The 58443-nt window shown below is 42.3% G+C and overlaps 2 protein-coding genes and 1 long non-coding RNA gene across 3 annotated transcripts; all 3 read left to right on the plus strand.

The window, feature by feature from the left end:
* The first annotated feature begins 4528 nt into the window (after positions 1-4528).
* LOC135510548 (uncharacterized) lies at positions 4529-6520 on the plus strand. The gene is made up of 6 exons (XM_064931562.1): positions 4529-4596; positions 4758-5111; positions 5292-5642; positions 5730-5858; positions 5962-6011; positions 6139-6520. Exons 1-6 carry the CDS (start codon positions 4554-4556, stop codon positions 6262-6264), a joined length of 1053 nt encoding a protein of 350 aa, XP_064787634.1. The 5' UTR covers positions 4529-4553; the 3' UTR covers positions 6265-6520.
* Positions 6521-19832: 13312 nt separating this feature from the next.
* On the plus strand, positions 19833-22176 carry LOC135510549 (uncharacterized). The gene is made up of 7 exons (XM_064931563.1): positions 19833-19875; positions 20023-20308; positions 20765-20862; positions 21022-21372; positions 21477-21608; positions 21846-21892; positions 22045-22176. Exons 1-7 carry the CDS (start codon positions 19833-19835, stop codon positions 22174-22176), a joined length of 1089 nt encoding a protein of 362 aa, XP_064787635.1.
* Positions 22177-26382: 4206 nt separating this feature from the next.
* On the plus strand, positions 26383-43158 carry LOC135510562 (uncharacterized). The gene is made up of 3 exons (XR_010451134.1): positions 26383-26445; positions 32253-32333; positions 40163-43158. It is a non-coding gene; the product is annotated as an uncharacterized LOC135510562 (long non-coding RNA).
* Positions 43159-58443: the final 15285 nt, after the last annotated feature.

Consider the following 58443-nt stretch of genomic DNA (forward strand, 5'->3'; position numbering starts at 1 on the left):
ATCTGCTGTGTTAGTTTTGGCACGTTTACCTGCCAACGTATTGTAGATTTCAAGCCAATAATACATCAATAGGGTGAACTGACTAGCTACTACTGTTAGCTAGCCAGATAGCCAAGAGGAGCTGTTAGCTAGCTACACAGATATACAGTTGAAGTCTGAGGTTTACATACAGCTTAGCCAAATACATTTAAACTCAGTTTTTCACAATTCCTGACATTTAATCCTCGTAAAAATTCCCTGTTTTAGGTCAGTTAGGATCACCACTTTATTTTAAGAATGTGAAATGTCAGAATATTAGTAGAGAGAGTGATTTGTTTCAGCTTTTATTTCTTTCATCACATTCCCAGTGGGGCAGAAGTTTATTACACTCAATTAGCATTTGGTAGTATTGCCTTTAAATTGTTTAACTTGGGTCAAACATTTCGGGTAGCCTTCCACAAGCTTCCCGAGTCGGCCGAGTAGGCCTCCTTGCTCGCACATGCTTTTTCAGTTCTGCCCACACATTTTCTATGGGATTGAGGTCAAGGATTTGTGATGGCCCCTCCAATACCTTAACTTGGTTATCCTTAAGCCATTTTGCCACACCTTTGGAAGCATGGTTAGGGACATTGTCCATTTGGAAGACTCATTTGCAACCAAGCTTTAACTTCCTGACTGATGTCTTGAGTTGTTGCTTCAACACGCCAAAGTATGTTCATCTCTAGGAGACAGAATGCGTCTCCTTCCTGAGTGGTATGACGGCTGCGTGGTCCCATGGTGTTTATACTTGCATACTATTGTTTGTATAGATGGGTACCTTCGGCATTTGGAAATTGCTCCCAAGGATGAACCAGACTTGTGGAGGTCTACATTTTTTTTCTGAGGTCTTGGCTGATATCTTTTTGATTTTCCCATGATGTCAAGCAGAGAGGCACTGAGTTTGAAGGTGACCTTGAAATACGTCCACAGGTACACCTCCATTTGACTAAAATGACTCCAATTAGCCTATCAGAAGCTTCTAAAGCCATGAAATAATTTTCTGGAATTTTCCAAGCTGTTTAAAGGCACAGCCAACTTAGTGTATGTAAACGTCTGACCAACTGGAATTGTGATACAGTAAATTATAAGTGTAATAATCTGTCTGTAAACAATTGTTGTCAAAATTACTTGTGTCATGCACAAAGTAGATGTCCTAACTGACTTGCCAAAACTTCAGTTTGTTAACAAGAAATTTGTGGAGTGGTTGAATAAAGAGTTTTAATGACTACTACCTAAGTGTATGTAAACTCCCGACTTCAACAGTAATTGACATCTATCTTGCATAATACTAGTTTTAGGTGATTTTTGCCTGTTTAACTATCTGGCAAGATAGATTATTACGATTCACACATGTAGCTTATAATCATAAAGGAAAACGTTTGCTTTGTGTAGGTCTTGTTTCGTCTATTGTTGCCGTTATCATGGCTGGAAGAAGGTTCAGTGAAGTGAATGGGGAGGTGCAGCGTGAGGTAATACAGTAGGGGGAGTGCGATTGCTTCTCAAATGTAATGTCTTATGCATTCTCCACACTCTCGTCCTCACAAGAACATACTCAAGAGCACGTCCTAGGAGAATCCACTTGGAGCATGAGAGTGTGGAGCACGGAGTATGCATATTGAGAAACACCCTATGCCTAGTAGATCAAATCACCTTTTACTCCATTGTTGAAGTGTTGTTCAAATGGGTAGACCCTTTCCGCACACAATAATCTCTTCAAAGATGATGTCACTGTGTATGATATTTCTATTTCTCAAACAAATGGGTGAGTTAAACCTTAATATTCCTGTTTATGTGCTTCCTAAAAAATACAAGAGGTATTTTTGTATTATTCACAGACACTTTGAGGTATCTATATCCAACACTGGAATGGTTGTATTTTGTATAATGGCTAATATATTTGAATGAGTAATGTTTTTTTTGTGTCTAGATCAAGTTTATATCTGTGACACAGTCCCAGTCAGCCCTTTGTCTATAGTATCTGTCAAAGTTGGAAGCACAACAACTTTGCATTGTGTCAACTTCAACTGCCTGTGATGGGTATATATGTTTTTGAATCTATATCTATATCTCTGATCCATTTTCTTTTTTTTGTATTTTACAGTTTGTGCATTTACTATGGAAAACCATATATGATGATAGTAACTCATCTGTGATGTTGTGTCACTCTGCCTTGCTTTTGTCCATCTAGGTTGATGACCTATGTTGATTGGTTCAATCAGGCTGTTGGACAAATGCCTTTACTCATGGCATCATCACTTCAAACCAATCAAGATAGATAGTTGACAGCTGTGACCTGATCATCTCCAAGACAGAGTCAGGGGACTCAGCTACATACTATTGTAGTGTGCTTTATTCGTGAATTACAATGCATTTGGAGAAGGAACTCTTTTAGCTGTCAAAGGAAACTTAAATTGCTTCTTTCATTTTGGCACATGCGAGTGTTCATAAAATGCTAAATTTATTAATCTAGCAGGAAAATAGGGAAATGATCTTACTCATTCTCTTGTCAGAGATTATTGGGTGAGACATGGCTCAAGAGAATCCCAACCAGTAATCAACTACACCCATCAGTGTGATCAGTGTGAGAGGAGCCCTGAGGCTGGGTCTCCTACACAGAGCTGTGTCTACAACCTCCCCAAGAGGAACCTCAGCCTCTCTGATGCTGGGACTTACTACTGTGCTGTGGCCTCATGGGGAGATACTGTCTGGAAACTGGAACAAGCTGGAGATCAAGGGTAGGTAATACATCTTACAGTTTTGTTTATATCTATTGAATAATCAACTGTTTAAAACTGTACACAGTACTACTTATTTAAATCACATAAGAAAACATGCAATCATCTATATAGTTACTATACTTATACCCCAATATTTATTTTCACAGACAATGGAGCAGACTCTCTACTGTTGGTGTACTGCATAGGAGTAGCATTGGCATTTTCCTGACTTGCTTCATTTACAATATGAACAAGAGAGCATGTATGCAGTGCAGAGATATGTGACTTATTCTTGGAAGTTGCTCTTCTTTGATATCACCATCTACAGTTGTATCAGTAGTGAGGGGTTGTATCTCTCAAACAAGAGGTCCAGACAGTCTCGTCTTTGGATACTTGGGTAAGTAGAATTGCTTAAATTGTTTCAGTTAAAATTAATAATAACATATAGTTAGTCATATTCTCCTAGATTTTATCATTGTTATTCACAGGCCCACGATGCAGACAGTCTCCATTATGTAGATCCGAGCAACAAGAAGAACAGGTCTAATAGACAGAGAAGCAACATGGAGGAAAAAACGGTCTACTCTGGAATCAGACAGTAGAACAATAAAACAGACGTCAATCAAAATTCACGAGCTCTTAATTAACTGTATTAGCTTTGTTATTTTAACTGTAGCAACTAATACAAGAAATGCGTTGCTTCTCTGCTATTTCATATCGACTTGCTTGTGATAAGATGCATAAAGCATTCAATAATAATGAAGACAATGGAAGTTGAATGTATTTATTTGGGCCATACTCAGGCATCTTGATGTTGTCGTGTTGAAAATTGTTTCCCCCTCTCATGCCACTTATACACCCTCACACACCAAGCAACTGATTTACAGTTACTCTGTGGTCTGTGATCAACACAGGATGAGGATGTCTCCATGCTTTGTTAGGGCCTGCTGGCCTCAGGCACACAATACCTTTGTCTCTCTGCTCCTTTCACTCTTGCCCTCTCTCTTTCTCACTAAGTGTCTCTCTATGTCTCTCTCACTCTCTCTCTCCCTCTGTTTCTCTATTTATGTGGTTTTCAGCCAGATTTCTCAGGACTCTTAGTTCTCTCATACTGTAGGTCATACTACTTCCAATTCAAATTGACAATTTTTGCAACAACAAACCAACTATTTTGATGAGGCAGTTTATCTATACCAAGTCAACTGTGAGCTATGTATTATGTAATTTGATGTGATCAGTACAGTATTCTCAATCAAACACAATCCCTGATTTTAAGTGTGATCTTAGGCCACTAGAACCATGGACTTACTCAATAACAATATCATGGGAGTGCATACTATTCATCTATTCTACTGAGTGTACATCCTGAATGAGAGATCACTAAAAGAATACTGTATCGTATTTGCTATGTTTGTTAGATGTTTTTCGTAGATGTTTTTTGTGAGGTGAAGTGAAGTGACTGTGTGGTGATAGAAGCCCTAGTGGATGACAATGGCATAGCATGCATGGTCCAAAAAGGTCACATTTGAGTCTCATAGACAGCAGCAGATGCAGTGATAAAGAATAAGGGGAACCATACTTTAAAAATGTGTGCTCAATTTGTACAAAACTTTGAGATTCTACCTTTTGGACAATTCTGTGACTCTGAACTATACAAGATACATGTAAAGACACAAAATCGTGACTGAATGAGTCGTCAACAAATATGATGCGTTCAAGTTCGACCAATCACCTGTAACTCCATTGTTGAAGCGTTGTCTACATGGGTGGACTCTTTCCACTCGAGACCCAAGTTGCGAAGAGCTGACAACTTTAAAGATGATCGCACTGTGTCTGATATTTCCACTTCTCGTAGAGATGGGTAAGTCAATATTTTATATTTCTCTGCTTATGTGATGTCCAAACTTGATTTGAAGACCCAAGGTATCCCATTAATGTTTTACAGACACTTTGACCATCCAAAGTTGTATTTAAGGTATGTAACAGCTAATATATTTTTATGTTCTCTAATTCATGGGGTAGCTGGGACTGAATCCTCATCCATCAGTCAGGAGATTGGTCTCATTTCAGGCAACGTTGGAGACACAGTGGTTTTGCGTTGCTTCAATGCAGGCGACATGGGAATAATGTTCTCCTTTTACAAGCAAACTTTTGGAAATATTCCTCAGCTCATCTCAACCATCTATAAGTATGACAGGAATGCAACATTTTACCATGAGTTTAAGGGTAACCCTCGCTTCTCAGTGGAAGGTGGCCAAGGGAAAAATAATCTAATGATCGCAGACGTGGAACCCTCTGATTCAGGCACATACTACTGTGGAAGTGCTTATGGATTCATAGTGGAGTTTGGACAAGGAGTCATTCTCATCATAAAAGGTAAAGAGAAAGTTATTATTACGATACATTGTTTTGTAAATCTGAATTTACAGATATATAGTGTAAATATGATGTATTCTCTTAATTAAACTAAATCTAGATTTAATACTTTTTAATTTATAACACTTGCTACAGAGATGTTCCAGAGAGATTAAATTGGTTTATTGACCTTCTTGTCAGGTTCCGGGTCCAGAAATATGCCTGTTATACAGCAGTCTGTGTCTGAGTCAGTCCAGCCAGGAGACTCTGTGACTCTGAACTGTACAATACACACTGAGACCTGTGCAGGAGAACACAGTGTCTATTGGTTCAGACATGGCTCAGGAGAATCCCATCCAGGAATCATTTACACCCATGGAGACAGGAGTGACCAGTGTGAGAAGAGCCCTGAGGCTGGGTCTCCTACACAGAGCTGTGTCTACAACCTCCCCAAGAGGAACCTCAGCCTGTCTGATGCTGGGACTTACTACTGTGCTGTGGCCTCATGTGGGGAGATACTGTTTGGGAATGGTACCAAGCTGGATATTGAGGGTAGGTTAAACAGCTTTCATTGTTGTTCATATCTCCTATACATATGGTTGCTATTCTGAGTGTCTTCTATTTTTTCTAAAATTTCAGCAGGCGGGAGTGTAGACCCTCTTCTCTTTGTATACTGCCTGGCCGTAACATTGGCCTTTGCGTTTATCTTGATCATTCTCCTTGCCTGCATCATTTACAAGATGAAGAAGACATGTCTGCAGTGCAGTGGTAAGTGATTAAAAGTTGCTTTTCTTTGATGTCACCATCTCTATATGTAGATAAACTGGAAGACGTGGCAGTATCTATAGTGTTTTGTGTCTTTTTTTCTCAGAACTGGTCTCTCAGACAAGAGGTCCTACAATTTCCCGGTCAGATGCAGGGGTAAGAGGAAATCATTTTTTACGTTGCATGTCTTATACAAATACACATTATTAAACTTGGCTTGCTTTACCAAATTGTGCAAACTGTAATACACTTAATATCAACAAAACAATTTTGTTCTTCACAGAGCCAAGATGCAGACAGTCTCCATTACGTAGCTCTGCCTCTGAGCAACAAGAAGAACAGGTCTATAAGACAGAGAGGAAACATGGAGGAAGAGACAGTGGTCATGTACTCTGGAATTAGACAGTAGTATCACGTTTCAGGTATGACCCAGGTGCAGACAGTGTCGAAAAAACAGAGGGGCAGGCAAACGACAGGTCAAAGGCAGACCGGGTTCATTAATCCAGAGAAGGTGCAACAGGTTCAGAATGGCAGGGGTCAATGCAGTCTCAGGGTCAGGCCAGGCAGAATGGTCAAAACCGGGAAGGACTAGGAAACAGGAGCAATAAATAGACAGGAGCAGCTGGTAGGTTTCATGAACAAAACGAACTGGCAACAGATAAACAGAGAACACAGGTGTAAATACACAGGGGATAACGGGGAAGATGGGCGACCATCTGGAGGGGGGTGGTGACAAGCACAAATACAGGTAAAACAGATCAGGGTAGTACTGGATGAATGAAATACTTTCCCCTTCATACTAGTTAGCTCTTTAACTAGCTCTAGCTTTATTAGCTATTTCTATGAATGGATATGCAGAAAAAGGTTCTGAAATCAGTTGTTAACGCTTTTATTAATTAATGTAATACAAAGTATGCATCATTTCATGCATTGCTTCTCTGTCAAACTTATTTTACATTTGATTTGCATTTGTCAAGAAAAATAAATCAATAATTTTCAACTGTTAAACCAAATATATTTTAATAATTTGAACTCATGCATTCTGTTCACACACCTCTGTGGTCATAGTGGAGGGTGTTACAGTGACATTCCACTATTGGAAACTAACCTTTCATAGACCTTTAACACAGGAAGACTAACCTGCAGCAACACACTGCACTCTACTTTTCCTCTCAGGGCCAGAGTACTGTTCACGCCCCTGAGTGCACCAATGGTCTCTTCACACAGTGCTCACAATGTAAAGGTCAATGTCTTCTCATTTATGTGGAGTCAGGTAGTCCCTTGCATCATGTTACAGTATATAACGTAGGCCTCTTTCAACATAATTACTCATAGTGAAAGTGTAGGAGGTTTTCTTCTTTGTTTTCACTTTAAGACCTAGGCCTACAGATTGCACGCCACACAAACCTTCACATACACAGCAAAATATTTACAGGTTTTCTGCGGTCTGCTGTGAAAAATACACAAGGCTGAGGCCATCTACACTTTAAGGCCTGTTGGCCTTCTGCACAGGACCCTCTATGTCTCTCTCTGTGTCTTTCTCTCTCTGTCTCTCTGTGTGGTTTCAGCAGGATGTCTGTGGTGTCAGTCAGTTGTATCACATACTCTTTTTCTCTTCATGTTGTCCTTTTTATCAACAATATAATACTATTTTTATGAGGTAGCTAGTTCTCTATATATAGTCAAATGAAATCTGTGAAAAACTAAATTAACTATTTATTAGGGAATTAGACATGGAGATCTGAAGTCCGTAGTTAAACACAAACCGTGGGTTGAAGTGTGATGTAAAGCATTATCATCATATGGGGCCAAGAAGAAAGAGCCTCCAAATTATATAACCCAAGGGATTTTATCCGTCAATACAGTAGAAAATAAATTGTTTCTCTGTGTTACTAAGTGACTGTGTGGAAGTCATAGAGGCCCTAGAGGATGACAGTGTTATAACATGTGGCCAACCAGGTCCCAACTACTGTATGACTCCCATGGACCACAATGGAAGAAAAACATTAAGTAAAGGGATCCATTGATTCTTGCTGTTGTGTCTTTTACTTTGTGTGGACAAGCCCTGTGTTGGCCAGCTGCAGTACATAGTATTGCAGACAGTATGAGCTGTAGTATACCCAATAAAGAACATATCAACAGTAGTGACATTGTTGAAAAAATAAACCTGAACATCGACATTCAAATTTGCTATGTGATAAAGTTGTGCAACACAGAATCAAGCTGTACAACAAAACAAGAGGACAGTGTTTGTTCCATTCGTGGCCTACTGGGCGTTCTATCGAGTGTTCAGCCAATCAAATTTGACCATCAAAAACAGACGGTACCTGAGATGAACCAATGATCACAAACGCAAGTTTCCATTATTTTCTGTAGAGAGACTGCATTTTACACAGGTCAGTCTCATCCCTTGAAGGAGCATAAAATATTAATAAGCTCCTCACCTTTCTGGAAAGCATGGAAGTAACATCTAGCTCAATTGACTAATGTTATACATGTTTACTATACAATTAACTTCTTGAAACTCCCCATACCGGATCCGGGTTTGTGACTAAAGCCTCAGGCTCATTAGCATAACGCAACGTTAACGATTTCTGAAAATCGCAAATAAAATGAAAATAATGCGTCTGCTCTCAAGCTTAGCCTTTTCTTAACAACACTGTCATCTCAGATTTTCAAAATATGCTTTTGAACCATAGAAATGGACTAATTTGTGTAAGAGTATGCAAAGCTAGCATAGCATTTTGAGTAGCATTTAGCACGCAACATTTTCACAAAAACCAGATAACCAAATAAATAAAATCATTTACCTTTGAAGAGCTTCTGATGTTTTCAATGAGGAGACTCTCAGTTACATACCAAATGCGCAGTTTTTCCTGAAAGCGTCTGTGTGTAGGAGAAATCGTTCCGTTTTCTACATTGCGTCTGGCTACCGAAACGAACCGAAAATTCAGTCACCTACAACGTAAAACTTTTTCCGGATTAACTACATAATATCGACTGAAACATGGCAAACGTTGTTTGGAATCAATCCTCAAGGTGTTTTTTCACATATCTCTTTATTGATATGCAGTTCGTGGAAGCTTGCTTTCCTCTCTGTATCCCATGGAAAAATACTGGCAGGTGACTTTTGCGCACCAATTTCGGCGCAGGACACCGGGCGGACACCTGGTAAATGTGGTCTCTTATGGTCAATCTTCCAATGATCTGCCTACAAATACGTCACAATGCTGCAGACACCTTGGGGAAATGACAGAAAGGGCAGGCTCATTCCTCTCGCATTCACAGCCATATAAGGAGACAATGGAAAACAGAGCCTCAAAAATCCTTGTCATTTCCTGGATGCCATCTCATCTTGGTTTTGCCTGAAGCTCACGTTCTAGGGCACGCACAGAGAATATCTTGGTAGTTCTGGACACGTCAGAGTGTTTTCTTTCGAAAGCTATCAATTATATGCATAGTCCAGCATCTATTTGTGACAAAATATCTTGTTTAAAACGGGAACGTTTTTCATCCAAAAATGAAATAGCGCCCCCATAGATGTAAGAGGTTAAAGTGTTTACCATAGGCGTTTGGAAAATGTTTTAAATGCAGTAAATATAGTTGTTTTTTCAGTAGCATCTCAACCAGTTATTGTTTATCCCACGTCTTCTCAGAAAGCAAAGCTGGGCGACAATGTGACTATTGAACGACACATGACAAGTAAGAACATAAACTACATGGTATGGTACAACATCAGTGCTTCAGTACATTGCTAAATATTCTAAGTACCTGAGGGATGTGCTATTCTACAATACATTTGATGATGGGTGATTCACTGTGATGGCTGGCAAAAATACATTTCACCTCAATATTTCTGCCACAAAGCAAGAGGACATTGGGACCTACTGTAACATAGACAAAGGGAGTCAGGAAGCAGGTGCAGTTAGTGAGTTTAATGATAATGAACATGCTACTGCCTGTCACCAAGGGAGTACTCCAAGGCTCGATCCTAGGCCCCACACTCTTCTCAATTTACATCAACAACATAGCTCATGCAGTAGGAAGCTCTCTCATCCATGTATATGCAGATGATACAGTATTATACTCAGCTGGACCCTCTCCGGATATTGTGCTAAATGCTCTACAACAAAGATTTCTTAGTGTTCAACAAGCTTTCTCTGTCCTTAACCTTGTTCTGAAAACTTCCAAAACAAAGGTCATGTGGTTTGGTAAGGTGTGATTGCTGCCTCTCAGGGTTTGAAGCTTGAGGTAGTCACCTCAAACAAGTACTTGGGAGTATGGCTAGACAGTACACTATTCTTCTCTCAGGCAGGCTAAAGTTAAATCTAGACTTGGTTTCCTCTATAGTAATCATTCCCTTTTCACCCCTGCTACCAAACTATCCCTGATTCAGATGACCATCCTACCCATGCTAGATTACGGAGACATAATTTATAGATCGGCAGGTAAGGGTGCTCTCGAACCGCTAGATGTTCTTTACCATTCAGCCATCAGATTTGCCACCAATGCTCCTTATAGGACACATCACTGCACTCTATACTCCTCTGTAAACTGGTAATCTCTGTATATCCGTCGAAAGACCCACTGGTTGATGCTAATTTATAAAACCCTGTTTGGGCTCACTCCCCCTATCTGAGATATCTACTGTAGCACTCACCCTCCACATACAACACCCTTTTCTGCCAGTCACATTCTGTTAAAGGGCCCAAAGCACACACATACCTGGGTCGCTCGTCTTTTCAGTTTGCTGCAGCTAGCGACTGGAACGAGCTGCAACAAACACTCAAACTGGACTGTTTTATCTCAATCTCTTCATTCAAAGACTCAATCAGGGACACACTGATTTGTGTGATGTATTGTTGTCTCCACCTTCTTGCTCTTTGTGTTGTTGTCTGTGCCCAATAATGTTTGTACCATGTTTGTGCTGCTACCATGTTGTGATCCTACCATGTTGTCATGTTGTGTTGCTGCCATGCTGTGTTGTGTTGTCATGTGTTGATGCATTGCTATATTGTTGTCTTAGGTCTCTCTTTATGTAGTGTTGTCTCTCTTGTCGTGATGTGCGTTTTGTCCTATATTTATATTTGATTTATTTTTCATTTTTAATCCCAGCCCCTTTTTAATCGCAGGAGGCCTTATGCTTTTTGGTAGGCTGTCATTGTAAATAAAAATGTGTTCTTAACTGACTTGCCCAGTTAAATAAAGGTTAAATAAAACAATTAAAATCCGCTGTAGAAGTTGCAAATCCCCCAAAATATTGTAACTCCTTTATGGTGGTTGGGACTGGCTATGACCTGACAGCATCCCTTCTTCTTTTAATCCATCATGACTCCTTGTGGGCCGATCTGGTAACCCAAAAAGAAGACATCCTCCTGATGGAATTGGCACTTCTCCCCTCTGACGTACAGGTGGTTGGCCAGGAGGCATTCCAGGACTACTTGTTCATGAGTGATGTGATTCTCCAAGGTAGATGTGTAGGCAAGGATGTCGTCAATACACACGATCACCTGGAGTCCAAGCAAGTCCCAGAAAACCTCATTGACGAATGCCTGGAACACTGACGGAGCATTGGCTAATCCAAAAGGCATCACCAAGTACTCGTAGTGACCAGACATCGTACTGAAAGCAGATCAAATTGTAGACACTCCACAGGTCCAACTTGGCAAAAAAAAAAAATGGGCCCAACAACCCTCCGTCTTTCTTGGTCACGAAGAAGAAGAGTGCCAAGGCAGGGGAGGTGGACGTGTGAATTAAACCCTGCTCGAGAGCCTCCTGGATGTCCTACATAGTCTTTGTTTCAGCCACCAACAGAGGGTAGATGAGATGCAGAGCCTGCAACCATGTCCATAGCACTGTCCCAGGGGCGATAAGGAAGGAGACAGGTGGCGCGGGTCTTGGAAAAAAAAACTCCCAAAGATCTTGGTATACCCCCGGGATGTTGGCTGAAGGGCAACCCGAGGACTCTCAACTGACGTGGAACCACAGGGAAGGGAAAGCAGGTCTTCTGACATTCGGGTGCCCTCTGCCCAAGAACACTAAGGTAACCTGCCTAAATGACTACCGTCCCATAGCACTCACGTCTGTAGCCATGAAGTGCTCTGAAAGGCTGGTCATGGCTCACATCAACAGTATTATCCCAGAAACCTTAGACCCACTCCAATTTGCATACTGCCCCAACAGATCCACAGATTATGCAATCTCTATTGCACTCCACACTGCCCTTTCACATCTGGACAAAAAGGAACATCTATGTGAGAATACTATTCATTGATGACATCTTAGTGTTCAACACCATAGTGCCCTCAAAGCTCATCACTAAGCTAAGAACCATGGGACTGAAAACCTCCCTCTGCAACTGGATCCTGGACTTCCTGACGGGCCGCCCCCAGGTGGTAAAGGTAGGTAACAACACATCCACCACGCTGATCATCAAAACGGGGGCCCCTCAGGAGTGTGTGCTCAGTCCCCTCCTGTACTCCCTGTTCAATCAGGACTGCACGACCAGGCACGACACCAACAGCATCATTAAGTATGCTGATGACACAACAGTGCTAGGCCTGATCACCGACAATGATGAGACAGCCTACAGGGAGGAGGTCAGAGAACAGATCATGTGGTGCAAGGACACAAACCTCTCACTCAATGTGATCAAGACAAAGGAGATAATAGTGAACTACAGAAAAGGGAGGAACGAGCACGTCCCCATTCTCATTGATGGGGTGTAGTGGAGCATGTTGAGCGCTTCATGTTCCTTGGCATTCACATCACCAAGAAACTAACATGGTCCAAGAGACTGAAAAGATTTGGCATGGGTCCTCAGATCCTCAAAAGGTTCTACAGCTGCACCATCGAGAGCATCCTGATGGGTTGCATCTCTGCCTGGTATGGCAAGGCCCTACATGGGGTAGTGCATGCAGCCCAGTACATCACTGGGGCCAAGCTTCTTGCCATCCAGGACCTCTATACCAGGCGGTGTCAGAGGAAGGCCCTAAAAATGGTCAAAGTCTCCAGCCTCCCTAGACATAGACTGTTCTCTTCGCTAGCGTGTGGCAAGCATTACTGGAGCACCAAGTCTATGTCCAAAATGCTTCTAAACAGCTTATACCCCCAAGCCAAAAGACTCCTGAACATCTAATCAAATGGCTACCCAGACTGTTTGCATTGCCTCCCCCTTTTTTACGCTGCTGCTACTCTGTTGTTATCTATGGGGCGGCAGGTAGCCTAGTGGTTAGTGTTGGGCTTGTTACCGAAGAGTTCCTAGATCAAATCCTCGAGCTGACAAGGTAAAAATCTTTTGTTCTCCCCTGAACAAGGCAGTTAACCAACTGTTCCTAGACCTTAATTGTGAATAAGAATTTGTTCTTAACTGCTTTGCCTAGTAAATCTATGCATATTCACTTTAATAACTCTACCTACATGTACATATTACCTCGACTAATCGGTGCCCCCGCACATTGACTCTGTACCGGTACCCCCTGTATACAGCCTCACTACTGTTATTTTAGTGCTGCTCTTTAATTATTTGTTACTTTTATTTATTTTTTAAAATAATGTTCTTTAAACTGAGGGCTTGTAAGTAAGCACTTTACCGTAAGGTTGTATTCGGTGCATGTGATTTTGAAGTTTGCAGGGACATTGCACCCTGATTACATAATGCACATAGTATCATGCATAGAGTACATTCTATTGACTAACACTTTAGTTGTCTTAAACTATTTTTTAAGCTGTTTCCTGCATCACATCTCTCCGGCCCTAATTAGATTTTCCACTCAGTTTAACTCATCTCTAACCCCTAGGTAATAACCATCAGTCCTCACCACTCACGGTCTTCACACACCTCAGTGAATCAAAACCACAAACATCCATGTCACTAAGAGCACAACTCCCTCTCTTCATAAGAAAAGCCTGAACTAAAAATAGACTTCTTACCTGAGTACATTTTGAAGAGAGCTGATATTGTTGAAAGGATCATCTAAATATCATATCAAATCAAATTGTATTGGTCACATGCACAAATTTAGCATATGTTATTGCGGGTGTAGCGAAATGCTTGTGTTCCTAGCTCCAACAGTGCAGTAGTATCTAACAATTCATAACAATACACAAATCTAAAAGTAAAATAATGAATTCATTCATTTTAGGATGAGCAATGTCAGTGGCATTGACTAAAATACAGAAGAATAGAATACAGTAAATACATATGAGATGAGTAAAGCAGTATGTAAATATTATTTAAGTGACTAGTGATTCCATGTCTATGTATATAGGGAAGCAGCCTCTAAGGTGCAGCGTTGAGTAACCGGGTGGCAGCTGGCTAGTGATGGCTATTTAAAAGTCTGATGGCCTTGAGATAGAAGCTGTTTTTCAGTCTCTCGGTCACAGCTTTGATGCACCTGTACTGACCTCGCCGTCTGGAAGATAGCGGGGCGAAAAGGCCGTGGCTAGGGTGGTTGATGTCCTTGATGATCTTTTTGCCCTTCCTGTGACATTGGGTGGTGTAGGTGTCCTGGAGGGCAGGTAGTTTGCCCCCGGTGATGCGTTGTGCAGACCTCACTACCCTCTGGAGAGCCTTACGGTTGTGGGCGGAGCAGTTGCCGTACCAGGCGGTGATACAGCCGGGCAGGATGCTCTCGATTGTGCACCTGTAGAAGTTTGTGAGTGCTTTGGGTGACAAGCCACATTTCTTCAGCCTCCTGAGGTTGAAGAGGCGCTGCTGCGCCTTCTTCACGATGCTGTCTGTGTGGGTGGACCAATTTAGTTTGTCTGTGATGTGTACGCCGAAGAACTTAAAACGTACTACCCTCTCCACTACTGTTCCATCGATGTGGATAGGGGGGTGTTCCCTCCACGATCAGCTCCTTCGTTTTGTTTACGTTGAGGGAGAGGTTATTTTCCTGGCACCACTCCGTCAGAGCCCTCACATCCTCCTTGTAGACTGTCTTGTCATTGTTGGTAATCAAGCCTACTACTGTTGTGTCATCTGCAAACATGATGATTGAGTTGGAGGTGTGTGTGGCCACGCAGTCATAGGTGAACAGGGAGTACAGGGGGCTGAGCATGCATCCTTTTGAGGCACCTGTGTTGAGGATCAGCGAGGTGGAGGTCTTTTTTACTACCTTCACCACCTGGGGTCAGCCTGTCAGGAAGTCCAGGACCCAATTGCACAGGGCGGGGTTCAGACCCAGGGCCCCGAGCTTAATGATGAGCTTAAAGGGTACTATGGTGTTGAAGGCTGAGGTATAGTCAATGAACAGCATTCTGACGAAGGCATTCCTCTTGTCTAGATGGGATAGGGCAGTATGCAGTGCGATGGTGATTGCATTGTCTGTGGATCTATTGGGGCGGTAAGCACATTGCTGTAGGTCTAGGGTGTCAGGTAAGGTAGGGGTGATCTGATCCTTAACTAGACACTCAAAGCACTTAATGATGACAGAAGTGGGTGCTACGGGGTGAAATTAATTTAGTTCAGTTACCTTTGCTTTGCTTTGCAATGTAAACATTGTAACTGAGACGTTTTCACAAACAATACAAAATGTGAATATGTATATGTGGAGCTTGAAGTACTGCACTTCAATTATCTTTCAATAGGGTGCAGCAGTGTACAAGGAAGTTCCCACAACTGCCTGAACAGTAGAGTTGTCAGCAACTGTCAGAATTGTCAAAATGTTCAAATTGTTCACTAAGAATCATTGAAAATGTACTTTCCTGTGATAGATCATCTGTATAGTCATAATATCTGTCAACAAAGGCCCAACAATTACATTATGTTGCTGTTAACAATCTATAAAAATGTAATATACACCTTTAGTACATGGGAAAAACACACCTATATTTCAGCATCATAGAGTTACTTGCATCCATCAGGCTACTAGGTAGTCATCATCACTGGATCATTGCTACTAACATCAACTAAGTTATTATAAAGTGTAGCTTAGTTACCAGGAGGAGCCACACAATCGTTCAAAATATAAATGGGTAGTAGAGTGCTCTCTATATGACAAAGACAATGACTCATGTGTTTGTGTGTAATTTTGTATCGAGTTCCAGAGTATTTGAATAAGGATGGGAGAAAACCTATTTATTCACGTCATCTCTCCTCTGTAATGTGTTGTCTTCTTTTAGTTGTGTTGATAGCATGTCATTCACACCCACCCCCACACAGTGAACAAGTTAACAGGTACTCTGCAGTCTACTGTAAGCCCAAGACAAGGTCATATCTATGCTTTGGTCAGGTGGCCCTGCTGGCTTTGTGCACACAGGACCCTCCTACCTGCTCTCTGTGTCTCTATGTGGTTTTCTGCAGGATGTCTTTGTGGTGTCACTGTTGTTCTCCCTATCTTTACTTGTAATTCATGATGCCCCTGACAGTTTACAGCCACAGCAAAACAGTTATTTATTAAACTGACTCTAAAATATATTTAGTTACCTGAAATCAGTTACACACCACAGAGAACTGCTGATGAACCCTATTTGAACTCTCTGAGTGAACTGTCTCCTGTGTGATACATTTATTCTAGATCTATGGGCTCAGGGGGAGGGGCCAGTTTATGATGATGTCATGGGAGGCATTTCAGTACATTCTGAATCAGACAAGTCTTATAAGACCACTGCAGGATGCTCTGTCAGAAGGAGACCAATAGAGGAGGAGCCTCCTTCTGATAGATTGCTTCCTATTAGAACAGCACTAACCAGAGAATGAAACAGATGACATAAAATGTGTCACATGTATTAGTTAATAAGCTGGGGTGTCATGTCAGCCATGTACTCTCGGGTGTTACACATAAGTTAGTGCATGTTTCTGTAAATTATATACAGGGAATGTATGACTGACTAAAATGTACGTGTTTCATTCTTTAAGTGTTTCCCCCACATATTTTTTAACCTTTATTTAACCAGGTAGGCTAGTTGAGAACAAGTTCTCATTTACAACTGCGACCTGGCCAAGATAGAGCAAAGCAGTTCGACATATAGAACAACTTTCTCTTGCCTATGGAAGTTACACATGAAATAGGCAATGGTGGCGAAGTAATTACAATATAGGAATTAAACACTGGAATGGTAGATGTGCAGAAGCTGAATGTGCAAGTAGAGATACTGGTCTGCAAAGGAGCAAGATAAATAAATAAATACAGTATGGGGATGTGGTAGTTGAATGGGCTATTTACAGATGGGCTATTTACAGATGGGCTATGTACAGTTGCAGTGATGTGTGAGCTGCTCTGACAGCTGGTGCTTAAGTTAGTGAGGGAGATAAGAGTCTCCAGCTTCAGTGATTTTTGCAGTTCGTTCCAGTCATTGGCAGCAGAGAAATGGAAGGAAAGGCAGCCAAAGGAAGAATTGGCATTGGGGGTGACCAGTGAGATATACCTGCTGGAGCGTGTGCTGGGTGCTGCTATGGTGACCAGTGAGCTGAAATAAGGCGGGGCTTTACCTAGCAAAGACTTGTAGATGACCTGGAGCCAGTGGGTTTGGCGGCAAGTATGAAGCGAGGGCCAGCCAACGAGAGCGTACTGGTCGCAGTGGTGGGTAGTATATGGGGCTTTCGTGACAAACTGGTGATACACTGCATCCAATTTGTTGAGTAGAGTGTTGGAGGCTATTTTGTAAATTACATCGCCAAAGTCGAGGACCGGTCGGATGGTCAGTTTTACGAGGGTAAGTTTGGGAGCATGAGTGAAGGATGCTTTGTTGCGATATAGGATGCCGATTCTAGACTTAATTTTGGATTGGTGATGCTTAATGTGAGTCTGGAAGGAGAGTTTACAGTCTAACGAGACAGCTAGGTATTTGTAGAATTCAGAACCATCCAGAGTAGTGACGGGCAGAATCCGGCTTTAAACTTCTTCACAACAGTATCTCGGACCTGCCTGGCGTGTTCCTTGTTCTTCATGATGCTCTCTGCGCTTTTAACGGACCTCTGAGACTATCACAGTGCAGGTGCATTTATACGGAGACTTGATTACACACAGGTGGATTGTATTTATCATCATTAGTCATTTAGGTCAACATTGGATCATTCAGAGATCCTCACTGAACTTCTGGAGAGAGTTTGCTGCACTGAAAGTAAAGGGGCTGAATAATTTTGCACGCCCAATTTTTCAGTTTTTGATTTGTTAAAAAAGTTTGAAATATCCAATAAATGTCGTTCCACTTCATGATTGTGTCCCACTTGTTGTTGATTCTTCACAAAAAAAATACAGTTTTATATCTTTGTTTGAAGCCTGAAATGTGGCAAAAGGTCGCAAAGTTCAAGGGGGCTGAATACTTTCGCAAGGCACTGTACATAGCTCTCCCTGGCACACCATTTAAATATGACCATAACTGTATCAATTAAATTTATTTATTTTATTTTACATCAGCCGGGGTCACATAGGGCTGTAAAGAAACCCAGCCTAAAACCCCAAACAGCAAGCAATGCAGATGTAGAAGCACAGTGGCTAGGAAAAACTTCCCAGAAATGCCAGACCCTAGGAAGAAACCTAGAGAGGAACCAGGCTATGGGGGGTGGCCAGTCCTCTTCTGGCTGTGCTGCGTGAAGATTATAACAGAACATGGCCAAGATGTTCAAACGGTCATAGATGACAAGCAGGGTCAGATAATAATAATCACAGTGGTTGTAGAGGGTGCAATATGACAGCACCTCAGGAGTAAATGTCAGTTGGCTTTTCATAGCTGATCATTCAGAGTTAAAGATAGCGGGTGCGGAAGAGAGAGAGTCCAAAACAGCAGGTCCGGGACAAGGTAGCACATGCAGTGAACAGGTCAGGTTTCAGTAGCCACAGGCAGAACAGTAGAAACGGAAGCAGCAGCATGACCAGGTGGAATGGGGACAGCAAAGATGCATCAGGCCAGGTAGTCTTGAGGTATGGTCATAGGGCTCATGTCCTCCGGGAGAGGGAGAGAGAAAGAAAGAAAGAATTAGAGAGAGCTTACTTAAATTCACACAGGACACTGGGTGAGACAGGAGAAATACTCCAGATATAGCAGACTGACCCTAGCCCCCCGAAACTATTGCAGCATAAATACTGGAGGCTGAGACAGGAGCGGTATCATCCTGATTCCTCCTTACAAGCAAAAACTCAAACAGGAAGTACCAGCTACACCCTCAATGCGGAAGTGGTCCAATGAAACGGATGTTAAGCTACACGACTGTTTCACTACACCCGACTGGACCAAGACAGAATCCTACTACACCGGTTCTGATGCTCGTCGAATGTGGCAGGACTTGCAAACTATCACAGATTACAAAGGGAAACCCAGCTGTTAGCTGTCCGGTGACGCAAGCCTACCAGATGATCTAAATACCTTCTATGCTCGAGTGTGATGTTAGGCCACTAGAACAATGCACCACCTCAATAACACTATCATGGGAGGGCATTCTATCCATCTTTTCATTTGAGTGTAAATAATGAATGAGAGATCACTAAAAAAGGACTACGTTGATGTGTTTGTTATATGTTTTTCGTAGATTTTTTTTGTGAGGTGAAGATACTGTGTTGTGATAGAAGCCCGAATGGTTAACACCTGCATTGCTTGCTGTTTGGGGTTTTAGGCTGGGTTTCTGTACAGCACTTTGAGATATCAGCTGATGTACGAAGGGCTATATAAATAAATTTGATTTGATTTTGATTTGATTTGACAATGTCATAGCATGCAAATTCCAAAATGGTCACAAATTTGAGTCTCTTAGACAACTGTAGCTGAAGTGATAAATAATAAGTGAAACAGTGCTTCAAAAATGTGTCCTCAATTTGTTCAAATCTAAACGATGCGATTCTACCTGTAGGACAATTCTGAAACTCTGAACTGTACAAGATACACGTAAAGACCACAGTCATGCCTGAGTGAGGCGTAAACAAATATTATGCAGTCCAATTCGACCAATCACCTGTAACTTCATTGTTGAAGTGTTGTCCACATGGGTGGACTCTTTCCACTCAAGACCCAAGTTGTGAAGAGCTGACAACTTTAAAGATGATCACACTGTGTCTGATCTTTCCACTTCTTGTAGAGATGGGTAAGTCAATATTTTACATTTCTCTGCTTATGTGATGTCCAAACTTGATTTGGAGACAAGGTATCCAATTATCGTTCTACAGACATTTTGACAATCCAATGTTGTAATTGAGATATGTAACAGCTAATATATAATAATGTTCTCTAGTTCATGGACTAGCTCGGACTGAGTCCTCATCCATCAGTCAGAAGAATGGTCTCATGTCAGCCAACGTTGGAGACACAGTGGTTTTGCTCTGCTTCAACAAAGGCGACGTGGGAATAATGTTCTCCTGGTACAAGCAAAGTTTTGGAAATATTCCTCAGCTCATCTCAACCATCTATAAGTATGACAGGAATGCAACATTTTACCAGGAGTTTAAGGGTAACCCTCGCTTCTCAGTAGAAGGTGGCCAAGGAAAAAATCACCTAATTTACATTTACATTACATTTAAGTCATTTAGCAGACGCTCTTATCCAGAGCGACTTACAAATTGGTGAATTCACCTTCTGACATCCAGTGGAACAGCCACTTACAATAGTGCATCTAAATCATTTAAGGGGGGGTGAGAAGGATTACTTATCCTATCCTAGGTATTCCTTGAAGAGGTGGGGTTTCAGGTGTCTCCGGAAGGTGGTGATTGACTCTGCTGTCCTGGCGTCGTGAGGGAGTTTGTTCCACCATTGGGGGGCCAGAGCAGCGAACAGTTTTGACTGGGCTGAGCGGGAACTGTACTTCCTCAGTGGTAGGGAGGCGAGCAGGCCAGAGGTGGATGAACGCAGTGCCCTTGTTTGGGTGTAGGGCCTGATCAGAGCCTGGAGGTACTGCGGTGCCGTTCCCCTCACAGCTCCGTAGGCAAGCACCATGGTCTTGTAGCGGATGCGAGCTTCAACTGGAAGCCAGTGGAGAGAGCGGATGTGGAACTCTCTGATACAGGCACAAACTACTGTGGAAGTGCTTTTGGAAACAATGTGGAGTTTGGACAAGGAGTCATTCTCATCATAAAAGGTAAAGAGAAAATTATTATTATGATGATTTTTTTTGTAAATCTGAATTTACTTGTATACAGTGTAAATATGATGCATTCACTGAATAAGATGCGATTTATAACACTTGCCATAGGGATACGCTAGAGAGATTAAATATGTTTATTGACCTTCTTGTCAGGTTCCGGGTCCAGAAATATGCCTGTTATACATCAGCCTGTGTCTGAGTCAGTTCAGCCAGGAGACTCTGTGACTCTGAACTGTACAATACACACTGAGACCTGTGCAGGAGAACACAGTGTCTATTGGTTCAGACATGGCTCAGGAGAATCCCATCCAGGAATCATTTACACCCATGGAGACAGGAGTGATCAGTGTGAGAGGAGCCCTGAGGCTGGGTTTCCTACACAGAGTTGTGTCTACAACCTCCCCAAGAGGAACATCAGTCTCTCTGATGCTGGGACTTACTACTGTGCTGTGGCCTCATGTGGGGAGATACTGTTTGGGAACGGGACCAAGCTGGATGTTGTCCGTAAGTGTTACTTCTGATATTCTTTCATGGTGCTGTGAAGAAATTCAATGTCTGGTGAAGCAAAATGTCCTGAATCTCCTCTATCACTGTCTGAATTTCTACAGATGGTTGTAAGGAGGACCGTGTTCTCTTGGTGTACTGTCTGGGTGCCGCGTTGGGTCTGTGTTTCATCATCATCATTGCCCTTGGTTGCGTTATGTATAAGATAAGAGGTAGAGAATGTGAACAGTGCCGAGGTAAGTTTTATCAATGTGCACAATATGCTGAAACTGTTGGTACAGGGAACATGACATATTTTTGATCATAAAACTTGACTAATTAATTGTTTGATTATAATTATGATGTTGATGATGATGATGTTGTTGTTATTGTTGTTGTTGATTATGATGTTGATGATGATGATATTGTTATTGATGATGATGATATTGTTGTTGTTATTGTTGTTGTTGATGATGATAATGTTTGATTAAAAGGGGCGCCCCCTCAGCCAAGTACTCCGGAGGTCCCCAGTCATAACCAGGTACACAGACCTGGCATTTGTTGAGCTCTCGCTGAATACATTTTTTTTCATTCAATCAAAATATGAAAATTTACACTTTCATTTTTTGCTTCGCCATTAATGTTTTAGTCTAATATCAAATATTTAGATTTTATTGTTGTTATTCTTCTCAGGATCAAGATGTTGACACACTCCACTACGCCGCTCTGAAAGTCATCCACAAGAAATTGAAGGCCGGGAGAGAGAGGAGCGCCATGGAGAGAGACACTGTGTACTCTGGGGTGAGACGCCAAAACATGGACTGAAATGTAGACTTTTGCTCTTTAATAGCTTGCATTGATTTTATGTGTTTCCCACCTTATATAGCTTTATGTATCAGGGAAGTTGTCATTTTCATTTAATTTGTTTTACAAGAAAACATGGACTGAAATGTAGACTTTTGCTTTTTAATAACTTGAATTAGTTGTATGTGTTTCCCACCTTATATAGCTTAATATATCAGGGAAGTTGTCATTGTAAGTCTCTTAAAAGAAAACATGGACTGAAACGTCAGCGTTGCCTCTTTATTAACTTGAATTGCTTGTATGTGTTTCTCACTGTATAAAGCTTTATATATTAGTGAAGTGTCTTTCAATGCCTTGTATTCTGTCAAATTCCTTTTTACATTGGTAATGTTGTGCAGATTAAATAAAATACTAAACTGCTGTCATACAGAGAGAGGTATTGTGTGATTTTCCCTCAGGTTTTTCCCTTGCTCTTAAATTTCTACAGCGGTTTCACTGGTGGGTTTGCAGGGAAGAACAATAACACCACAACTGATTTTGGGCAACAACATCAGAGTAGATTGAGGTTTATGCTCAATGTAACATTAGATCATCCTGATGACAATATGTGCATATATGCATGCATGGAGTCCATTCTATTGACTAACTCTTTCAGTCATCTCTCCTTTGTAAGCTGTATCCTGTATCACATTTCTCTGTGGTGTTCTGAATGCCCCTAAAAAGATTTTCCACTCATGTAAACTCATCTCTAACCCCCAGCAATGACTGTCAGCCCTCATCACACGGTCTCTACACACACCTTAGTGCATTGTAACCACAACACACCCATGTCACTGAGGGCCCGTTTCAGACTTAGGCAATACACTCCTTTCCTACACACTTCTCAGTAGTTGGTATTCAGACTTACTTTATGCAGGTGTGTAATAGGCTTTGCAGGCGTGGTTCCCTTGCGTGCTCTGAATAAATTCAATTCAACCGCTGAAAACCCTCCCACTTACTGACCAGCTGATTTTCTCATGAAGTTTTCATTCAATCAGGTATTAAGTACATTTGTTTAAAACTATCCCTACATTTGGTGTACCTTTAATTTGAATTTCTCGCCAGACTCACTAGAATATAGAGGGGGAACTATTCCCAATATTAGGGGGTAACACGAAACAAATTGTAAAAGATACAGTGAACAATTTGGGCATATAATTAAAACATTATAGAATTATAGTTATAAGGCCAGAATTTCACTGTGGAAAAGGTGATATGTTGATATGCTTCAGTTTCCTGCTATGTGACTGGTTTCATATTTGTCTCAAGCGATCATAAGGTAAAATAGATATAAAACAATTGTAATGTATATTTACAATCCCTTCCTCCCAAAATATTACTAATTTATCTTACTCTTATCAACAGCCTTTATCAATTTGTAAATTACAGTGCATGGAAAACTGTATTTCTATCAGAAAAGAGAAAGTAGTTGTTGTTCCACTTGGAACTGAGGTTGCTGGACCTTTATAAAACTTTTCATTGTGCATAAATTTGGTGATATTATGATGTCAGAATATGGCTGTAGACACACCTTCATTTCTTTGAAATCCACCTAAAACGAATATTTAATAGCATTAATAGCATGCTTTTCTCAAGTCAGAATACGCTTAGAGAGAAAGGTGCATAAAAAAGGAAATTATGTTCCATTCACGCAATCTTAGGTTGGGTCGGAATCGGCCCCTAAGATCACAACTCTCTTTTACTGAGAAAAGACTGAAATAAAAGCAAACTTCTTATCTGAGTACATTTTCAACATATTTTGTATTGTTGAGAGACTGGTTTCAAATATGACAATGTGCACATTGTGACTGAGCAGTTTTAACAAAACTGCACGTAACCTCACGGTTAAATGCGTTGAGCGTTGAGCGTTGGGCCAGTTACCAAGCCAGCTATTTGAAAACATCTGTTGATGTGCCCTTTAAGCCCTAATTGCTCCTGTAAGTCGTTCTGAATAATAGTGTCTGCTAAATTACTCAAATGTAAAATGTTAACTATTGACAAAATGTTAATATATAAGTCCACCTTGCAGGACTGCAATTCAAATATGTTTCAATAGGGGGCAGCAGTGCATATACAAGTCCCTGTCACTGTTTGACCAGTAGATTCGCAGCAACTTTAAGAAGTTGTCAAAAGGTTCAAATTGTTCACTAATTTGATGAAGTATCTTTGAAAACTTGCTTTCCTGTGATGGTTCATGTGCATAGTCAAAATAGCTGTCAAACAAATGCAAATGACCAACAAAGATGTATGTTAGACTCTATGACATGGGTGATATAGTTATTACATTCTTATTACACATCTATAACATGTTATAAACCCAATTCAAGCTCATAAAGTCACATGCATCAAACAGCATAGGGTGTCGTCATCACTAGATTATTACTACTAACATCAGCTAATTCATTAAAAGTTTAGTAACTAGGAGTCACAAATACTCAAAATAAAATTGGTAGCAGAATGATCTGTATATGACAAAGATAATGACTTGTGTTGACGTGTACATTTGTATTGAGTTCCAGGGAGTAGTTGAATAAGAATGGGAGACAATCTATTTATTCACGGCATCTCTCCTCTGTAATGTGTTGTCCTCTTTTAGTAGTGTTGATAGCTTGTCACTTACAACCACCCCAACACAGTGAACAAGTTCAGAGGCACTCTGCGGTCTTCTTTTAGCACTTAAAAGGTCGTATCTATGCTTTGGTCAGGTGGGCCTGCTGGCTTTGTGCACACAGGACCCTCCTACCTGCTCTCTGTGTCTCTGATCCTCTATGTGGTTTTCAGCAGCATGTCTTTGTGGTGTCACTGTTGTTCTCATAATCTCCTCCGCTTCACTTCTCATAATTTTTACACAATCTTTGCCAAAGACCGCTTGCAGCCATAGCAAATGAACTCTTTATAAACTGACCCTGATATATATATATACAGTATTTAGTTATCTTATATCAGTTACAAACCACAAAGAACTGCTGATTAACCCTATTTGAACTCTCTGAGTTAACAGTCTCATGTGTGATACCATCTATTCTAGATCTATGGACAAAGGGGAAGGGACAGTTTATGATGACGTCATGGGAGAACTTTCAGTATATTCTCAATCAGACAATCGTTATAAGACTACTGCAGGATGCTCTGTCAGAAGGAGACCAATAGAGGGTCCTCATTCTGATAGATGTATAAGAATCAAATCTAATTTTAAAACACTAAACAGAGAGTGAAACATACTAGATGAAGTGTCTCATGTAATGGTCGGCTGGTTGACTGGTTGACTGGTGTCCAATCAGACATGCACTCTCGGGTGTTACACTTCAGTCAGTGCATGTCTCTGTGAAGGATATAGAGGGAATGAGACTGACATACAATAGACTTGTTTCATTCTGTTGGTGTTTTCCCATATGTACTCTGCTACCCCCCTTCACCTTTATACTGTACATGGCAAGACATGTTCTAGACACAACAAACCTTCTATGGGTCATCTGAAGTACTATAACTGTCTTAATAAATTGACCAGCTGGACCAAAACATATTTATTTTCTTTCAAAAACTTTAGTTACAAAATACTGTACACTTATAAGGGACACAGTTGAGTGGCAATACTGAGGTTAATTAAAGGATATGGGCTAACACGTAAAAAAGGGCCAAAATTATAGCCATTCCATGTTTAAAAGGGCATTGACAACCAACAATGGTCTGAAATTAATAGACCATGCTATAATTCCACATCTGGTAATATTATGTCATGTTGGAGGCCTAAGATGAAAACCAAGAGACAAAATTGGAGGTTGTATATGCTGTGGGGGAGAAACTTAACTTGGGCTTGGGCTAGGCTGGGTTGGGATGGGCTCAGTATCAGAGGCACTAGAGAGGGGACTAGTATCCTTTACTGTTTGTCCAAACATCAAAAGAAAAATGGTCTGAATAAGTTTAATTTCCCAGATAAATAAGCAGATTATCAATCCACGATTTTGTCGGCTTGATCTAATAACTCTGGCTTGATTGTCTTCTGTAAAAGTCTGTCTGGGTTGCTCAAACTGTTGTAAACACACTTGCTAGACTGTAGCTTTTATTCCTGTTCAGACAGCCAATAGAGTCTCTCAGTTCAGTGTTCCCTCCTACTGTATGACGGCTACATGTAAAGTGTCATCATAAAAGAGGTTTCCTGTTGTCAGACCTTCACACTATACAAAGCAGAAAGGATTGACATTACAATGAAGATCAGACATTGGTCAATGTTTTTGTTTTACACCAACTTCAGTAAGTACACATTTTGAATGTGGATGTTTTTTTCAAATAATTTCATGCCATAGTCTTATGAATCCATTTCAATGACTAGTAGTATGCATATGAAAAGTATAATGAGATGTACTGTCTCCATAATGGGTTGATTTTTGATCAGATCTTTTACAGTTTGTGCATTGTCTAAGGACATTATTCAACCCTGGGATTTGTTCTGGGATGGGAGGTAGTGTGAGTATCCCTCGCTTTGGTTCATCTGATATGGTGACCTACACTACATGGCCAAAAGTATCTGGTCACATGCTCGTCGAATATCTCATTCCTAAATCATGGGTATTAATATGGAGTTGGTCCCCCTTTTCCTGCAATAACAGCCTCCAATCTTCTAGGAAGGCTTTCCACTAGACGTTGGAACATTACTGTGGGGACTTGCTTCCAATCAGCCACATGACTGAGGTCAGGCACTGATGTTGGACGATTAGGCCTGGCTCGCAGTCCGAGTTCCAATTCAACCCAAAGGTGTTCGATGGGATTGAGGTCAGGGCACTGTGCAAGTCAGTCAAGTTCTTCCACAACAATCTCGACAAACCATTTCTTTATGGACCTCGCTTTGTGCACAGGGGCATTGTTATGCTGAAACAGGAAAGAGCCTTCCCCAAACTCTTTCCACAAAGCCCCGAATCAGATTTGTCCGTCAGACTGCCAGATGGTGAAGCAAGATTCAACACTCCAGAGAACACGTTTCCACTGCTCCAGAGTCCAATGGCGTGGAGCTTTACACCACTCCAGATGACGTTTAGTATTGCGCATGGTGATCTTAGGCTTGTGTCACAAACCAGCTCAAAGCCCATAACAAAAGGGAGACAACGTAGAGATAAGGAGTAACAAAATATATATTTATTGAATAAGTAAACTAAGTACAATATACAATGGTGTGTGTAATCAGTAATCAGTAGTGTAAGTGAGTGTTTTGCATGCATTAATGTGATAATGCAGGGTGTTGAAAGGTGCCAAAGCAAACAACCAAAAGGCCACCAAGATACACAAAAAAATCTTTAAAAGGTGTCTGCATGGAGAGAGTCTCCTCCATGATTGGGGAAGTGGTGTACTTATCCTGGGACACACCGAGGCCAGGTGTTTCCCATGTAGCTGACGACCCTCCCAACTCCGCCCACCAGCATCCTAATAAGGAAACAAGAACAAAGTGACGCTCCAGACGAACAGATGTTGTGCTGATGTTGATTCCAGAGGCTGTTTGGAACTCTGTACTTGCAATAGAGGACATCGTATTTTTACGTGCAACACATTTCAGCACTCGGCGGTCCTGTTCTGTGAGCTTGTGTGGCCTACCACTTTGCGGCTGAGCCGTTGTTGCTGCTAGAAGTTTCCACTTCACCATAACAGCACTTTGACCAGTTGACCAGGGCAGCTTTAACAGGGCAGACATTTGACTTTAAGAATAAAATGACAGACGTAGTATGTTTCAAGTGTTTTCAATGTTTTATAATTCATCTTTTAGCGGGGACGCCTCAGCAGAGAAATTATGGGAATCCTCATGCCAACACATCAGACCAACAGGTCAGCAGGATTGCTGTATCAAGAATGAGACTTTTTAAGAGTATTAAAGCAAAATATTACAGCATTACATTTGACCCAGAGTCTTAATTGAGTGAGTCTGTGTGTCATCCTCATACTGTAGCTACAGGATGGGAATGATGCCATACTATGCTGCCCTGAAGTTCACTGACAAGAATAGTACCAGGCCAGGAGACAGAGGAGAGAACGGAGAGAACAGAGAGAGAAAAAAACATCTACTCTGGTGTGACTCATCCAGACAGGGTGTAACAGAGTAGGGTCATCCAATCAGCATCATTCTAAGTTAAGCTCCACCCCTCCTCTGAACTCCAATTTGATCTTGACATTGTCCTTGTGACCTGGCTATTTTGTACACTTCTGATTTACTGTAGGATGTCATTGCAAGGGCCTAATTTTGCTGAATATATACAGTACCAGACAAACGTTTGGACACAAATACTCATTCAATGGTTTTTCTTTATTTTTACTCTTTTCTACATTGTAGAATAATAGAGATTAATAATTTGAGATTCTTCAAAGTAGCCACCCAGTATCTCTACCGCTACTATCTCTAGAGAGTTGAAAACAGCAGGTCTGGGACAGGTAGCACGTTCAGTGAACAGGTCAGGGTCCCATAGCCACAGGCAGAGCAGTTGAAACTGGAGCAGCAGCACGACCAGGTGGACTGGGGACAGCAAGGAGTCATCAGGCCAGTTACTCCTGCTACAGAGAGAAAAGAAAGAAAGAAAGAAAGAGATGAAGAAAGAGAGAAAGAGAGAAAGAGAGAAAAAGTGAGAGATAATTAGAGAGAGCATGCTTAAATTCACACAGGACACAAGATAAGACAGGGAGAAATACTCCAAATATTACAGACTGACCCTAGCCACCTGACACATAAACTATTGCAGCATAAATACTGGAGGCTGAGACAGGAGGGGTTGGGAGACACTGTGGCCAAACAAGGCCAAACAGGACATATGTACCAGTAGTCTCAGCCACCGACCCAAATGATGAAAAAATACAAACCATTAACTCTGACTTCATAGTATTTTAAGACATACAGTGCATTTGGGAAGTATTCAGACCCCTTGACTTTTTCCACATTTTGTTACATTACATTCTTATTCAAAATGTATTTTAATAAAAAAAAATCCTCATCAATCTAAACACAATACCCCATAATTTTGATTTTTTTTTGTACATTTCTAAAAAACTGTGATACATTATTTACATAGGTATTCAGACCCTTTGCCATGAGACTTGAAATTGAGCTCAGGTCCATCCTGTTTCATTGAGATGTTTCTAGAAATATATTGGAGTCCACCTGTGGTAAATGCAATTGATTGGGCATGATTTGGAAAGGCACACACCTGTCTATAATAAGGTCCCACAGTTGACAGTGCAGAGCAAAAATCTAGTCTTGAGGTCGAAGGAATTGTCCGTAGAGCTCCGAGACAGGATTGTGTCGAGGAACAGATCTGGGGAAGGGTACCAAAACATTTCTGCAGCATTGAAGGTCCCCAAGAAAACAGTGGCTTCCATCAGTCTTAAATGGAAAATGTTTGGAACCCCCACGACTCTTCCTAGAGCTGAGCAATCGGGGGAGAAGGGCCTTGGTCAGGGAGGTTGTCACTTAACCCGATGGTCACTTTGACAGAGCTCCAGAGTTCCTCTGTGGAGATGGGAGAACCTTCCAGAAGGACAACCATCTCTGCAGCACTCTACCCATTAGGCCTTTATCTTAGAGTGGCCAGACGGAAGCCACTCCCCAGTAAAATGCACGACAGACCACTTGGTTTGCCAAGAGACACCGAAAGGACTCTGACCATGAGAAACAAGACTCTCTGGTCTGATGAAACCAAGATTGTCTTAACATGAGATGGTCACGGTTGTTTTATACAGGTATCCTTGATTTAGTTGTGTACTGTTAGCTAGTTAGCTAACGTTATCTGGCTGGATTCCTAGCATTGGAAGTTTAAGACCATGTTTAACCATTGTTCTCTCTCTTACCTCTGGTGTTAACAAGAGATGTTCATGGTTGTTTTACACAGGTATCCTTGATTTAGTTGGCGTGGGCTACAGCCAAACAGTTGCCTATGTTGAGTTGGGTTAACCTCTTGCGATGAGCAATCCCGGATCCGGGATCGTAATCATAGCCTCAAATGAATTAGCATAACGCAGCGGACATAAATACCCCTAGTAACTTTTTCTATTCATGAAAATCGTAAATGAAATTAAATAAATATATTCAAACACAAGCTTAGCCTTTTGTTAACAACACTGTCATCTCAGATTTTCAAAATATGTGTTACAGCCAATGCTAGACAAGCAGTTGTGTAAGTTTATAATGGCATAATGCTATGCTAGGCTCTGCTGGCAGCAGGCAACATTTTCACAAAAATAAGAAAAGCAACCAAATTAAATAATTTACCTTTGAAGAACTTTGGATGCTTTCACTCAGGAGACTCCCAGTTAGATAGCAAATGTTCCTTTTTTCCAAAAATATTATTTTTGTAGGCGAAATAGCTCCCGTTTTTTCATCATGCTTGGCTGAGAAATCGACCGGAAAATGCTACCATTACAACGCCGAACATTTTTCAAAATTAACTCCATAATATCGACAGAAACACGGCAAACGTTGTTTAGGATCCATCCTCAAGGTGTTTTTAACATATATATTCGATAATATATCCGTTGAGGCAATTGGTTTCTCATAAGAAGCGATTGGAAAAAAGGCTACCTCAGAATTTTACGCAAGATTTTCTGTGGGAGACACCATGTGAACACTTGCTAAATATGCTCCCTTACGGCTATTCTTCAATGGAAATGCGTAAAAAGACGTCACAATGCTGTAGACACCTTGGGGAATACGTGGAAAACGTAAGCTCATTCGTAGCTCATTCACAGCCATATAAGGAGTCATTGGCATGAGGTGGTTTCAAAAAATGCGGCACTTCCTGGTTGATTTTTTATCTGGGTTTCACCTGTAACATCAGTTCTGTGGCACTCACAGACAATATCTTTGCAGTTTTGGAAACGTCAGAGTGTTTTCTTTCCAAAGCTGTCAATTATATGCAAACTCGAGCATCTTTTCGTGACAAAATATCTTGCTTAAAACGGGAACGTTTTTCATCCCAAAATTTCAATAGCACCCCTAATGCATAACTGGTTTTAATACACCAGGAATTCGTGAACTCAACGCTCTGTCTGGACAATTGTTAATTTATGATCTAGCCGGGTCATCACAGTACGTTGTTACTTATTCTGATGTTACGTTGGTTCACAACTGCATTTACTATTTTTGTCTATTTGACAGCAGTCTGTGTCTGAGTCAGTCCAGTGAGGAGACTGTGAATCTGAACTGTAAAATACACACTGAGACCTGTGCAGGAGAATGGAAATCCTGAATGAGAGATCACAAAAGACTACTGTATTGTGTTTGCTGTGTGTTTTTGGTGAGGTGAAGTGAAGTGACTGTATGGTAATAGAAGCCCTAGTGGATGACAGTGTCATATCATACATGTTCCAAATGTGACTCACCACCTGGATTCGGTTTTATGTAGCAAAATGTGAAATGGTGTTTTTTTACATTGGATAAGAGTAGATACTCAGAGCTACAAAATGGTATATCATACACTGCATTTGAGGAACAATGGGAAAGTAATTATTCTTTGAAAGTTGATCAACTTGTAAATTCACTTTTGAGAAAATCGCCTTTGAATGTTTTAATATCTAGTGAAGAGCTCTTTTTTTGTCTACACCCATTCAGCATCGTTCACACTCTCTTAAGCTTTAGTCCCACTCATCTCGTTTCGCTCTTGGAGTGCACACTTGACACTCTGGCCGATGATTTGTTTAGTTTTGGATAACATGAAAACAGCCTAGCCAGCTCTGCTGGCAACAATTTCATTACGCTTTTTTGCAGATGTTTACTGACACCGGCCATATACAACGGGTGTTGTAGACTTCACATAACGTTAGCTAACGAGACAGCCAGCTAACGTTAGCTAGTTAAACAACAATGAACAAAGTGCAAACATGGCCTAGCTTTAGTCTCTAACTAGAAAAGCAAACAGCTCTGGGAAATTAATAATAACATTTGCTACACAGAGCTGTGTCTACAACCTACCCAAGAGGAACTTCAGACTCTCTGATGCAGGGACTTACTACTGTGCTGTGTCCTCATGTTATACAGTGATACTGTTTGATAACTTTTTCAAGGCACACCTGTTAATTGAAATGCATTCCAGGTGACTACCTCATGAAGCTGGTTGAGAGAATGCCAAGAGCTGTCATCAATCAAAGGGTGGCTACTTTGAAGAATCTAAAATGTAAGATATATTTAGATTTATTTAACACTGTTTTGGTTACTACATTAATACATATGTGTTATTTCATAGTTTTGATGTAGAAAATGTAGAAAATAATAAAAAAATAAAGAAAACCCCTTGAATGAGTGGGTGTGTCAAAACCTTTGACTGGTACCGTTTATTTAAGGGATAATGAACGAGGGGCTATGCGTTCAGTGGAAAATAATGAATGACGTGGAAGGTGTGGTCCACAATGTGCTAGCTCATAGATAATATATATATATATATATATATATATATATATATATATTATCTATATATATATATATACATACATACTGTCACGACTTCCGCCGAAGTTGGCTCTCCTGACCGTTCGGGCGGTGCTCGGCGGTCGGCGTCACCGTCCTATTAGCCACTACCGATCCCTTTTTCGTGTATCTGTTGGTTTTGTCTAATTTGTTTCACCTGTGTGTTGTTTAGTTAATTAGTGTCTGTATTTAATGTAGGTTGTCCCGCCCTTCTTTTGTGCGGGATTGTTTATTTTGTCATTCATTTTGTCTGTCGGTGTTTTGTGTTTCTTATTCTCCGGTTAGTCTTTATCCTGTGTTGGATAATTTCACCCTGTGTGCATTTGGGTTGACCGTTGTTTATTTTGTTCACCGGAGAATAAAACTTTATATCGCTATCTGCTCTCTGCGCCTGATTCCACCCACCTTGATTAGACGTGACACATACATACAGTGGGGAGAACAAGTATTTGATACACTGACAATTTTGCAGGTTTTCCTACTTACAAAGCATGTAAATGTCTGTAATTTTTATCATAGGTACACTTCAACTGTGAGAGACGGAATCTATAAATCAAAAATCCAGAAAATCACAAGTAATTCGTTTGCATTTTATTGCAAAGTGTCCTTCCTGAATTGACTGGAATTTAAATGGAATTGACCACAGCCTTGACTGTAAGGTAACTGAAATTGTCCTCTACCTTAGCACAACTCCCATACTGTAACGCCTATGCAAATAAGAATGCAAATTGATTATTTTATGTCTAAATCTTAGCAAAAAGTGAGCCCTTTTCCTCTAAACGGTTTACACTGTGGGCAGATATTTCCCTCTCCAACTATGTTCTCTGTCCTGTTAGTTCCAGACATGTCCATGCATCTGAATGTATCTCAGCCTGTGAGAACAGAACCACTGACCCTGGGGGGTTCTGTGAACCTTGAATGTTTCTCCACATTAGACTCAGTGTTATCCTGGTAATGGCTGAAACACACCCAAGGACATGGACTTTTACCCATTGTAACAACCTACTATTAAAAAGTGCAATTTCATGTTGCAAAGGATGAAATAAACTTTAATCTGAAGCTTTGCCCTCACTGATGTTGGATTGTATCAATGTGGAATATTCTGGTATAATGAATGCTATTTTGGAAATGGTGCACATCTCATGATTCAAGGTCAGTATAGAAATGGGAAGAGATTGCAAGACAGTAAAAACATTGAGTATAAATATTCAGATTTAGAATTTGTAAATGTTGCATGGTTCTTTTTGCCAATGAATCTACTCAAGTGAAAGGAACCAAGTCTGACAATGAAGGTAAGACATTTGAAGAGCTGATCTCTGAAAAATGCCTGTACATGTTATCTTAACCTCACAAGGGGCACCAAATGTAGGTACAGTGTTATAAATTATGTGTTTGTGTTTTTCTGGTCAGCAACATTAAGAAATCCCTTATTATATGTATATATTGTTCACCTTCTCAAGAGGAGAAAAAACAGAATTGCTGAACTACATTACATTGTTGCTATCATTATTATCCTGATAGTAACAAACATTCCCCTGACAATCTTGTGGAGGAGAGTTCTGCAAGAATTTAAATAGTGTGTTAAAGTGTATTTTTGTCATGCCTTATACAAAATATATGATGAATAAATGTATATTATATAATGTACTAATGGCAAACAATAATACACAAAAAGTATATGTTTTGTTATTTAATCTAGGGGTGACCAAGAACATTTCACCCTCAGTCCAAGTGAGTAATTTTGCATTACATATTTTGCATGATGTTAACCTCTAGCGACGAGCAATCCCGTATCCGGGAGCGTAATCATAGACTCAAGCGAATTACCATAACGCAACGTTTTCTATTCATGAAAATCGCAAATGAAATGAAATACATATATTCAAACACAAGCTTAGCCTTTTGTTAACAACACTGTCATCTCAGATTTTCAAAATATGCGTTACAGCCAACGCTAGACATTTGTATAAGTTTAGCATGGCATAATGCTATGCTAGGCTCTGCTGGCAGCAGGCAACATTTTCACAAAAATAAGAAAAGCAACCAAATTAAATAATTTACCTTTGAAGAACTTCAGATGCTTTCACTCAGGAGACTCCCAGTTAGATAGCAAATGTTCATTTTTTCCAAAAAGATTATTTGTGTTGGCGAAATAACTCCGGTTTGTTCATCAAGTTTGGCTAAGAAAAAGACCGGAAAATGCAGTCACTACAACGCCAAACATTTTTCAAAATTAACTCCATAATATCGACAGAAACACGGCAAACGTTGTTTAGGATCCATCCTCAAGGTGTTTTTAACATATATATTCGATAATATATCCGTTGAGGCAATTGGTTTCTCATCAGAAGTGAATGGAAAAATACTGCAGCTGGAGATGTAGTCTCTTATGGTCAATCAATGATATGCCTACAAATACGTCACAATGCTGTCGACACCTTGGGGAAGCGACAGAAAGCCTAAGTTCATTCGTGGCCCATTCACAGCCATATAAGGAGTCATTGGCATGAGGCGGTTTTAAAAAATGCGGCACTTCCTGATTGGATTTTTATCTTGGTTTCGCCTGTAACATCAGTTCTGTGGCACTCACAGACAATATCTTTGCAGTTTTGGAAACATCAGAGTGTTTTCTTTCCAAATCTGTCAATTATATGCATAGTCGAGCATCTTTTCGTGACAAAATATCTTGTTTAAAACGGGAACGTCTTTTATCCAAAAATTAAAAGAGCGCCCCCTATATCCAACAAGTTAATGCAACCGCTGTGTCAGATTTCAAAAAAACTTTACGGAGAAAGAACACCATGCAATAATCTGAGTACAGCCTTTAGACAACAAAGCAGCCAAAAAGATACCCGCCGTATTGGGTAGTCAATATTACTCATAAATAGCATTTTAAATATTCACTTCCCTTTGATGATCTTCATCAGAATGCACTCCCAGGAATCCCAGTTCCACCATAAATGTTTGATTTGTTCGATAATGTCTATCAGTTATGTCCATATATCTTCTTTTTTTAGGGCGTTTGGTAAACAAATCCAAAAGCGCTTTCATAGTCGCTCTGAACGTCGGACAAAAAGTTCAAAAAATTCCGTTACAGCCCGTAGAAACATTCCAACCGAAGAATGGAATCAATCTTTAGGATGTTTTTAACATAAAACTGAATTAATGTTCCAACAGGACAATTCCTTTGTCTGTACAAATTAAGTGGAATGTGAGCATGCCAGAACGAGGCTGTGGCACTCTGCTTGACCACTCACTCAAAGAGCCCTTATGAGCCCCTCCTTTAGAGTACAATCATCACAACAGGTTCTAAATACTGTTGTTCTAAATACTGTTGACATCAAGTGGAAGCCTTGGGAAGCCTTGGGAAGTGAAACATAACTAATATCACCCTGCATCTGAGTTGAAAAACGACAAACCTCAGATTTGCCTGCCATATGAGTTCTGTTATACTCACAGACATCATTCAAACAGTTTTAGAAACTTCAGAGTGTTTTCTATCCAAATTTATTTATCTAATTATATGCATATTCTAGCTTTTACGGCTGAGTAGCAGGCAGCTTAATTTGGGCACATTTTTCATCCAAGCGACCCAATACTGCCCCCTACTCCAAAGAAGTTAAGGCCCGATAGGTCCCCGTACAATTGCAAGCAGTAGTTTTCCCACTGTCTAAGCTAGCTTTGTTGTAGGCTAGTGTGCGGCGGCTGATCTCGTTGGTGAAAATTAAGAAGATGTTGATGCTGTATTGTTAGCCTCATGATTTTCGAAATTAACTTTCAACAAGAAGTTGTTTCAAATGATCATCATCTGGTGCGTGGAACAGTTTTTTTGTTATTGCAGCTCACTTGCTGTTGTTAGCTATCCCTTTGAAAATAATGTGGTTATGCGTGTGAAACTTTAGATCAATGGTTAGTGTGCGTGCGTAATGTCATAACCACGTTTGCAATGGGAATTAATAATTGTACATTTCTATTGGTAAATGTTTAGCCTAATGGTTGTGTTTTTGTGACCTTACGATTGGGAGCTATTGGCCTATTATTTCCTAGTAAATGGACTGCTTATACCTTTAACATAATCCTGTGTGTGACTGCTGTCTTTCTATCAGTCTGTGTTTTACAGAAAGTGCACTCTCCTACATTGAGTGAGCTGGTAGGTATTACGGTTGCTGTCCTTTCAGCATCACGAGCCTGTCAAACTCACATCCTTTGATGTGTCACAATTGTCTGTTTTGGTGATCGAGTGATGGTAATGGTGTTAGGGTATCATAGGTTGTGTAAGCAATATGGTTGTTGTTGCTTATTATGTTAGTACCAGTTCTGCCTCTGTTTATCTTGATTTTGAGTTTGGTACAATGTTTTGGAAGATTTTTCCCCCTCTGAAGGCCTAGGTCCAAAAGCCAGGGTACGCCACTGGCTTTAACTCTTGAAACTCCCCATCCCGGATCCGGGATTGTGACTAAGCCTCAGGCTCATTAGCATAACGCAACGTTAACGATTTCTGAAAATCGCAAATAAAATTAAAATAATGCGTTTGCTCTCAAGCTTAGCCTTTTCTTAACAACACTGTCATCTCAGATTTTCAAAATATGCTTTTGAACCATAGAAATTGACTAATTTGTGTAAGAGTATGCAAAGCTAGCATAGCATTTTGTGTAGCATGTAGCACGCAACATTTTCACAAAAGCCAGATAACCAAATAAATAAAATCATTTACCTTTGAAGAGCTTCTGATGTTTTCAATGAGGAGACTCCCAGCCACATACCAAATGCGCAGTGTTTCCTGAAAGCGTCTGTGTGTAGGAGAAATCGTTCCGTTTTCTACATTGCGCCTGGCTACCGAAACGAACCGAAAATGCAGTCACCTACAACGTGAAACTTTTTCCGGATTAACTACATAATATCGACCGAAACATGGCAAACGTTGTTTGGAATCAATCCTCAAGGTGTTTTTTCACATATCTCTTCATTGACATGCAGTTCGTGGAAGCTTGCTTCTCTCTGTGCCCCATGGAAAAATACTGGCAGGTGACTTTTGCGCACCAATTTCGGCGCAGGACACCGGGCGGACACGTGGTAAATGTGGTCTCTTATGGTCAATCTTCCAACGATCTGCCTACAAATACGTCACAATGCTGCAGACACCTTGGGGAAACGACAGAAAGGGCAGACTCATTCCTCTTGCGTTCACAGCCATATAAGGAGATCATGAAAGACAGAGCCTCAAAAATCCTTGTCATTTCCTGGATGCCAAGTCATCTTGGTTTTGCCTGAAGCTCACGTTAAAGGGCACGCACAGAGAAGATATTTGTATTTCTGGACACGTCAGAGTGTTTTCTTTCGAACAGTAGCAATTATATGCATAGTCGAGCATCTTTTTGTGACAAAATATCTTGTTTAAAACGGGAACGTTTTTCTTCCAAAAATGAAATAGCGCCACCATAAGTGTAAGAGGTTAAGGTATACTGTGGGTGAAGTACAAGCCATTGTTCCTGGCAATCACAGGAGTTCCTAAATTCATTGGTCTGTAGGTGCAGTAAGAAGAGTTCCCCCTATTGGCCAATGTTAAGTCAAATATTTGCACCGATACCGGATCTTGTAGATTCAGTTAGACTTCATTACAAAGTAACAGAGCCGAGCGATTCCATGGAATGACCAACTTTCTTATCACAGAGCTCTGTCTTTATAGTTGTTCTTCTTTATATAACACATAGAGTCACGTCCCTCTATATGGATGATAACTCCCCTTGGCCTTTCACCACCATTATCTTCCAGTCTCAGTTATTGCTTGTTAACGCCCACATCTGCTCCATTCTAGATTATTATGTTGGCGGGGCCCTGGTTATAATACAAAAAAAGAATACATTTATTGCATACATATGTTTCCAGTATTAGTTCTGTTTTCTGCTGACATTATGCTTTTCTGTAGACAAATGCTGAACTCTTTGTTTATCTAGCTCTGTCCCTTTACCTTTACCTGTCCCTTTACCTCTAGCTCTGTCCCTTTAAAGTTGTTGTAAAGGGAGACTTTGAGGGAACACGGCTGGCAAGGAAGCCCGAGAGGCAGTCCCAAAAATTTATTGGGGAGGCACACGGAGAGATTGGCAAAGTCAGGTAGGAGACCTGAGCCAACTCCCCATGCTTACCGTGGAGAGAGAGTGAGCGGGCAGGCAACGTGTTATGCAGTGAGGTGCATGGTGTCCCCAGTGCGCACGTATTGCCCGGTGCGCTACATCACAGCTCCTCGTATCGGCCCGGGCTAGAGTGAGCACCGAGCCAGGAGTAATGAAGCCGGCTCAGCGCATCAGGTCTCCAGTGCATCTCCTTGGCCCGGGTTATATGACACCAGCCCTACACACGCTGTCGCAGGTTCTCCAGCACAGCCCAGTGTGGTCTGTTCCACCCTGCCGCACTTGCCGGGCTACAGGGAGTATCCAGCCAGGACGGGTTGTGCAAGCTTGGTACTCGAGACCTCCAGTGCGCCTCCACGGCCCTGTTTCCGGTGCCCCCTCCATGCACCAGGCTGTCTCTCCGTCTCCTCCTTCCAGGTTCTCCCTCCTGTCCGGCGCCTCCAGAGTCTCCCTCCTGTGCGGCGCCGCCAGAGCCGCCCGTCAGTCAGGAGCCGCCAGAGCCGCCCATCAGTCAGGTGCCGCCGGAGCCGCCCTTTACTCCGTCGCCGCCGGAGTCACCCTTCAAGCCGACGCTGCCGGAGTCTCCCGCCTGTCCGGCGCTGCTGGAATCTCCCGTCTATTCGGGGCCCGCTGCAAGGGTCCCCAGTCCGAGGTCGGCGGCGAGGGTCGCCGCTCCAAAGGCACCACTTAAGTGGGCCAAGACTATGGTGGAGTGGGGTCCATGTCCCGCACCGGAGCTGCCACCGCAGACAGATGCCCACCCAGACCCTCCCCTATGGGGTTAGGTTTTGTGGCCGGAGTCCGCACCTTTGGGGGGTGGGTACTGTCACGTCCTGACCTTAGTTCCTTTTTTACGTCACTGTTTTATGTTGGTCAGGGCGTGAGTTGGGGTGGGCATTCTAAGTTTTTGTTCTATGTTTTGTATTGCTGCTTTTGGCATGGTATGGTTCTCAATCAGAGGCAGCTGTCAATCGTTGTCTCTGATTGAGAACCATACATAGGTAGCCTGTGTTCCCACTATGATTTGTGGGTAGTTTTTTTCTGTTTAGTTTCTTCCATTCACTTTGTTATTTTGTTTTGTGTGTTCAGTCTAATAAATTAACATGGACACTTGCCACGCTGCATATTGGTCCGATCCTTCCTACTTCTCCTCAGACGACGAAGAGATTCGCTACACTGTTAAAAAATATTTGATAAATTCTGAGAATTTAAAATTCTGCGAACATCTATGATGATAAACAACAGTCTATAATTAAAATATCATAAATTTCTCTCTATCAAACCAAATACAAGGGTGGAACATCAGTGGTTGGTGATAAGATTACTTGTATCTGTGGTCATTGTCCACAGATATGGTTGTCATTATGTCCCGCCCATAATCACAAAATACTTTCCTTTCTCCTATTTGAAGATTCAGTCCTTCATTCATGGTCTGGCAGTATAGATCTAAACACAGAATGGAACGCAAATATGTACCAGCTCTCGTCCTCTACGGCTTCTGTAAGTTACTGTATCTTCAGTTCAGATTTTGTGATTCATCAATAGATTTGGTCTCTCGCATAGTTGTGTTAAAGGTGTGTATTTAATGTGCATGAAGATTATGTTTTGTAACTTTTATTCTCTCTCTATCAGATCTGACCCGTGTTGTGTGTGTCTCTCCGCCACCCTTAATGGTGGTACATTCAGGAGAAAATGTCAGCCTGCAGTGCATCAATGTCCTTACAACACACGGACATGTTGGCTGGTTCAAGCAAGTCAACGGCTCAGAGCCGCTGTGCATCACGTCTATGTGGAGCTCCTTGCCAACTGTTCAACATCAAAATGGATTTCAGGACAATCATATGGATATGGTCATGACCAACATAACGATCTTTCTCACAATCACAGAGGTGGAAGTAGCTGATTCTGGTCTGTACTTCTGAGGAATGTTGGATAACTATTTAATCTTCACCAATGCGACTGTCCTGAAGGTCCAAGGTAATCATTTCAATAAATTGTCAGCTATGAAGCACAAACATTTATCTAATGCACAAACATTTATCCTAGGTATCAGATATAATTTTGACTTAATGTTGGAGATACAATACTATCTAGTATTACAGTTTGAATAACAGTAGAATATTTAACTCACCTAATTGTTCAAAAGGTCACAAAGATTATGACAAGGACTCTACAGAGCACCATGAAGAAGGTATATTCATTCTGTAATTTTAAGTGAGAATCTTTGAGAAATGAATTGATATGATGTACCATGAAAGTACCACAGAATAGAAATGAGTCTGAGTCTGCACAACTCTGCGTGGACCTTGGATCAAGAGAGACGCTCAAGTGTTTTAGTACTATATCTCTTTACACAATGATGAAAATAATCATGGCCTCTAAACCTTCAAGCTGCTTACTGGACCCTATTCCAACTAAACTACTGAAAGAGCTGCTTCCTGTGCTTGGCCCTCCTATGTTGAACATAAGGTGGTAAATGACATTTTAATGGCATCGGACCGAGGCTCTGCATCTGTCCTGTGCTCCTAGACCTTAGTGCTGCTTTTGATACCATCGATCACCACATTCTTTTGGAGAGATTGGAAACCCAAATTGGTCTACACGGACAAGTTCTGGCCTGGTTTAGATCTTATCTGTCGGAAAGATATCAGTTTGTCTCTGTGAATGGTTTGTCCTCTGACAAATCAACTGTAAATTTCGGTGTTCCTCAAGGTTCCGTTTTAGGACCACTGTTGTTTTCACTATATATTTTACCTCTTGGGGATGTTATTCGAAAACATAATGTTAACTTTCACTGCTATGCGGATGACACACAGCTGTACATTTCAATGAAACATGGTGAAGCCCCAAAATTGCCCTCGCTGGAAGCCTGTGTTTCAGACATAAGGAAGTGGATGGCAGCAAACTTTCTACTTTTAAACTCGGACAAAACAGAGATGCTTGTTCTAGGTCCCAAGAAGCAAAGAGATCTTCTGTTGAATCTGACAATTAATCTTAATGGTTGTACAGTCGTCTCAAATAAAACTGTGAAGGACCTCGGCGTTACTCTGGACCCTGATCTCTCTTTTGAAGAACATATCAAGACCATTTCAAGGACAGCTTTTTTCCATCTACGTAACATTGCAAAAATCAGAAACTTTCTGTCCAAAAATGATGCAGAAAAATTAATCCATGCTTTTGTCACTTCTAGGTTAGACTACTGCAATGCTCTACTTTCCGGCTACCCGGATAAAGCACTAAATAAACTTCAGTTAGTGCTAAATACTGCTGCTAGAATCCTGACTAGAACCAAAAAATTTGATCATATTACTCCAGTGCTAGCCTCCCTACACTGGCTTCCTGTCAAAGCAAGGGCTGATTTCAAGGTTTTACTGCTAACCTACAAAGCATTACATGGGCTTGCTCCTACCTATCTCTCTGATTTGGTCCTGCCGAACATACCTACACGTACGCTACGGTCACAAGACGCAGGCCTCCTAATTGTCCCTAGAATTGTCCCAGCTGGAGGCAGGGCTTTCTCCTATAGAGCTCCATTTTTATGGAACGGTCTGCCTACCCATGTCAGAGACGCAAACTCGGTCTCAACCTTTAAGTCTTTACTGAAGACTCATCTCTTCAGTGGGTCATATGATTGAGTGTAGTCTGGCCCAGGAGTGGGAAGGTAAACGGAAAGGCTCTGGAGCAACAAACCACCCTTGCTGTCTCTGCCTGGCCGGTTCCCCTCTTTCCACTGGGATTCTCTGCCTCTAACCCTATTACAGGGGCTGAGTCACTGGCTTACTGGGGCTCTCTCATGCCGTCCCTGGAGGGGGTGCGTCACCTGAGTGGGTTGATTCACTGATGTGGTCAACCCCCCCCCTTGGGTTGTGCCATGGCGGAGATCTTTGCGGGCTATACTCAGCTTTGTCTCAGGATGGTAAGTTGGTGGTTGAAGATATCCCTCTAGTGGTGTGGGGGCTGTGCTTTGGCAAAGTGGGTGGGGTTATATCCTTCCTGTTTGGCCCTGTCCGGGGGTGTCCTCGGGTGGGGCCACAGTGTCTCCTGACCCCTCCTGTCTCAGCCTCCAGTATTTATGCTGCAGTAGTTTATGTGTCGGGGGGCTGGGGTCAGTTTGTTATATCTGGAGTACTTCTCCTGTCCAATTCTGTGTCCTGTGTGAATCTAAGTGTGCATTCTCTAATTCTCTCCTTCTCTCTCTCGGAGGACCTGAGCCCTAGGACCATGCCCCAGGACTACCTGACATGATGACTCCTTGCTGTCCCCAGTCCACCTGGCCGTGCTGCTGCTCCAGTTTCAACTGTTCTACCTTATTATTATTCGACCATGCTGGTCATTTATGAACATTTGAACATCTTGGCCATGTTCTGTTATAATCTCCACCCGGCACAGCCGGAAGAGGACTGGCCACCCCACATATGCTCTCTCTAATTCTCTTTCTTTCTCTCTCTCGGAGGACCTGAGCCCTAGGACCATGCCCCAGGACTACCTGACATGATGACTCCTTGCTGTCCCCAGTCCACCTGGCCGTGCTGCTGCTCCAGTTTCAACTGTTCTACCTTATTATTATTCGACCATGCTGGTCATTTATGAACATTTGAACATCTTGGCCATGTTCTGTTATAATCTCCACCTGGCACAGCCGGAAGAGGACTGGCCACCCCACATACGCTCTCTCTAATTCTCTTTCTTTCTCTCTCTCGGAGGACCTGAGCCCTAGGACCATGCCCCAGGACTACCTGACATGATGACTCCTTGCTGTCCCCAGTCCACCTGGCCGTGCTGCTGCTCCAGTTTCAACTGTTCTGCCTTATTATTATTCGACCATGCTGGTCATTTCTGAACATTTGAACATCTTGGCCATGTTCTGTTATAATCTCTACCCGGCACAGCCAGAAGAGGACTGGCCACCCCACATAGCCTGGTTCCACTCTAGGTTTCTTCCTAGGTTTTGGCCTTTCTAGGGAGTTTTTCCTAACCACCGTGCATCTACACCTGCATTGTTTGCTGTTTGGGGTTTTAGGCTGGGTTTCTGTACAGCACTTTGAGATATCAGCTGATGTACGAAGGGCTATATAAATAAATTTGATTTGATTTGAATTTGAAATAAAGTACAATAGCAGCTTATACCAACCTAGCCTGAGAATTCGTATCATTTCAGTTGCTGATCCACAGATGAGAATCCTGGTCGTTCTCTCCATCACAAGAACTGAAGTTCTCCTCTGCTGTCTGACCACCTTCATCATTATCTACACCGCCAGGAAATAGATAAAGCTAAGGCCAATATCAATAGAGTATATGCAGTATGTTACTTGCTTTCGCCAACCCCTGTATATGCAGCTGTTGTATGTAAGAATTAATAAATCGTACTGTGAACATTGATATTGACTGAAGTCGATATGTTTTGACCGCACGGGTCAGAGGTTTTCATGAAGGTAAAGAGTTGACAAATGTATTAATAAAGTTAACATTTTTGTAAGGTTACAAATATCTGCATGTTTTCCACTTGTTGAATACTTTCAGGAATTTAAAGGTTTTTAGCTCATTGTTTGTATTTTTTACATACATAGTTTGAACATCTTGTTGAGCAGCAAAGGTCTTGTCTGGTGTTTATCATCCAGATGTGTCACGACTCCGACTGAAGGACACCGAAGGACACCGCGCTCGGCGGTCGTCGTCGCCGGCCTACTAGCTGCCACTGATTATTTCCTCCCCCTCCTTATGTGTTTATTTAGTGCACCTGTTTTGAGTTAGGTAGTTAGTAGTAAGGCTTTATTAGTCAGCCGGCCCGCCTGGTTCCTTGTGCGGGATTAATTATTGTGACCGTCTGTTTGGTGTACTTGTGTGCACGTCTATGGGTTTTGTGTTTTCCCATTTTGTGTTTTTTTTTCTGGACAGTTTAAGTCCCCCTGTTTGGGGCATTTGTTTGTTCATTACACGCTGTGTTTTCGTGGGGGTTGGCTTATGTTCGCCGTTTCTCTGTGCATTAAAATAGCACTCCCCTGAACTCTCTGCTTCCTAGACTTTTTCCATATGTTGTTGTGTTACAAGGTGGGATAGAAATGGATTTAATTGTCTTTTTTTAACACAAAATGCTCTGCAATGTTAAAGTGGAAGAACATTTTTTACATTTGTGAAAAGTTCATGTAAAATTAAACCCTAACTAACGTATCTTGATTCACTAAGTATTCAACCCCCTGAGTCAATACATGTTGGAATCACCTTTGCCAGCGATGAAAGCTGTGACTATTTCTGGGTATGTTGCTAAGCAGCCACACCTGGTTTGTGCAACATTTGGCAATTATTATTTTTCAAATTCATCAAGCTCTGTCAAATTGGTTGTTGATCATTTCAACTCAATATCAGGAAGTTGATCTTAATGATTTGTGTCAGGATTTGGCCAGGGTTGTTCCGGGTTTTGGTCAGTAGATGTCCCCATTGTGCTTTTTGTCCCTATGTTTTTCCCTTGATCCCCATTATTATTTGCACCTGTGTCTCGTTTCCCCTGATTGTATTTAAACCCTTTGTTTCCCTCAGTTCTGTGCTCTGTGTTTGTATGTTAGCACCCTGCCCTAGTGTTCTGTGTGCTCTTGTCGATTCCGGGTGAAGTTCTTGTGGTATTCTGTTTTTTGTTTTTGTTTATTTTTGGTGAGTTTCTTTTGAGGTCTTTTTGTGTTTTTCCTACCACCTTTTGGATTTGCCATTTTTTGTATTTTAGGATTTTTTCTTTATTAAATACACCGTCTTAAGTACTGCTGTGTCTGCCTCATCTTCTGGGTTCTGCTGTCTATTCGTGGCTCAGTTGGTTAAGTGACTGTTTCTCACTCCGGAGACCCAGGTTCGAAACCGGGTCCTGACAGAAACACAGAGCCAAAAATGAACCCAGAGGCAGCCAGTTCCCAGGACCTTTTGCCACGCTGTCCCACCACCAGGAGACTGTCCAACGCCACGAAGCCGCCCTGGTTCAGCAAGAGGCCTTAATGGCTAGACATTCTCATCTTTTGTCGGAGATGCTGACTTCCATTAAGCAAATATCTGATCGACTTACCCCGGCAACAGTTTCCGTCCCAGTACCTCAGGTTCACGTACCCATGGCAGTTAACCCCCTGGCTGAACCTCGTCTTCCACCTCCCCAACGGTTCTCAGGTGATCCAAGTGCTTGTAAAGGCTTTCTCACTCAATGTTCTCTCTCCTTTGAGCTGCAACCCTCGTCGTTTCCCACCGACCGGTCTAAGATCGCATATATCATTACCCTGCTGTCGGAAAAAGCCCTGGCCTGGGCTACTGCTGTGTGGGATGCCCATAGTTCCTGCTGTGCCAGCTACTCTGCCTTTGCTGAGGAATTCAAACGAGTGTTTCAAGGCCCAAGCAGTGGTTCTGACTCAGCCAAACAGCTCCTGACTCTCCATCAAGGTTGGCGCAGCGTGACGGACTATGCCATCCAGTTCCGCACGGTGGCAGCAGCGAGTGGCTGGAACAACGAGGCGCTCACGGTGTGCTTTCTGAAAGGCCTTTCCGACACTATCCAAGATGAACTGGCCACTCGGGAACCACCGGACAATCTCGAGTCCCTGATCAAGTTGGCCTCACGCATTGACCAGCGTCTGAGAGAGAGAAACTCAACCGTAGACCTCTAGCCCCTATCAGTCCCAGCTCCGAGTCCCCACCTTTATCATCGCTGGCTCCACCGGAACCCATGCAGATTGGACGCATCTCCCAGGCTGAGAGAGACCGCCGGATGAGGGAGCGACGCTGTCTATATTGCGGCAAACCGGGCCATTTCCGTTCCACGTGTCCCGGGCTCCAGGGAAACGCTCTGTCCCGTACAGACCGGGGGAACTGTAACGGGAAACATAACCTCCTCCCATCCGTCCAACTCCCGTCTGCTCATTCCAGTCACCCTCTCCTGGGACAACCACAAGCTTCACCTTCAAGCCTTGGTAGACTCTGGAGCCGCAGGTAACTTCATGGATGGTGTCTGGGCGAAGGAGAATGGCGTTCCCTCTGAACCTCTAAGTGACCCCATGAGGGTTACTACATTGGATGGAAGCCCTTTGGGATCTGGACTTGTCACTCATGTCACTACCTCCTTGAGACTTTCAGTTTCACAACACCAGGAATTGATGAACTTTCATTTGATCTCCTGTTCCGAGTTCCCTCTCGTCCTTGGATACCCCTGGCTTCACAGCCATAACCCTCACATCGACTGGTCTGTGGGCACTATCAAGCAGTGGGGTCCTACGTGCCAAGCTACTTGTATTTTCCAGAATTCCCCGAGTTCTACTCCCGAGTCTTTAGAATCCATCGACCTGACCCGAGTTCCCGAGTGTTACCATGACCTCAAACTGGTGTTTAGCAAACAGAGGGCCACCATGCTACCACCCCATAGATCTTACGATTGCCCCATCGACCTGTTTCCGGGCACTTGCCCCCCAGGGGTCGGATCTTTTCCCTATCTCCACCCGAACGAGCTGCTATGGATACCTACATCAAGGACTCTCTGGAAGCAGGCCTCATGCGTCCATCTACCTCCCCGGCGGGAGCAGGGTTTTTCTTTGTGGCCAAGAAAGATGGTGGATTACGTCCTTGCATCGACTACCGGGGACTCAATGACATAACCGTCCGTAACCGTTACCCGCTACCCCTTATGGCCACAGCCTTTGAGCTGCTCCAGGAAGCAGTTGTTTTCACTAAGCTTGACCTGCGGAACGCATACCATCTTGTGCGGATCAGACCTGGTGACGAGTGGAAGACCGCTTTCAACACGCCCACTGGTCACTATGAATACTTGGTGATGCCCTTCGGCCTGACCAACGCCCCAGCGGTGTTCCAAGCGCTCATAAACGATGTGCTTAGGGATATGCTTAACATATTTGTGTTCGTTTACTTGGATGACATCCTCATCTTTTCGAGCTCCCTTCAAGAACACACTAAGCATGTCAGACAAGTACTCAAACGCCTCCTGGACAGCCATCTGTACGTTAAGCCGGAAAAATGTGAATTCCATTCATCCCGAGTACAATTCCTGGGATTTGTAGTGGAACCCGGTCGAGTCCAAATGGACCCTAGGAAGGTAGGGGCGGTAGCGGATTGGCCCACCCCCAAATCCGTTAAGGATGTTCAGCGTTTCCTGGGCTTCACAAACTTTTTACCGCAAGTTCATCAAGAACTTCAGTTTGGTGGCAGCTCCTCTCTCAGCTTTAACCAAAGGTGGCAATGCAAGGTTTGTGTGGGGAAGAGAAGCTGAGACGGCCTTCCAAGGACTCAAGCAGCGCGTCCTCTCTGCTCCCATCCTGATACTACCGACTACGGATGAACCATTTGTGGTGGAGGTAGACGCATCAGAGGTTGGTGTTGGAGCTGTCCTGTCTCAGAGGGGTGAAGACAAGAAGCTTCATCCGTGCGCTTTCTTCTCACACCGGCTTACCCCGACTGAGAGGAACTACGATGTGGGGGATCGTGAACTCCTAGCGGTTAAGATGGCATTGAAGGAATGGAGACACTGGCTCGAGGGGGCTTCTCACCCGTTTCAAGTGCTTACGGACCACAAAAATCTGGAGTATATCCAGCAGGCGAAGCGATTGAACTCTAGACAAGCTAGATGGTCTCTTTTCTTCAATCGATTCCAGTTTATCCTCACCTATCGGCCCGGGTCGAAGAATCTCAAACCGGATGCCCTGTCCCGAGTCTACGCTCCTGCCATTCGAGATGACACGGACATGCCTGTCCTTCCTGCTGCTAAGATTGTGGCTCCGATCTCGTGGCAAGTTGAGGATACCGTGAGACGTGCTCAAGCTAGCGAACCGGACCCTAAAGGAGGCCCTGCCAATCGGTTGTTTGTCCCCAAGGCAGTGAGGACTCAGGTCCTTCTGTGGGGGCACTCCTCTCGCCTCACCTGTCATCCGGGCGTAGGTCGCACCTTGGAGTTCATCCAGCGTAAGTTCTGGTGGCCTACCATAAGAGAAGACGTTGCCACTTTCGTCAATGCCTGCCCCGTGTGCTGCCAGGGCAAATCTTCTCACCTCCGCCCTCAAGGACTCCTTCACCCTTTACCTGTTCCCCACAGACCCTGGTCCCATATCTCATTGGACTTTATTACTGGACTTCCTCCATCCCATGGCAATACTACTATCCTAGTCATAATCGACAGGTTTTCAAAGGCGGCCAGGTTCGTCCCTCTGACTAAGTTACCTTCTGCCAAGGAAACGGCTGAGTTGGTAATTAATCATGTGTTCCGAGTCTTCGGCATTCCTCAAGATGTGGTTTCTGACAGAGGTCCCCAGTTCGCCTCAAGGTTTTGGAAGGCCTTCTGCCAACTCATGGGGGCTTCTGCCAGTCTATCTTCAGGGTACCATCCGGAGTCCAACGGCCAAACAGAGAGGATGAATCAAGAGCTGGAAACCACCCTCCGATGTATGACTCGTGACAACCCGTCCACATGGTCATCCTTTATTGTTTGGGCCGAATACGCGCACAACACCTTGCGCTCCTCCTCCACTGGTATGTCCCCGCACGAGTGTCAGTTTGGCTATGCTCCTCCATTGTTCCCGGACCAGGAGGCAGAAGTCAGAGTGCCTTCAGCCTTGAGGTTCGTCAGACGCTGTCGGCTTATGTGGAGGAAGACCCGTCTTAATCTGATGCGTTCCTCACAGAGGTATCAACAACAAGCCAACAGACGTCGCCGTCCCGGGCCTACCCTGCGCCCCGGCCAGAGAGTCTGGCTTTCCACAAGAGACTTACCTCTACGGGTGGAATCTCGCAAGCTGTCCCAAAAATACATCGGTCCCTTCAAGGTTGCCAGGAGAGTTAACCCAGTTTCTTATCGCCTACACTTACCCAGATCCCTTAAGATTAATCCCACATTTCATGTGTCATTGTTAAAACCTGTTGTTTTTTCTCCCCTTGTCCCGGCAGACAGACCTCCCCCTCCGCCTCGTGTCATTGGAGGCCAGCCGGCTTATACCGTCCACCGGATACTGGATTCCCGCCGGGTGCAGCGGTCCTGGCAGTATCTGGTGGACTGGGAAGGCTACGGTCCTGAGGAGCGCTCCTGGGTTCCTGCCAAAGACATCCTGGACCCTGACCTCATTCGTCAGTTCAGGGTCCTCCACCCTGAGAGAGCTGGTAGGAACGTCAGGAGCCGTTCCTAGGGGGGATTCTGTCAGGATTTGGCCAGGGTTGTTCCGGGTTTTGGTCAGTAGATGTCCCCATTGTGCTTTTTGTCCCTATGTTTTTCCCTTGATCCCCATTATTATTTGCACCTGTGTCTCGTTTCCCCTGATTGTATTTAAACCCTTTGTTTCCCTCAGTTCTGTGCTCTGTGTTTGTATGTTAGCACCCTGCCCTAGTGTTCTGTGTGCTCTTGTCGATTCCGGGTGAAGTTCTTGTGGTATTCTGTTTTTTGTTTTTGTTTATTTTTGGTGAGTTTCTTTTGAGGTCTTTTTGTGTTTTTCCTACCACCTTTTGGATTTGCCATTTTTTGTATTTTAGGATTTTTTCTTTATTAAATACACAGTCTTAAGTACTGCTGTGTCTGCCTCATCTTCTGGGTTCTGCTGTCTATTCGTGGCTCAGTTGGTTAAGTGACTGTTTCTCACTCCGGAGACCCAGGTTCGAAACCGGGTCCTGACAGATTTGTACACTCAGTGGATATTGAATGGTTGTTTTATAATTGACTGTTGTTGTTGTTGCTGTGCTCTGTCCCCCTATTCCAAGCAGTAGTCAAAAATACCCTTCTGGCAGCCTTCATGGTCAGGGTCTAAGGTAGAGTAGGAGGGACCATTGAGCAACATATCACCACCTTCTCAAATCCCATTGCATGAAACATTTAGAGGAGAGGGACCTCTGGCTTTCTCATCCAATGAGTTGAGAGAAGGAGGCAAGAAGAGAGGCGAGAGGACGTGAGGAGTGTGCAATTGAGATTCACCACTGCTGAGGTGAACAAGACTGGCCTCATGACATAACATTTGTCGGGGAGACAGTGGAATATTTTTTAAATAACAACTATTTAGAATCGATTCCCTGTTTGTTACCATCTTTTGAAATTAAAGATGACATAGCCCTTGGGTAATATATCAAATTCTGTGTATTGGGTTGTGTATTGGAATTGTATTGTGTATTGGAATTCCCCTTGGGTTGTGCCGTGGCGGAGATCTTTGTGAGCTATAATCGGCTTTGTCTCAGGATGGTAAGTTGGTGGTTGAAGATATCCCTCTATTGGTTTGGGGGCTGTGCTTTGGCAAATTGGGTGGGGTTATATCCCGCCTGTTTGGCCCTGTCCGGGGGTATCGTCGGATGGGGCCACAGTGTCTCCCGACCCCTCCTGTCTCAGCCTCCAGTATTTATGCTGCAGTAGTTTAGGTGTCGGGGGGCTACACAAACACAGCGACGTAGTCTTTTTTTTAGTGATCTCTCATTCATTATTTACACTCAAATGAAAAGATGGATAGAATGCCCTCCCATGATAGTGCTATTGAGGTGTTGCATTGTTCTAGATACCCTAGACCCACTCCAATTTGCTTACTGTCCCAATAGGTCCACTGACAGTGTGCAGTGTGATGCAATCGCCATCACACTGCACACTGCCCTATCCCATCTGGACAAGAGGAATATGTATGTACGAATACTGTTCATTCATTTAACACCATAGTACCTTCCAACCTTGTCATTAAGCATGAGACCCTGGGTCTCTACCCCGCCCTGTGCCACACGCCATTGATCATCCATATATTTACATGTACATATTCTATTCATCCCTTTACATTTGTGTGTATTTGTGTGTATAAGGTAGTTGTTGTGAATTTGGTTGATTACTTGCTAGATATTACTGCGTAGTCGGAACTAGAAGCACAAGCATTTCGACTACACTCACATTAACATCTGCTAACCATGTGTATGTGACCAATAAAATGTGATTTGATTTTATTTGATAACCAAACTACACCAGGTTCTAGACTAGAAAGTTGTGTTCAATATAGGAGGAGTACAAACAAAGACAAACACTATTATACTTATTTACTGTTGTTATCATAATTGTTTTGCTGACACTGATAGGCCTAGTTATTTTCCACTGTGGTAAACTCATCTCATTCTCTCTCTCTGCTGAAGACGAGCAATCTAAACCACAGGAAGACTGACCTGGAGCTATCAGCTCTCACAACACTGAAATCTCTATCTGTCTCTCTCTCTCTCACACATTTGCGCTCTCTCTCTCACGCTCTCTCTCCCTCTCTGACACTCTATCTCTTGTGCTCTCTGTTCTCTTCACACCACTGTCTCTCTCATTTCAATTTAACTTAAGGGGCTTTATTGGCAATGGAAACACATGTTTACCTTGCTGAAGCAAGTGAAATATATAATAAACAAAAGTGAAATAAACAATACAAATTTACAGTGCACAATACACTTTAAAAAAATTCCAAAAGAATAAAGACATGTCAAATGTCATATGACTATATACAGTGTTGTCATGATGTGCAAATAGTTAAATTACAAAAGGGGAATGAAATAATAATAATACATAGGTTGTATCTCTCTTTCTCTCTCTGTCATCACACCTCTCTCTCTCTCTCTCTCTCTCTCTTTCTGTTCTCATCACACCTCTCTCTCTCTCTCTCTCTCTCTCTCTCTCTCTCTCTCTCTCTTTCTCTCTCTGTTGTCATCACACCTCTCTCTCTCTCTCTCTCTCTCTCTCTTTCTCTCTCTGTTGTCATCACACCTCTCTCTCTCTTTCTCTCTCTGTTCTCATCACACCTCTCTCTCTCTCTCTCTCTCTCTGTTCTCATCACACCTCTCTCTCTCTCTCTTTCTCTCTCTGTTGTCATCACACCCCTCTCTCTCTCTTTCTCTCTCTGTTCTCATCACACCTCTCTCTCTCTCTTTCTCTCTCTGTTCTCATCACACCTCTCTCTCTCTCTTTCTCTCTCTGTTCTCATCACACCTCTCTCTTTCTTTCTCTCTCTGTTCTCATCACACCTCTCTCTCTGTTGTCATCACACCTTTCTCTCTCTCTCTTTCTGTTCTCATCACACCTCTCTCTCTCTCTCTTTCTCTCTCTGTTGTCATCACACCTCTCTCTCTCTTTCTCTCTCTGTTCTCATCACACCTCTCTCTCTCTCTTTCTCTCTCTGTTGTCATCACACCTCTCTCTCTCTCTCTCTTTCTCTCTCTGTTCTCATCACACCTCTCTCTCTCTTTCTCTCTCTGTTCTCATCACACCTCTCTCTCTCTCTATCTCTCTCTCTCTCTCTCTTTCCTCTCTGTTGTCATCACACCTCTCTCTCTCTCTTTCTGTTCTCATCACACCTCTCTCTCTCTCTTTCTCTCTCTGTTGTCATCACACCTCTCTCTCTCTCTCTCTCTCTTTCCTCTCTGTTCTCATCACACCTCTCTCTCTCTCTTTCTCTCTCTGTTCTCATCACACATCTCTCTCTCTCTCTTTCTCTCTCTGTTCTCATCACACACCTCTCTCTCTCTCTCTTTTTCTCTCTGTTCTCATCACACCTCTCTCTCTGTTGTCATCACACCTCTCTCTTTCTCTCTCCCTCTCTCTCTGTTCTCATCACACCTCTCTCTCTCTCTCTTTCTCTCTCTGTTGTCATCACACCTCTCTCTCTCTCTTTCTCTCTCTGTTGTCATCACACCTCTCTCTCTCTTTCTCTCTCTGTTCTCATCACACCTCTCTCTCTCTCTCTTTCTCTCTCTGTTCTCATCACACCTCTCTCTCTCTATCTCTCTGTTCTCATCACACCTCTCTCTCTCTCTCTTCTCATCACACCCCTCTCTCTCTATCTCTCTCTGTTGTCATCACACCTCTCTCTCTCTCTTTCTCTCTCTGTTCTCATCACACCTCTGTCTCTCTCTATCTCTCTCTGTTCTCATCACACCTCTCTCCCTCTCTATCTCTCTCTGTTCTCATCACACCTCTCTCTTTCTGTTCTCATCACACCTCTTTCTCTCTCTCTCTCTCTGTTCTCATCACCTCTCTCTCTCTCTCTCTCTCTATTCTCATCACACCTCTCTCTATCTCTCTCTGTTCTCATCACACCTCTCTCTCTCTATCTCTCTCTGTTCTCATCACACCTCTCTCTCTCTCTCTGTTCTCATCACACCTCTCTCTCTATCTCTCTGTTCTCATCACACCTCTCTCTCTCTGCCGGATCTAAACCATTATACAGATGAATTTCATTGAATGCACGATGTTGGACACCTGCACAATGCCAACTGCTGTTTAGTACAATAACTGTACTTTAGTGGGCTATCTTTAAAAAGACCATAAATGTGTTCTATGCAACATCTTCAACACTTTGGAGCTCTTGTAGGTCTACTTCAGTTTTGGTGCATCCATTATGTATTTGCATGCAGAGTGAATGCATCCACAAACAATAGACCTACTGCTCTAATGTTGAGTGTACAGAGGCAGGTGTCAATCCTCTCCGCAGACTCTCATCTGATGCATTCGCTACAGACGCTACATCCTCGGCCTGTGGTCAGTGTCACCTCGCTGGTATGAACAGGGATGGAAAACAACACACACCTCATACAAAGATCTCTGTGGTCAGAAGTTTCCACTCAACAACTAAACAAACAAACATTATGCCTTCACACATTTGGTATAAACTTTTCTTACGTACTTTTGAGTTCACACCTCATCTATTAGTGTGACATTAACGGTTTGTTATGGTTTGATACCAATGCAGATCATTTGTCCCATTGTGTTTCTAAGGCCTGTGATAAGCCTTGTGATGTCTTTGGTCATCATGCACTTTTTTAATTTCTATATTTGTTCTGAACAGAGGGATTCAGAAGAAGTTGAAAACCAAATGTCACAGCTTTAATTTGACCTCTTACACTTATTGTAACGATCGTCTGTGGTGGAAGAAGGTGAGGACCAAAGTGCAGCATGGTAAGTGTTCATATTTTTTATTTTTTTTAAAGTAATGAACACTGAATAAAACAATACACGTGAAGTAATCAAACCGAAACAGTCCAGTGTGGCACAAACACTAACATGGAAAATAAACAACCACAACTCAAAAGTGAAACCAGGCTCATCACCGATTGACAGCTGCCTCTGATTGAGAACCATACCAGGCCGAACACAGAAAATCCCAAATCATAGAAAAAAGAACATAGACAACCCATCCAACTCACACCCTGACCATACTAAAACAAAGACATAATAAAATAACTAAGGTCAGAACGTGACACTTACAGCCCACGGATTTAATTTCTCATTGTTTAGGAGGACAGGAGGATTCAGTAAGGCCATGCACTTATCAAGGCTTAGTTAACTTTTTCTAAAACCGTCATCTACCTACAACATCAACCAAATGACAAGTGTGCTTCCAAATATTGGGCACTACATTTGACCAGGATGCAATGTTGAGCAGAGCCCTATGGGCCTTGGTAAAAAGTACACTATACACTCTGAGAAAAAAGGGTGCTATCTAGAACCTTAAAGGGTTCTTCAGCTGTCCCCATATTGTAACCCTCTTAAGAACAATGTTTGGTTCCAGGTAGAACCCTATCCACAGAGGGTAATATATATATGTATATATATATATATATATACAGCCGGTCTCCTGTAAGCACAAAACGAGGCCACTACTATGCTTTGGACAGGCGTGAAAGCCTTCTACACACCCTCTCTCTATGTGGTTTTCAGCAGGATGTCTGTGTGGTGTCACTGTTTTCTCTCATTGTTGTTGACCACAATGACAATTAGAAACACAGTCCACTGACATGTAAGACCCACGCAGTATATTATCACCAAAACTGAATAGAAGGCCAGGTTGAATTAGTTATTGGACGACAATCATTAGCTCATAAATAGCATTTATCTATTTATCCCAGGCTGCATCCAGAAGGTCTTGTCAGTTAACCGTTACACCCAAACTAAACCGACAGGTGTTACACTTCAGTTAGAGCATGAATCTGTGAATGATAGGTAATGAGACTGACATAAAAATAGACTTGTGTCATCCTGTAGTGTATGTTATTCCCCCATATACACTCATGATGCTCCACCACTGTTCCCCCTGGTACATATCAAGACCTGTTGTAAACCAAACAGACCTCCTATTGGTCATCAGGAGAACTGTAACTGTTACATGGGGTTGGGCCAAGTCTAAGGAAGATAACTGGGTGTCAGACCAAGAGCCTATACAGGTCCTTGTACTGTAACTGTAGCTCTTTGCTGTTTGTACTCTGTTTGAAAATGTATTGTATGCTTGACAGATAACAATTTCTTCATTTCATATCTTGTTTACTGAAGAAAATTCATCTGTTTTCACACTGCAACCTCAGCATTGTACGTTCTTTATCCAACCGGTGCTAGAAAATTATACAATGGTTAATTTAACTGATCATCTAGACACCAAAAAGTCTCTATGCTTCACACACCCTGCACAACATATCGTACACAGTAAGCATTGGCCCACTTTTAAGGAATAGTTCACCCAAATTACAAAATCACATTTTGGTTTCCTTTCCCTATAAGCAGTGTATGTACAAGGTATGACAGCAATCCATGCTTTGGTTCAGTTTCCCTGGAACTGTTTCCAAATGCTAATATTTTATCATTTATGGCATTCAAGTTATGGGACCGATATTAGCATTTTTCGCAAATCATTTAAAAATATCTAAAATTGATTGTGAAGCTCAGCAAAGTCACTTGTAGATAATTGAACATGATGTACGAAAAATGCTACTATGATACTTGAACAAGAGGTAACTATGCATATATTCAGATATCACTGTATAGGAAACTGACATGTAGACTTTCTTGTCAGGTTAGAAACAGGACCAAGCAAGACAGGTAAGTGATACGTCATTAAAACTTGTTTTTCAACCACTCCACAAATTTCTTGTTAACAAACTATAGTTTTGGCAAGTCGGTTAGGACATCTACTTTGTGGAGTGGTAATTTTTCCAACAATTGTTTAAAGACAGATTATCACAATTCCAGTGGGTCAGAAGTTTACATATACTAAGTTGACTGAGCCTTTAAACTGCTTGGAAAATTCCAGAAAGGATGTTATGGCTTTAGAAGCTTCTGATAGGCTAATTTAAGTCATTTGAGTCAATTGGAGGTGTACCTGTGGATGTATTTCAAGGTCTACCTTCAAACTCAGTGCCTCTTTGTTGTACATCATGGGAAAAGCATAAGAAATCAGCCAAGACCTCAGAAAGAAAACTGTGGTCTGGTTCATCCTTGGGAGCAATTTCCAAACGCCTGAAGGTACCACGTTCATCTGCACAAACAATAGTACGCAAGTTTAAACACCATCGGACCACGCAGCCGTCATATCGCTCAGGAAGGAGAGTGCGAAAAGTGAAAATCAATCCCAGAACAACAGCAAAGGACCTTGTGAAGATGCTGGAGGAAACAGGTACAAAAGTATCTATATCCACAGTAAAACGAGTCATGTATCGACATAACCTGAAAGGCCACTCAGCAAGGAAGAAGCCACTGCTCCGATACCACCATAAAAAAAAGCCAGGCTACACCTTGCAACTGCACATGGGGACAAAGATCATACTTTTTGGAGAAATGTCCTCTGGTCTGATGAAACAAAAATGAATGATGAAACTGTTTGGCCATAATGACCATCATTATGTTTGGAGGAAAAAAGGGGGGTGCTTGCAAGCCGAAGAACACCATCCTAACCGTGAAGCACGGGGATGGCAGCATCATGTTGTGGGGGTGCTTTGCTGCAGGAGTGACCGGTGCACTTCACAAAATAGGTGGCATCATGAGGATGGGAAAATGATGTGGATATATTGAAGCAACAGGACATCAGTCAGAAAGTTAAAGCTTGGTCGCAAATGGGTCTTCCAAATGGACAACGACCCCAAGCATACTTCCAAAGTTGTGGCAAAATGGCTTAAGGACAACATAGTTAAGGTATTGGAGTGGCCATCACAAAGCTCTGACCACAATACCATACAAAATGTGTGGGCAGAACTGAAAAAGCATGTGTAAGCGAGGAGGCCTACACACCTGACTCAGTTACACCAGGTCTGTCAGGAGGAATGGGCCAAAATTCACCCAACTTATTCTGGGAAGCTACGGGAAGGCTACCTGAAATGTTTGATCCAAGTTAAACAATTTCAAGGCAATGCTACCAAATATGGATTGAGTGTATGTAAACTTCTGACCCACTGTGAATGTGATGAAAGAAATAAAAGCTGAAACAAATCATTCTCTCTACTATTATTCTGACATTTCACATTCTTAAAATAAAGTGGTGATGCTAATTGACCTAAGACAGGGAATTTTTACTAGGATTAAATGTCAGGAATTGTGAAAAACTGAGTTTAAATGTATTTGGCTAAGGTGGTTTCAAACTTCAGACTTCAACTGTATATATTCTCATCCCATTCCTTTACTAGATTGTGTGTATTAGGTTTTGTTGTGGAACATGTTAGATATTAGGTTTTGTTGTGGAATTGTTAGATATTACCTGTTAGATACTGCTGCATTGTCAGATCTACAAGCATAAGAATTTTGCTACACTCACAATAACATCTGCTAACCATGTGAATGTGACCAATACAGTTTGATTTGATAAGCAAACTGGAACTAAGTCTTTATCAATATGTCAAAAGAGTGGTATTGTGTGAGGCAATGTCGGAGACACAGTGATTTTGCGCTGCATTCATAAAATGTTACCTTTACTCAACTAGGCAAGT

The sequence above is a fragment of the Oncorhynchus masou genome, chromosome 23 (genome assembly GCF_036934945.1).
Source record: "Oncorhynchus masou masou isolate Uvic2021 chromosome 23, UVic_Omas_1.1, whole genome shotgun sequence".
Classification (NCBI taxonomy): domain Eukaryota; kingdom Metazoa; phylum Chordata; class Actinopteri; order Salmoniformes; family Salmonidae; genus Oncorhynchus; species Oncorhynchus masou.

Bases quoted from the DNA above. Each gene is read 5' to 3' on its own strand.
- LOC135510548 (XM_064931562.1), top strand. From the start codon at position 4,554: ATGATCGCACTGTGTCTGATATTTCCACTTCTCGTAGAGATGG. The intron at 5,643-5,729 runs GTAGGTTAAACA...CTAAAATTTCAG, and splicing joins TACCAAGCTGGATATTGAGG to CAGGCGGGAGTGTAGACCCT. The intron at 6,012-6,138 runs GTAAGAGGAAAT...TGTTCTTCACAG, and splicing joins TTTCCCGGTCAGATGCAGGG to AGCCAAGATGCAGACAGTCT.
- LOC135510549 (XM_064931563.1), top strand. From the start codon at position 19,833: ATGATCACACTGTGTCTGATCTTTCCACTTCTTGTAGAGATGG. The intron at 21,609-21,845 runs GTAAGTTTTATC...TTTGATTAAAAG, and splicing joins AGAATGTGAACAGTGCCGAG to GGGCGCCCCCTCAGCCAAGT. The intron at 21,893-22,044 runs GTACACAGACCT...TATTCTTCTCAG, and splicing joins AGGTCCCCAGTCATAACCAG to GATCAAGATGTTGACACACT.